The sequence below is a fragment of the Erinaceus europaeus genome, chromosome 7, assembly GCF_950295315.1.
Source record: "Erinaceus europaeus chromosome 7, mEriEur2.1, whole genome shotgun sequence".
NCBI lineage: Eukaryota > Metazoa > Chordata > Mammalia > Eulipotyphla > Erinaceidae > Erinaceus > Erinaceus europaeus.
In genome coordinates, this window is record NC_080168.1 from 31,099,071 (window position 1) to 31,171,159 (window position 72,089).

General features: G+C 39.9%; 1 protein-coding gene across 2 annotated transcripts; it reads right to left on the reverse strand.

The window, feature by feature from the left end:
• Nucleotides 1–10,480: 10,480 nt before the first annotated feature.
• CD28 (CD28 molecule) lies at nt 10,481–44,532 on the reverse strand. Of its 2 annotated transcripts, none has more exons than XM_060194072.1 (4): nt 44,388–44,532; nt 20,814–21,170; nt 20,179–20,303; nt 10,481–13,200 (listed from the first exon to the last, which is right to left on the reverse strand). In XM_060194072.1, the coding sequence occupies exons 1-4, from the start codon at nt 44,440–44,442 to the stop codon at nt 13,072–13,074; spliced, it is 666 nt and encodes a 221-aa protein (XP_060050055.1). In that variant the 5' UTR covers nt 44,443–44,532; the 3' UTR covers nt 10,481–13,071. The 2 variants fall into 2 exon arrangements, with proteins under 2 accessions (XP_060050055.1, XP_060050054.1); XM_060194071.1 differs by having other exon boundaries at nt 44,379–44,532.
• Between the last annotated feature and the right edge of the window lie 27,557 nt (nt 44,533–72,089).

Below are 72,089 nucleotides of genomic sequence, written 5' to 3' on the forward strand. Positions count from 1 at the left end.
GCCGGGTTGACGCTTGCAGGGGTCTGTGATGAGGTGTTTGTTCTTTACCTCAGCTGACTGCCAACTCTGTTTCCAAGAGTCTGGAACAGAGAAGTTCAGTGTAGGCGTAGGGGACTAGATTGGGTGATGAGACATCAAGTGTTGGACAGGGTGGGCGAAGATATCCGCGTATATTGGCAGGTCCGGCCGAGCGCAGACGTGGGAAATGAACTTAGATGATGCCGCATCCCGACGAATATCTGGCGAGGCAATGTTGCTAAGAACTGGCAGCCATGGAACCGGGGTGGAACAGATGGCTCCAGAAATTATCCTCATGGAGGAATATAATTTGGAATCGACCAAGTGGACATGGGGGCTACGGAACCATACTGGGGCACAGTATTCTGCAGTGGAATAGCATAATGCCAGAGATGATGATCATAGTGTGGAAGCGCTCGCGCCCCATGAGGAGCTGGCCAGTCTTGAAATGATGTTATTCCTCATGCCCACCTTTGCTGCAGTTTTTATGAGATGTCCGTGAAATGACAGGGTGCGATCGAGAGTAACGCCAAGATAGACTGGCTGGGCTTCATGCCGGATTCTCATATCGTCAAGCTGCTTACATTAAGCTCACACGAGGCCGAGGCATGGTGTAGATGGAAAACAGATGATACCGTTTTTGCAGTGTTAGGGATTAGTCGCCATTTTTTACAGTAATCAGATATCAGAGACATGTCTTTCATGAGTGTTTCCTCGAGGATGTCGAACTTGGATACCTGAGTTGCACAGCAGATGTCATCGGTGTAGATGAACTTCCTTGAAGAAGTTTCTGGGAGGTCATTGATGTAAATATTAAATAGCATAGGAGCCAGAACAGAGCCCTGGGGGAGGCCACTTGAGACAAGTCTCCATCTGCTAGACTTGTCACCCAGATGCACCCAGAATCTTCTGTTTTGGAGAAGAAACGATATAGTGTTGGCCACCCATGGAGGCAGGCATCTTGAGATCTTGACTAGGTGACCACGGTGCCAGACCTTGTCATAGGCTCTGTGAGATCAACAAAGACAGCACCCATCTTTAAATTCTTCTGGAATCCATTTTCAATGTAAGTTGAGAGGGCCAGGACTTGTTCACAGGTAGATCTTCCTGGGCGGAAACCAGCTTGGGCGGGTGATAGGAATTTCTCTGTAAGAGGAGAAATACATGACAGAAGCAGCCTCTCAAGGAGTTTGTAACACACGGAGAGGAGAGAAATTGGTATATAGCTGGCGGCCAGTGTTGGGTCTTTCTTTGGTTTCAAAACTGCTATTATCTTCGCACAACGCCAAATTTTGGGCATAGATTCGGATTCCAAGATGTGGGACAGGAATGTAGTGAGCCACTTCTTTGCCGCGGGGCCCAAGTTAAGAATGAGTTCTGGAATGATGTTAGCCAGCAACCATTCCCAGTTTAACCCTCTTCAAAGCGTCTTCCAGTTCAGACAGTGTAAAGGGAGAGAGTTTTGGAGATGGACAAGATAACCGGAAGTGGGATGACCACTCATGGGAAATTTCTCTTTTCCAGACTGGGTCGATCTTAGCATGTCCAACTTGAGTTAGGTGACTGGCCACTGAGTTTGGAGATACGGGAGGATGGGAGACAGGAGAGGTTTGGCTACTGGCACCCAGACTATGAAGAAGCTTCCAGGCCTTCCTACTTGAGTGGGTGAAGTTCAGACTTTCCGTGAGTTGTTGCCAGTGGGCTTGGCGTGCTGCATCCAGGGAGGCAATGAGATGGTCAGCCACATCTGGGTCGCCCGACTCATCATACTGCTTTAGTAGTTGCTCGCATTCAGCATCAAGACAAGGCATATAGTTAGCACGTCTCCCACAAGGAATAGCTTGGGAAGCTGCTTTGAAGATGGCTTGGTGGAAGCGCCTGTAGGAATCTTCAGAGGGGATAGAGTTAATTGGAATTGCAGGAATAAATTTGTTGGTAAGATCACTGAACAGAAGCCAGTTTGCTTTCCGAAAGTTCCATCTTAGTTTCTCCAAGCACAGAATCAGTGGGAGCTGGAGACCAATATGGATGATAGCTGGGTGGTGATGACTGTGCAGGAAGATCTTGAGAACTTGTCTCGTAGCGGGAAAGGCTTGGCCATTGACTATGCTAATCCAGCACAGGTCGGGTGACAAGTCTTTATTCCATGTAGCACTGTGAAAAGAGCCTGGCTGTTTGGGATCACATAATAGGGAGAGGTCGTTCGCTGAAGCCCAGTCGGCTAAGAGAGAGCCGTCAGCACAAGTGGAGGAATATCCCCAGTCTTGGTGATGACTATTAAAGTCTCCAATGTAAACGGCTGGGTGATTCGGGCTAGGCAGGACCTCATTATCCCATGAGGCACTGGGAGGCTTATATACGTTGACGAGCTGAATAGTTCCAATAGTAATGGAGTCGTAGAAGGTCGAAGAGGCCGTATGGTAAACGTCCGCAAGATATGATTTAGCATAGATGGCTCGGACGTGTTTAGGATGGAGATTATAGCATATCAATTCGAATCCACTGATGGTGAATCGAGCAGCTTCATCAACTGCTATATGTGTTTCTTGTAGGCAAATAACATCTGCCTGATGCTGTATCGCCAATTGACCAATAAGAACGCGTTTGGCAAAGGACAGCCCCTCAACATTAAGTTGGAGGACTCGAAGAGCAGGACCAACAGCTTGAAAGCTGTCAGGAGTTGCTTGTTGCTGGCTTTGAAAGTGACTGGGACCCATGTGGATTCAGTCGGCTAGGAAGGATCCTCAGTTTCCCCAATGAATGGGTACTCACAGGATGAGTAGTAGTGAAGGGATTCAGTAGCAGTGAAGCAGTGCTACAGGTCTCTCTCTCTCTCTCTCTGTCTCCACCCCTTCCTCCCCCTTCCCTCTCAATTTCACTCTTTACCAAATAATTTATTCATTAAAAAGTAATTTTAATTTGCAAGTTTAAATGTAAGTTTGTTAATTTTCAAATTCAGTATATTTTAAATTATTTATAATTTTACACTTACTAATTTCTTTTTCTCCTGTTGACCCCTGGAGTCTAGAGTAGGATTAAGAGATACAGGAATAAACAGAGACCCCATCAGCTACAAGAATCTTGAAAATATTTATTGCTGTATTATGTTCTATACTGCAAGAAAAGAAACCAATGTTTCTGCTTTTACATATATTTCAGTCAAAGTCTGGAAATTAGGGGGCTGGGTGGTGGTGCACCTGGTTGAGCACACATATTACAGTGCACAAGGACCTGGGTTTGAGCCCCCAGACCCACCTGCAGGGGGAAAGCTTTGCGTGAAGCAGTGCTGCAGGTGTCTCTCTGTCTCTCTCCCTATATCCCCTCCTCCTCTCAATTTCTGGCTGTCTCTATGCAATAAATGAATAAAGATAATTTTTAAAATTGTGGCAATAAATTCCCCAGGATTCATTCAGGAGCTGGTCCTACTAATCAAGTCATGTACCAGAAAGAAGGAAGAAATCTTAATGATCTATTATGGAGAGTGTGAATCTTCTGCTATTCTGTGATCTAGAACTCTCATAATCTAAGTGTTCAAAGAAATATTTCATACGCATTTCACGTGTCGTCATTTATGAGTATTTCCCTGTGCGTAGCAATAATATCTCATCAAAGACCATTAGCCAAGCATGTCAAGACAGATATAAACATGAAGAATTTACCAAGCAGTATGCTTTCAGTTTAATGCAGTAAAAAATCCAAGTCAGAATGTTTTAAATAGTAAAACTATTCATTGTCTCACATAAGAAGTTGTAAACCAATTTCTGCAATTCAATTTGCATCATCAAAACCCAGATTCCATCTCTCGTTCTGTTCTACCAACCTCTGCACAGTTTTCTCTGGTTAAATCCATTCACAGTCCACAAAGGACTGTTTTCCAGATGCCTCCTGCAGACACAACACTCACATAAAAGATATATTTTATTTCCACACATCTCTTTTAAAGATCCTGGAGGAACTTCCCCAGAGGATCTACATTGCCGTAGCTAATGCCCAGAAGTTCCTCAGGTTTTCACATCTAAAACAATCACTTATAAGGAGACCAAAACAATTATATCTGGTTTAAATCAATAATTCTCCATTCTCCATTCAGTGAGGGGATTCTGACTATATACCAGTATCCCTGTCTCCTTGACTAGGGTTCATTGTGTAGACCACACCAAATATAAATGTGTACAGTGGCCTCACATGCTTAAAAAGAAAAATGTGGGGGAGGGGCTGTCAGTGACACACGCGGCTAAGAGTACACAGTACCATGCCTATGAACCCGGATTCAAGCCGCAGCTCCCCACTTGCAGGGGGGACTCTTCACTCGTGGTGAAGCAGGTCTACATGTGTCTATCTTCTCCCTCTCTGCCTCTCTCTACTCTCTCAGTTCCTCTCTATCCTATCAAAAAGGAGTAGGAAGGGGAAAAAAATTTTTGAAGTTTCTAAGACTCTTCACCCAAACCCCAAGATTTAAATGACATGCACAAAGCTAGGATACTTTTTTTTTTAAACCAGAGCACTGCTCAGCTCTGGCTATGGTGGTGTGGGGGACTGAACCTGGGTCTTTGGAGCCTCAGCCACCATTATGTTATCTATCCTCACCTGGATAAATACATCCTACTAGGATTTTTTCATAACTAACATCATAGTCCATTGGCACAATAATCTTGTTAATCACCTGACCTTTTAGAGGCAATTTCCTGATCTTGGCTGGAAAGATCAAGCTAAATGCTACATTTGTCTCTATTTTTAAATTACCCAGATGGTGTAACCACATATACTGGGCTGCTTCCAGGAACTATTTGTACCTTGGGTGTAGCCAGCAGCTGTGGACAGGAGCATGAAATGGAGGTGAAGGAATGGTAAATGTTGGATCAGTGTTTAGCCAATCCAAGTAAAACCAATGTTACGAATTACCAATAATGCTGAGGCCTAATTTAAATTCTCAGGTCCACATCACTCTTTCTCACCCATAGAAAGGCAGTCCTGTGTACAGTGAAAGAGTGTGAAGGATCAGAAGAAAAAGGTTAATTCTGAGACATCTGGTCTGATCTCTACTCCACCCACCACAAACTGGATTTAAGTGTTTTATATGAGCAGGAGTTAGCAGGGAAATTGCCATTAGTCATTTCATGAGACACAGGCCCTTTTTTCCCTACCTGATATGACTTGAGATTTATTTTGTCTCCTTTGCTATTGAAAGGATTTGATGTCAAGAAAAAAGTATAAGTGACAGAGTGTACAATGAAAATGGCTAAAATTCCCAAGATTTTTAGACTGTTATCAATACAATGGACTCCATTGCCTTGGAATAGCTTCTCATCCTCTTATATTCTCAATTTCTTCTTCCTAAAATGACCTGCCTTCAGATGAAGCTGCTTCTTCCTCCATTAATCCATGACCTTCTTTCAAGACACAGACCAAGTCCACCACTTCTAATAGCTGTGCTCACACAGTCAAACCGACTCCTTCCAGCCTTAAAAAATGCAAATATGGCTGGGACTCAAAGGCAAGTTCTAGCTGAAATTGTGGTTTGGGACTAAAGTCAGAAGTCAGTAAGCTGCAACCTGTAGTCCAACTCCAGCTTTCTGCCTGCCTTAGAACATATGCTAGGAGAGGATTTACATATGTCAAGCTTGAGAAGATGTCAAAAGAACATTAACATGGCATATGTGAAAACTGTTTAAAAGTCAAATATCAGAGTCCACAAATACAGTCTTTTTTTTTTTTTGACATGCAGATACATTCATTTGCTTATATCTTATCAGTTACTGGTTTTGCACATCCAGAGTTGACAGAGTTGAGTCACTACAACAGAGTGAGTGCATGGTCTAAAAATTTACTACTTGACACTTTCCAGAACAAAAAAAGGAGAAGATAATTTGTCAGTCCCTGATTTAAGACTTTGTTGTGTTAGGGATGTTCAATCAAAACTCAGAGAAATAAAATTCAGGTAAACCAAGAAAACAAAAGCTATCAAATAGCCACAATGCAGTCAGAGCCCATGATGAAGTGAGTAGGGTAAAGAAGGAGAGAGACAAGGAAACACAAAATCTACACTCAACACTCCATAAGTGTAGAAGGTTACATTGTCTGTGTTGCTTACTGTCCCATCTCCTGTGGCTGGCTGCTCATTTAATAATTATTGAATGAATTAAGAGAATGAGAAGGAAAAGAAACAGAAAGCAATTAGAACAAGAATTGTGGGAGTCAGGCGGTGGTGCAGCGGGTTAAGCGCAAAGACCATAAGGAGCCCGGTTCGAGCCCCGGCTCCCCACCTGCAGGAGAGTCGATTCACAAGCGGTGAAGCAGGTCTGCAGGTGTCTGTCTTTCTCTCCCCGTCTTTGTCTTCCCCTCCTCTCTCCATTTCTCTCTGTCCTATCCAACAACAACGACATCAATAACCACAACAATGTTAAAAAAAAAAAGGGCAACAAAAAGGGAAAATAAATAAATATTTTTTAAAAATTTTAAAAAGAACTTTAAAAATAAAATAATTTTTTTAAAAAAAGAATTGCATTGGACTGAAGTTGAAAGAGGTACTCACCACCTTTAGTGTGTCTGCGCTTAAGCAATGTTAGGGATAACCAAAGTCCACACTTTGGAATGGCACATTAAATGCTTACTGTGTAACCGGAAGACCAAAGAAACAGGTAGCCAGCTATGATAACTGTCACCTTGTCCATTCAAGCCCACTTTTCCCTCCTCATCCTCAGTCCCCAGACTTTTATTTAGTCCAGAGGCTAATTTCAAACTTGGAGAATGGCACCCAGTAAGGAAATAAAACACAAAGTTCTTTAAATAAACAGCATCATTTGCCACTGTTGATCTTTGATGAACTGGCTCTTCTTTCTGAAATGGGGCCTCTCTCTCTCTCTCACTCGCTCGCTAGCTCTGCTTACAGGTGACACCCACACATATCCTTCAGTATTGGTAGAGATGCTCACTCAGATAACGACTGGAGTTCATGCTGCACATTTTCATCTTCGTGTGTCATCATCACTAAAAACCGCAACTATAGGAAAACAAAGCTATTTGCTGCTTTTCTGTCTCAACTGACATTTCCACCTAGGTCTCACAAATTGTTCTCTGGAGTCAGAGGGGTGCTTAAATCTGTCATTTAGAGACAGTCTGCACCAGATGAAGTGTAAGTAAAATCTACCCCTACTCTAAGAAAAATTTGCCTCCTGTAACTGTTGCCTCAGATTCCCAGGACTCCGAATCATTTCGCAAGGTACTAACAAGCAAAAAGGATAAGGAAATGGATTCAGAAACACATTTTGACTTTTAGAGTGATCTCCAAAAATGAAGTCAGCTCAGATGTGATGAAATATTCTTAGATCACTCATATTTCATCCCAAACACTTTTCAAATACAGAAGCCAGGATCCACACCCTGAGAATAAATGCTGCATTCAGCTCTAGACAGTAGCTACAGTATCTAAGTGTAGAGAGTTCATATATTTTCTTTCTTTCTGTTTAATTACTAAAAGAGAGAAAGAAAGAGAAAGAGAGAGAGAGCCAAAGCATTACCCTGGCAAGTGTAATGCCAAGGATCAAGAACCTCACACCCGCCAGTCCAGTGTTCTAGCCACTGTGCAACCTCCCAGGCCATGAACCTATAAACTTTCAAAGGGAAATCACTTTCCTTGGGATATAAAATCAAAGAAAGTTGAGCATGCCGCTTATCCACACAGTTTCATTTTAAAGAACCAGGTTTCTTCTCAGCACCACTGCTGAAAAGTCAATTAAAGTAAAGTAAACAAAAAAAGCTTCTGGTGTGATTCCCAGAACATCCCATTCCCTACAGACCAGTGTGGTAGTCAGGCACCTGTTTTTGTGGATTAAGAACTTTCTTTGATTTTTTGTTTGTTTGTTTGTTTTTAAGTATCCGTGATCTCTGTTCCAGACAAGATGAGAGAGGAAAAAAAGATACTACTTTTAAAGGAGTCAATATGACTTCTCAGGCTGGAGAAAATAATAAATGAAAGGTCATGGGCAACTACACTATTGGCATAATTACATAGCTAGAACGTGATCAGAGGTCTGCTTGGTAAAGTCGAGGACTTTGCTCTTTATTTCATTTTGACTTTGAAGTGACAGAATCTTTTTTTCACAGAACTAGCTTACACTATTTTTATTAGCCAGATAAGAGTACTTACTAAACAGACTAATGCATGTAGTGACTGATTTTTTTCCAGAGCTTGTCCCTTTTCAGTTGATGTGTCCCACTGACCTTAAGAACAAGTCTTTGTTGACATCAGAGGAGACCTGTGGATTCATCCTTTTCAAGGTTTCGTCACCTTTGTTTACTTCAATTCAACAACAAAAAAGTGTTTGGAGACTAATTTTGCACATGTTTAACTTCAGGCCACCCTCCAAGAACATGTTTGTTTGTTTGTTTGTTTTTCTCCTCCAGGTTTATTGTGGGGCTGGGTGCATGCACTATAAATCCACTAATCCTGGAGGCCGTCTTTTATCCATTGTTGTTGTTGTTGGATAGGACAGAGAGAAATTGAGAGAGTAGGGGAAGACAGAGAGGGGAAAGAAAGATAGACACCTGCAGACCTGCTTCACCGCTTCTGAAGCAACCCCCCTGCAGGTGGGGACCCCAGAGGCTGCTAACCCGAATCCTTGCGTTGGTCCTTTTGCTTTGAGCCAAGTGGCTTAACCCACTGCTCTACCGCCCAACCCTCACCGCCCCCCAACAGTTTTTAATGAAGTAAATAAGATCTGTTATGCAAATTATCAGATCAGTATGTCTTTTATGTTTTGTTAAAGGATCGCCCCTCCCTACAGAATGATGATTGCAGTAGGTGGAGTTGGTAGTGATGATGATAATGATGATGATGATGATGATGATGATGGATGTGTGTGTAATAATAAGTCTAATTTGAATTTTCAACTTGTTCTGAAGAGACATAATATTGTATGGGGGCAGGGGTTATTATTGTTGTTCTTTCATTTTAAACTTCTGTAGACCATTAGAGTGTTCAGTTCTGACAGGTGTGTGACAAGCAAAGAAGCTGAAATGTCTTCTCTCTGGCAGCCCCTTCACTGAGTTATTTTTGAATCAAAGTCAGGAAAGATATAGAATCTACTAGGGGCAAAAATCATTCCATAAAAAAGAGCATCAGCTCAGTTTTAAGATGGGGTTTTAACTACAAATTCAACTTTCTTCTCGGACGTCTTTGTCTAGAGGCATATCTGAAATACAGTCAATACTTCATGAAGAAGGGGCCAGGCAGTGGCACACCTGGTTAAGCGCACACATTACAGTACTCAAGAACCCAGGTTCAAGCCCCTGGTCCCCACCAGAAGAGGGAAAGCTTCATGAGTGGTGAAGCAGGGCTGCAGGTGTCTCTCTCTGTCTCTAACTCTCCCCCTCCCCAAGTTTCTTTCTGTCTCTATCCAGTAATAAATAAATAAAATATTTTTTAAAAATACTTCATGCAGAGTGAATTTGGAGACTTCAGTCAGAAATCACTCTTTACTGTAACTTACAAAGTTGATTCTTCCACACAACTATTTCTAAAATGCAAATAAGTTTATATTACATTTAGCAGGTTCTCTTTCACCAGTTTTGCTCTCTACTTATGTTTTACTACTTATTTCACTAGTTAAATGATTTTTTTTTTACTTTTTTAAATAGGAAAGTAGACAGCAGAACTGGCTTTCTCCTTCTCAGATGTGATTACTGCAGTTAAGATGGGTCATTCTAGGGCCCATGTGGTGGTGCACCTGGTTAACTGTATGTCTTACCATAGTATGTCTTACCTGGGATGCATTGGATCGACCTTCTTGTGGTGCATCCCATGAGTACCCATTCATTGGGGAAACTGATGATCCTTCCTAGCTGACTGAATCCACATGGATCCCAGTCACTTTCAAAGCCAGCAACAAGCAGCTCCTGACAGCTTTCAACCTGACACTGTTGACTGGCTATGGAAGAAGGGCAAACGCTAGAAGAAGAACCATAGCAAGGACCTGGATTCAAGGCCCCAGTGCCCACCTGCAAGGGGAAAGTTTCACAAATGGTCAAGCAGGACTACCGGTATCTCTCTGTATCTCTCTCTCTCCCTCTCTGTCTCTACCTTTCATTTCAGTTCCTCTCTATTCCTATCAAATAAAATAAATAAAGTTTTTAAAAGTCGTGGTTTTAAAAGAAAATTAAAAGAGATGGACCATTATTTTATAATGTAAGCCTATCCTCATACCTCAGAATTGTAAACCATTTATTTAATGAGAAATTGTAACTTAAGCCAAGGAAACAAATCAGAAATGTACCTTGTTTGGACCATAAGGATAGGTCATCCTGGTAGAGCAGAATTCACATGCCTGTACAAGGCTTGAAGTGTAACTAATATTTGGAAAGTCTGGAATTTCTAAAGAGCTAAACTGGAAGATCTAGAGCTCTTTAAAAAAAAGCATTTTCTCCAGGTTCATTGCCTAAAATGAAACATACATACTCCAAAAGACAATATTAAAGCAGTTTTTAACAGACACATGGCAGTTCAGTTAATTCTATAACTTCTTCTACAGAACATAATGTACACTTAGGCTCTACAACTTGAAATGCTCAACCCAAAAGAAGTGAGCTCACAATGAAACAAAATGATAGAAATACTATTGATTATAAGACTATTACAATATAGCAGCAAATTGCATTGTTTTCTTCAAGACTGCCACTTCTGAAACTGTAAAAGAGCTGCTCCAACCACTGTTTTTAAACGACTTCTTGGTTCACACTAATAGTGAAAATGGACTTCCCTGTTAACATTTCTACTTTGGCTCTGTTCAGGGTGAGTAAGAAAAATCTAGAGTGTGATTCATCTGTTGTAAATCTAATTTTCCCGTCAGAAAACAAGACCACCTATTACCAAAGATCAAGTCATTTTTATTTACTTGCTTACTTTTTGTAATTGCCCTTTCCAAAAATTCTCCAACTCTATCTAATCTTCATATTCAATCTGATAACCTAGATTTAAGAACTCTAATGTGCCAAGAGATTGGCAGGGTAGTACAAGGGCCCGCATACATTCAATAGCTCTCCATCACCCAAATGCTGCTGAGTTTTATCTGTTTTAAGTTAATTAAATCCATCAGATGGAAGCTCACTTAAAAATCAATCAAAGTCAGTACATTTTGTATGGAATCATAGGATACCTATCCAGTTGTACACTACAAAAAAGTCTTAGAAATCCTCTTTGTATAAGTAAAAGGAGGGACGTAGAATACATTTCATTATAAACTCAAATATTCTAGGAAACAGGAAAATGGCTGATGTTAAGAGATCCTCATATTGAATAGCACCTCATTCCTGGGCAGCAGGTTTTAATTTGCCTTACAATATTCTTTTTTCCCCCTCATGTCTTCCCCACTTTGATTTTGTATATAATTTGTATAAGGAGAGGACAGTAATAACGATGGGTAACATATGTCAGGCCAAGTAGGAAGTGTCAAGGTACAAGCAGAAAACAGAATTAGGGCATGTCCTCGTTGACATTATTATATAGAGCTAAAATAGTTGTGATCATTATCCCCATTGTATCATGGAAGAACCACAGTCTTAGCAAGACTTGCATAAAGCTATTTAGTAATGGGACACGAACATGAACCAAGTCTACCTGCTTCTAAAACCCAGGCTCATCTAATACAGAAGTATATTGAAATGCTGAACAAATTGTAAAAGCAACAGCAGAGTTTTTCTCCAAGGTGCCTGAGCATAATCCTGTTGACCCCAATTGGAAGCAGAAAGATATCCATGGTCATTTCACAGTCAGAGCTTGGCAGGTATCTTGAGAATGTTGTCTTCTAAAATAATAATAATAATAACAATAAAATCCAGAGCACTCTGCTGTGTTGATAGACCTCCAGGATAAATAGGCAGTCCAACCCAGAGTTCTAGAGTTCTGAACCCGGAAGTACACCAAGTTCCTATAAAGTCTCCACAGGACTCCTTCTGCCTGTAGTTTTCTAGAAAACTTCTACCTGATGATGGCCACCACCTCAGCACAGAGCACAAACCACATTATCCCCTTCTGTTCTCCCTTCTGGTAAAGTTTCTTGGATTCATCACAACTCTGTAGCATAAAGAAGGCTAAGAGTGCTTTTTAACAGTATCATCACTTCTCCTGTGGCTGCACTTTCAGCAGGCTTCCTCAGGTCTCCACAAAGACAAGATAGAGAGCTGAAGTATAAGGAACAGAAAGGCTTCTGTATAATTTGACTGGAACATACTGTATCATATGCAAATGGGGTTGACGGCAAGTGGCCTTATTTCCTGACACGTTCTTCCATGGTGTGTCAGGAGAACCATTTTCTTTTTTTTGAAAGCATGCTGTGATGACTACACTGGCTGCTCATCACAGGGATTGAGAAAAGCAAGTTTGGTTTGCCTTGCATTGCTTTGAAGGGGATCCACTGGTCAAAATGACTAAATACAACCAAAGTTCATCAAATACAACATCTACTTTTTCTAAGCTTAAAGGAAAACAGCATTAAATAGGAACTGAATGGCTCATTTCATGAGTGAGAGACAGTGTTTTCATGGTTTGTTAAGTTTGTCTTCCTATCCTGCCCACTCTAATCTATCCCCACCCCTATCCCCCACTTACCATAAGTAATAATTTCCTAACCACCTTTCTTCTCCATCTAAAAGTCCTTTGTTTTCATGGTTCACTTGACACACACACACACACACACATACAATAAAAAAATGTGCAGGTAAATTTGAGAGAGCAGTGAAACTGAAGCAGATCACAAGGCTAACAGAATCCACTCAGTTTGTTTTCCACCTAACTTCCCAGTTAAGTCAATAAATACATGACAAATTTGAATTTGGGTCATGGCACTCTAAGATATATCTTGCCACAGTGATACTCTTCAATTTTGTTTAAGAGTCTCAACATGACGTTACGTAGTCTAGTTGTTCAAGAGAACTGCGTATTGGTTGCCTGACAGGCTCGACATGGCTGGCTGAAGTCAAGGCAATCCTTTCCTATCCAGAGCAGTGGTGTTGAGTAGGTGAAGAGGTGCCAGCCGGCTGGCATCTGGATAGGCGTCCATGTCAGGAGCGGTAGGCCGCAAAGTCACGTGCAGGAGCATAAGGTTGGTAGTGCTTTCGAGTGGGCCCTAGTCTCCTAGGGGTCATATTCATGTAATCACTCTGAAGCATCCTGTTGTTCTTCAGTTTCACCTGCAGAATAAAGTAAATTTCAGTGGAAAGGGAACAAAGAACGTGGAAGAAGATAAACAAAAGACAAGGAAGAGTTCAAAGACTTTGGATCCCCCAGTTATTCATATATATTCATTGACTGATGAAGATGCAAACACTAAACTCAATAAGCACCTTGGATTAGCATCTTTGAGCTAATCACACTTAAGTATCAGAGATTTCTGAATTAATTTGGAACATCTGAATCAAAGAAAGTTCTTTGGAGAAATGCACCCAAGTTCTTCTCAGTGCAGTCATTTTATCTAGACCCCAAAGCCTATCTAATTCACATATCCACTGCTAGTAAGTACACAAATATGTTTGAAGGCCCTTTTTCCTTAGAAAAGAAACACCCCCATTGAAATCTTCTTATATGAGTGATTACTAAACAAGCAATTTCTTAGACCTCTATAGTTTGGAATAAATTTCACAAATTCCTAGCTGTGAAGTCCAAGCTAAAGAGGATTTATAATTCTAGAAAACAAGTTACAGTCCTATCCCCTGGTATGTCCATAAAACAGTGAAGCATTTCTTCCTGCAGGGCTGGCTTCCTGCTGGGGGGGGGGGGGTGGCTTTAAGGCCCGACATCTTCCCTTTTTTTATATTTATTTATTCCCTTTTTGTTGCCCTTGTTGTTTTACAGTTGTAGTTATTATTGTTGTCTGTCTTTGTTGTTGGATAGGACAGAGAGAAATGGAGAGAGGAGGGGAAGACAGAGAGCAGGAGAGAAAGATAAGACACCTGCAGACCTGTTTCACCGCTTGTGAAGCAATTCCATTCTTACACTGGCCTTTGTGCTTTGCGCATGCGCTTAACCTGCTGAGCAATCGCCCAACTCCCAGCAGTGAAGCATTTCTATTCCTCAGGCTCAACTTCTTCCAGCTGAGTTTTTACCAGAGTGATGGAATTCCGGGGAATACTAAATCTGGAGTGATTTATCTTCATCATGAACCTTAGCAAAGCTTTGTGGTTTTGTTTTTGTCTTTCTGTTCATAAATGTTTATAGCATCAGGTCCTAGACCATGATGGCAGTGGAGGACCTAGCGGGGGTTGAATTGTTATGTGGAAAACTGAGAAATGTTACATATATACAAACTACTGTATTCTTCTGTTGACTGTAGACCGTTAATTCCTCCAATAAAGGAAAAAAAAAATGTTTGTAGAAGTTCTATTCATAATCTTCAAAAACTAGAAGTGACTTGAATGCCCTTTGATGGGAAATGGAATAAACAAAATATCACATATCTACGCAATGTTTAGCAGAGCTTTAACTGACAATTAGAAGTATCCTATTTGGGCCCATGTGATGATAAAGTTGACCTGTTTAATAGAAGACCATTAAAAAAAAAAATCTATGAATGGGGGATGGGCAGTAATAGTACAGCTGGTTAGGTGTACATGGTGGGCGAAGCACAAGGACCAGCGTAAGGATCCCGGTTCAAGCCCCCCCCCCACCTGCAGGGGGGTAGCTTCACAAGCAGTGAAGCAGATCTGCAGGTGTCCTTCTCTCCCCTTCTCTGTCTTCCCCTCCTCTCTCCATTTCTCTCTGTCTTATTCCAACAACAACAGTAATAGCAACAATAACAATAATAACAACAACGAAGGCAATAAAAATTAGGAAAAAATGGCCTCCAGGAGCGGTGGATTTGTAGTGCAGGCACTGAGCCCCAGCAACAATACTGCAAAAAACAAAAACAAAAAAAAAACCTATGGATAGAAAGCCACCCTGATTTCTTAATTCTGAATTACCTACTTTGAAAAAAATTTTCTAGCACACTTATCTGACATATAAGTATATATTGCAAACATCTTTACAAATTAGTAAAATAAACAAATAAAAATTTAAAAAGAAATTCACTCCTGGCTTTATTTTCATGCATTGCTAAGTGAGCCATTCATAGCTTCCTTATGAATGGGGTCTCTTCAAGAAAGGTTGGAAAAATACTCCTCTCCACTTTATTAATTATGACATATTTTTAGTTCTCATCTTCCAGAACTCTTAGTGATGCTCTTCTACATTACTATTTATTCTCTCTGTTTATATTTCTTCCACTCTACCTTCTATGGTAAAGAACTGTCCTGATTTTTATCCTACCTGTTTTTCCACTCATTTCCTGCCTCCTTTGCAAGCTCATCGTTCTCTAACCAGCCATTCACTATTAGAGATCTAAGGTCATAACCTTTCTTTTCTAGTCATTCCATTCTCTCTCCCTAGGCAATAGCATCCACATTCACAACTTTAATTATCATCTCTTCACCAAGATTTACATCTGTCAAGTAGATCCCCAAAGTCCTCTTAAATGCAAAATGTCCAAAACAAAATCCAAGATCATTCTCTAAAATGTCATCCTTTCCCAAAGTTCCTCAACTCAGGAACTAATACTAGCATTTATATAGTTGCCCAAGCCAGATATTGTAAGCCTCATCCTTGACACCTCTAGATCATTCATCTCCTATCCCAGAAGACATCTGACAATGTCTGAAGACATTTTAGGCAGTCACAGCTGGGAGAAATGCTACTAGCACCTACTGGGTAGAGGTCAGAAATGTTTCACATCCTATAATGCACAAGGCAGCTCCCAATAGCAAAGAACCATCTAAACCCAAGTGTTAGCAGTCCCAAGACTGAGAAATCCTTATTTAAAGAGGCAAAGCATGAAAAAAAAATGGAATGAAAAGCCAAGTGATGAATACACAATATATTTCTAAATTAGAATGAATATGGTTAGACTTCTTGACTCCCCTTCTTGCTCATACCCAAAGATAACTGATGATTTAAGTTGGGGGTGACTAGAAGAATTGTGTTCCATCCATAGACAGAATGTAAGACAATAAGAATGGATTTTAAAAGGTTATGAATTCAAGTTTGGTCATTTAGGATTTGAGATAATGGACAGGCGATCTAGCTGAAACTAAGAAGAGGAGAATTCATTCAGCAGTGGGCAGTTATTGGAAACCAAGGAAATGAGGGGAGTTGCTCTTCTAACATCTTGGTTCTTAATGCTTCTTACATAAATGAGACTACAGTTCTTTGGCTCAGGGAGGAGCAAGGTCAGGGCAGGAGCAAGGGCAGGGAAATGTCTATCTTCAAAAAAACCTAGAAGGCATTTTAAGTACCTATTCTATCCCTGAGGACTATCCTTGACAGACTTCCAAGTGATTGTTCTTGCTCATGGGCACCTAAATAAAGAGGCCCAATAGTGAAAACATCTTGCCTCTGAAGTTCTTTAGGTTGCACACAAAATTTATGGATGATCTGCTACAAACAGCCCCATGCTTAATCCTACACTTACCAGATGGTAGACTTAGACATTATTGCCCTAACTATAAATACAACAGTTAAGATGGAGATGGCACATGTATGCCTAGGAACACCATACAGAAGCAACCTTCTTCATGTGTTGTCTATGTGTATATGAAAGCAGAGTACTCACCTGATGTGTCTATATGACAGAGTAATCTGGCTTCATTTTTGCCATTCAGTATCTTCTGTAGATGAATGATTTCATGATTATTCACCCCTTTGCTCCTCACTCTCACCCTTAACAACTTATTCTTGGGACCAGTAGGCATACACAAGGCAGTTCACTTAAAGATGGGCCCTTCAACATCTCAGTGAACTAAAGACAGATACTACCTAGTCATACACTATCCACATTCCCCATTGCAATTTATAGTGGGTGACCATGGTGTGTGTGTATGCATGTATTTAATTTTTTTCCTATTTATTTTTTTATCAGAGCACTGCTCAGCTCTAGCTTATGGTAGTGCTGGAGGTTGAACCTGACACCTTGGAGCCTCAGACATAAAAGCCATTTGCATAACCATTATGCTGTCTCCCCAAGGATCTTGGTTTCTAAAACACTACTTTAGACTTAGAAAGGGAATCCATTTACCAGCTCAGCTGAGTACATGAGGCAATGAATGAGAGTAACAGGTGCTGGTCTGTGGCAACCTGGAAGGAGTTCTTTATTCCCTCAAATGTCAGTAACAGGTCAGAACTAAGAATAATCTGCAGCTGCTCCCAGAAACCTACTCAGTCTACCACTGTGACATATCACAAAGTTCCAGAAAACTGTAACTTCCACCAAAGCACAGTGCACATCAACTTAAGTTAGGGTCCCAGAAAAGTACTCAGGAAATGGCTTAATTCTAGGGATCCCTAATAACTGTGTTGCCTAGCTCAGCAATGTACTGATTGTTTAAACAGTAAATAGAGCAGGAAAAAGTGAGCCCAGGCTAGAAAATCTGTGTGAGTCTATGAAACACACACACACACACACACTTCTCACCTTCTGGGTGAAGGAAAAGAAGACTTAAGTTTGAGATGCAAGCAAAAAGGAGTTCTTATCTGGCAACCTAATTATCTGGAAGAGGGTATGCCAAGTTCTGGGACTTCACAATTGACAGGGAGCCTCTGGGACAAAATAAGTTTTCTCAACACAATACAAGCTGAACCTCACTGGGAATTAGTAGTACTGCCAAAGAAAAACCCATAGTGTCTATGATGTTCCTGAATTGAAAGTAAATTATTTAAACTCATTGAAAAAAATGAGAAGTGGCTTTTATCCCTTTGGGTAATTCAAATCGCTTACCAAATCAGTGACTGATTGTAATAACTGATGTCCTACTAGAAATTTACTATAAGTTTAGAATAATGAATTGTGCCCTTTTGGCCTCTACCAGGCAAAGCAGTTCACAAAACTGCTTCCTATAAGGCTAGTAAATTACATTGACAGAGGTCATCATACTACAGAGGAGTGTCTGTCATGGAGGGAGGCAAAGAACCACTGCACCTGGCTTTTGAATTGAGATTCCCAATGGGGTTCACTTAAAAATAATAAGTAAGTAAATAAATAACACTTTTTAAAAATAAAAAGTAAGATTCTAAATTTAAAAATCATTGACAAACATCACAGAGGTTAAAGCTGAACAATGTCTGAGATTGAACATAGCAACACCCAGAAAGATAAAAGGTAGAATCTGGGCAATACTTGGTTACTTAAGTGTCCCCCATCAGGGCTAGGGATGTGCTATCAAAGGCAAAAATAGGAATAGTCTCAAGAGGATACCTAATATAAAGGATTTCCAGAAACAGTTGCTCATTGTGTCCCTTACTCTTCAAAAATTAGGCAACAGGCAACATTAAAAAAGTCTGTTTTTCCTAGATCGTCCTGAAATGGGAGACACATGTGGGAACTAAGACAGAGAATAGACATTGGCAACAGATCAACAAGGATAGAGTAGGACCCTACTATGTGAATCTAAAGCTGCCCACCCACTTCACCTAGTAAAAAGAATGGCCCGGCATGGCATGGATTCACAGCTTGAAAATCGTAAGTCCATGTATAAAATAAATGTGTGGAATATATATATATATGCCTTTAGGGTTCAATGTCTGCACTAGGAATCCACTGCTCCTGTAGGCCATTTTTTCCCATTTTTATTGGATAGGACAGAAAGAAATTGTGAGAGGAAGGGAATATAGAGAAGGGGAGAGGAAGATAGGCACCTACAGATCTGCTTCACTGCTTCACTGTTTCTGAGGTGTCCCCTCACCCCGCTGCAGGTTGGGGAGCAGGGTGGTTCGAACTGGAATCCTTGTGTGGAACCTTGCACTTTGTACTATGTGCACTTATCTGGTACGCCACCACCCAGCTCCCTGTGGATTATATCTTAAAGATGAGTATTATCCTTCAGATATGTTCATTTAAGTCTTTAGTTTGGTCATTATGGAAGCAAATCATTTCAGTAAGCACTCCATAAGTTCTAAATGGGCCAGATGGATGGTATTTCCTTTATCCTGGAGGAAATACATTTCTTGTTGAAGAAATGATACATACGTGCATATGATTTCTTTAAAAAAATAAAGGAAACTGTGCACAAACAGGAAGTCTCTGAGTTATGGAAAGACACTTGACCATCAAGATGTGCTCAAGTTTAGAACAAATTTCACATTGAGAAGGTAAAGATGCCCTAAATGTGTTGCATGAACATTTGCAAAATTGATAAACTGCAGTTCAGCTCAAAAAAGTCTCTCATTACAGTTTCATAATGACACCACCATAGCTGGCTTCACAAAATTCACTGGCTTTGGAGAAGATAAAAGTATGACTCAGATAAATAGACCTAGTTTCTTTGCTAGGTTTGAATGTATAATTTCAGTAGTAAAATTTCTCATGATTTTTTACTTTGGACCAAAAAAAATGTTTTTTTCTCTTTGGTTTTAGCTACCTAGATCCCCCCAAATTGTCTATATTATTAAAACTTGTTACATGTCATAATGATAAAAAAACAGTGGGGGGGGGCGGAAGGAAACTGCTCTTACCCATTTAGGTGTTTTGTTTTGTTTTGTTTTGTTTTGTTTTGTTTAGTTTTGTTTTGTTTTGCCTCCAGGGTTATCGCTGGGGCTTGGTGCCTGCACTACAAATCTACTGCTCCTGGTAGCCACCTTTTCATTTTATTGGATAAGACAAAGAGAAATTGAGAAAGGAGGGGAAGACAGATAGACACCTGCAGACCTGCTTCACAGCTTCAGAAGTGACCCTCCCCCCTCGGGTGGGGAGTCCAGGATTCGAACTGGGATCCTTAGACGGGTCCTTGAGCTTTGTGCTATGTGCACTTAACCCAGTGGGCTGCCACACCTCCCCCCCACCATTTAGATTCTTTATTCTGTCTGACCACCCTGTCAAAGCCACCTGAAAAATGGAACTTACAATATATTTTATCTCAATAAAATTGGCAGACTAAAAGAAAGTTTAGTCAATCCTAGCATGGAATATAATAAGAAGGGAAAAGAGAGGAAGGGGAAAAAGAGAAAAGGAGGGGGAGGAGACTGGTGAAGAGTAAGGGGAGAAGTGACACTAAATAGAAAATAAGACACATAGGTAAAACTCTTGAATAAGATAAAATTACACATGTCCTGGAAAAGTTATCTAAAAGTGGTGTGGTTTCTCTTACCCAGTAAGTAAAAAGAATCATTGTTATCAGCAAACTATAGAAGGTCAGGACTCCACCGACTACCACCAGTGTCCAAAATAACTTAGAAGGTTCAGGAGACAGGCAAGGTGGACAATGAAGTTTATCTGAAGAATAGAATAGAGTGGATTAAATCATATTAAAATATCATGGAAGTACATTTCCTTCCTTCTGAACAATATAGAAGATGTAAGGGGGATCAAGATATGCAAAGTCTCACTACTTAGAATATGTAGACTTCCTCTTTGATCTACCCTCTTTGGAATTTACTCAACCCCACTACTGTCCATGAACTCATTCTCAAGACTACAGTGGAGAGGGCCAGGCAGTGGCTCACTCAGTTGAAGGCACACATTACCATGCATAAGGACCTGGGATCAAGTCCTGAGTCCCCACTTGCAGGGGGAAAGCTTCATGAGCTGTAAAGCAAGAGTATAGGTGTCTCTCTTTCTCTCTCCCTATCACTCCCTCTTCTCTCGATTTCTCCTTGTCCTATCAAAACAGAAGAGAAATAAAATAAAGCATCAAAAAGGTATTAGATAAATAAAATATATATGTGAAAGACTATAGTTGAAGCCGTTCCTTGAGGACTGTGCACTAGTAGAATGTCATGTTACCTATCACGTGAATAATGGTTCCATTGCTCTTCTGATTGTCTATGTAAGGAGGAGGATACATGACTTCAATTTTGCAGAAGTAGATGTCTGTTTGGCTAACAGATAAATTCTTGAGGTAGAATGTCACCGTTTCATTGCCCAGTTTCCCATCACAGTTAAATCCTGTACTGGAATGAAACCGAGGATGGTGAGAGAAATTTCCATTCACAACACAAACTTCCATGGCACTATCCACTCCTTTATAAACAGAGGCCCGGAATTCCTTTGAGAAGATATTGTGGGTGTGGTTGCAGGTAAGGTTGACTGCATTGCCATGTACCACAAGCAGAGGCGACTGCTTCACCAAAATCTGGCTTGCTGAAAGGGAAAAATCATTTGCTTAGAATAAGAGTATAAGGAGTTTTTTAAATCTAAAATCAAGATACATTCATTAATTTTGTTAATAAACAAACAGATCTCTGATAAAGACTTTCACTTGGAAAATGAAAATGCAGAAGTCCTTCTAGAGATGATTATACTTAGAGTCTACAAGTTTAAATTTTGATTTTTTTTTCCCCTATCAGAACTCAGAATTGACTTGTGTTGGTACAGGGGATTGAACCTGGGACTTTGGAGCCTGAGGCATGAGAGTTTCTTTTGCATAACCATTATGCTATGTCCCCCAACCTTGATATTATTTTTATCTTCCTTTGAATGAGATAACTGAGCATGTTTTCTCATGAAAGGCAGAATGTGGTCTTCTGTTAGAGTTGAGCATCATAGATAAACATTTGAAATTTTCCAGTCTGTACTGTACTGAGAGTCCTAGAATGTTAATTATGCCTAGTCGTGCTAATTTCTTGGTTCAATGGTACATTTGGAAGTGATTTTAATACCTGACATAGATTTACAGAAGCGTTTCTTAAGTCGTAATAAAGGTTATTGTGACGGAATTAAAATGTCTTCAAACATTTCAACTTCATGCGCTATTCCAAGAGTAAGATAAAGGGGTAAGTGAGTTTATTTTCCACAAGAAGTTCTGATAACAACTTTCTCAATAAATATGTGTATCTCTGTTCCCTTAAACCACAGAAGATAGAAGAGACCAATAAGAATGCTCTCTCTACTCTGTCTTCTATCTCACTAATGACCCAACAGTACGGAGACCATCTAGAACATGAAGCTATGTTACAAACTACATGCGAGAAAAGGAGTACTTGCATGCTTTTTCTGTTTTCTATGAAGGTCCTAATATCTTCACACCCTTGCCAGTACTTGTTATTGGCCAGCTCTTTTATTATAGCTATTTTAGTGAGACTGGAGTAGTATCTCATTCTAGTTTGATTTGCACTTCTCTAATGGCTGATATCAGACACTTCTTCCTGTGCTTTTTGCCATTTGCATATCCTTCTTCAACAGCTAGGTCTGATTACCAGGTCATTAATTCCTTCAAAACTTAAGTTTCAACAGTGACTTTAGTTTATTATTCATTTGACAAATACCTCCCTAAAACACTGAAAAGCCAACATGGAAAGAACCAAAAAGCTCTACTTGTCTTGATAGGAAGACCCAACTCATTTTTTTATCTGGTCTTTTGTATTTGCTATTGTTGTTGTTTGCTTAGTTATAAGGAGTCATTGGGTTGATTCTGATGGGAAGAATCAGCTCCAGTAGTAAACGCCAGAATTTTCTCTCCTTTTCACATGGTGCAGATAAGGCCTTTGCATGTCTGCTCAGTGAACCTTCAGGAATTTTGTTTCTGTTACTACTTGTATTCTTTTTATAGGATTACTTGGATTCTTCCTGATAACCATCTGAGATCTGACATAAGAAAAAATATGAGAATCACACTTCTTTGTAGGCCTGTAAGGGAAGCATGGCCAAGGAAACTGAATAAGCCTAGAGAAGACCCCCAGGTGGTTACACAGTTTGAACTTTGTTCTCCCAGTACCCACAGAGGAAGAGGAGAGAGGGAAGAAAGAAAATAGGTGATAGATATATATTCCAGTAATTTGCTTAATATGTCTCCTCAAATCCCCAAAGATGCATCTAGGGAAAAGAATTGATTTCCCAGAGATGAAGAGGGTTTAGTTCCTCTCCTTCTATAGCTCACTGTCTGATGGGGGGAGGGTGTATTAACAGACAGCTACTTATAAAAAATAGCACAATGTCTGTGGAGTGTTTATGGGAACAACTGGAGAACTAGCTAAATATTTCTGGAGTAGGTGACTACTGACCTGAGTTTTGAAGGGTTGTGTATACACTGATTCAAAATTTTACTAAGTAGAAGTTAGCCTCATTAAGATGAGTCTTTGTGTGAAAGACTAGGTAAGGTGAGAGAGTAGGAATGAGGTAGGGGGACTATGAGAATGATGTGGCCAAGAGAGAAAAAGAATTGCCTAGGCAACACAGATAAAGAGTATGGCAGACAGTAGAATCACAGATCCCTCCATTCTGCGGGACCATGTGTTATGCAATACAAGATTGGCAAAGCAAGCAGAGTTCTAACTTTACAGCTACTTTAGCAAATATGTTGAAGATGGACTTGAAGGGTCTGAGAATACAACATGGAGATCCATCTGGACAGAGTTGTGGTCTAGGCAAGTGGTAATAGGGCCTGGCCTATGGTTAGTCAGATGTAGATAAACACAAGAAATATTTACAAGCTGAAATTGACACAACTCAGCTTAGATGTGGTAAGGCAGAAGGAGGAGTTAAAAATGACTGTCCTTGGGCCACACAGAACAACCAGTAATGCTACTATCCTTTTTGCCTTTGTCTCTTCTTCATTTATCACATGACTAGAATAGACAGTTCAGAAACTGAGGTGAAGTTTGGACATCTGGGGTAGGGAGAAAACTTTCTTCCAGCCCAAGAAGTCATTGCAAAGAAAATACAATTTACCTTCAAGGTGTCTAAAAACACCTTTGACTCCCTGGAGTTTAATTCAGTGCTTGCTATATTTTTTTCAAAAGAAACAAACAGTAGCCTTTCTTTCCTGAACCTATTTCCTCCTTCTCAAACCAAAATATATTGGAAAATAGATTTTCCTTCTGTTCATCTTGGCAATTCCAAATTGTTAAGACTAATCAGATTACTCTTGAACCCATTCTCCCTAACACTACAAATCAAAAGTTTTTTTTTCAGGCAATAACAAATCAAGATCTAGTAACTGGGTTAGCCATTATATATTCAATATTCTTCAGGATGATCATCAGTCTTGCCTTTCATAATACATGTAGTAACAAAATTAAAGTACCTGTATTCCTTGTGTATGCCATACTCTTCCTCACCTCTCTAGCTCCTCCTTTTCTGTCTTAAATTCTTCACAGTGGCTTGCTCAATGGCACTCTCCTATATCAGGGACTCAGTTTAGCTAGGCTAACGTTTATTTAATGTTAACTTTTGAATGAATATATGCAGGATCCTTCAAGTGACATATCAGCATTCACCTTCTCCTGAAGTAGTCAAACTAGCTTCAGCTTGATTCCTTTTTTCTCTCCAGTTCATACTAAATTTAAAAAGGAACTTTCATAGGCTAATTTGGTCTTAGCAGACATAACTGTTCCTCCTACAGATATTTAATTTTCCCTCTTGAAAAAGAACTAAGTAAGGTCTACCTAGGTTACTTCTACTAGAATGAGAAAAGAGAAACAGTGTCAACCCAGCAATTATATTCCTTTTTGGTATCAGAAGATGACTTGATTGACATTTTCTAACTTAATTGTCAAGTTGTTTTGATGATGAATTTAGTGCTTTTTTTCAACGCCTTTCCTAGCAGTCAAACCAGCTAAAGGTGTGGAGACAGGAAGCAGTAAGTAACCTCAAACTCTTTCTCTCACAACTCCTCCTTGACAACAGGCAACATAAAGAGTAAGATTGGAGATGAGAATGTACTTATCTGTTGCTTTTGAGCAAGGCAATGAAAGCTAGATTTCCCACAGATAATCTGTGATACAGTTGACTTCTGGAAAATTGAACTTTGCTTGTGCTTCCATGAGCAGGTGGTGGAAGAGAGTTTGCTTACAAAAAAAAGTACCTTTTCCTTTGTAACTATTGTAAATGGGTCAATTACTATAGTTAATAATTGAGTCAGTTCTCCACAAATGGAGTGATTAAGGTGTGGCTCCAAGCAGTGGAGAAGGAAAGCTAACCTCAAAAAAACCTTCCCAACACTCATCTTGCATTTCAAAGAAAGGTTAAACCTAATGTCCAATGTGGGAACCATGCTGACTGAAATTAGTAACTATGACTTGCATTCACAGGACTCCAAGACCCTTATTCCTACTTTTTCTTAGTTAAGCTCCAGTTAACCAGAGAAATAAGAAAACAAAACAATTGTCATTATATTCATTTATATTCATTTTGTAGATTGGAAACTAGGATCAAAAATATCAAATAACCTGAGTTCATGCCTCCTGACTTCTAATCTAGTGTTTTTTCCCTCTGCGAGGCTATATCCAAATGTCAGTATAATTTCAGTGATTGATTTTAGATCCTTTCAAAGTTGAGCCTTAGGTCTGAGTGGTACGAACGTGAAAGTTAAGGGGGGGAAATACCATTAAACAAGTAGTGAAGTGAGAAGAGGACTGAACCAAGATAAATTTCTTTTTTACACTACTTTTCTGGAGTCCCATTCTAAAAAAAATAATAAAAGTCCACTGAGTAAAAATCTGAATAAGAGACAAACTCATACCTTACTCATTATAAGAATTGACTGAAAACAACAGAAGTAAATGTTTTTAAGTAGATTGCACAAATAGTGGAAAAGTCAAGATGTATTTGTTTTTTCATGATTCCAGTAGTAATGTTTGAAATCATGAATGAATAGCAAACCAGTTTTGAGGATTCAACAAGACTGACTTAATATCACAGCCATTTTTAGAAAGAAAAAAAAGTATTTTTAACTCTCTTTGCCTTTAATACACAAACTTAAAAGATTGTGTTTACCAAGCTGCAGATGCTACCATGATGCCAAGGTGACTTCCCTGGGCAGATGACCTCACCAATCAGTACTGGAACCCACCTCCCCAGAGTTCTACCCCACTAGGGAAAGACAGAAACAGGCTGAGGATATGGATTGACTTTTCAACACCCATATCCAGCAGAGAAGCAATTACAGAAGCCAGACCTCCCACCTTCTGCACCCCATAAAAATTTCTGGTCCATACTCCTAGAGGGATAAAAAGTAAGGAACTTTCCAATGAAGGGGATGGGATACGGAACTCTGGTTGTGGGAATTACATGCAATTGTACCTCCCTTATCCCACAATCTTGTCAAACATTATTAAATCACTTATAAAAAATTACTAAAAGGGGGTCGGGCGGTAGCGCAGCAGGTTAAGCACACATGTGGTGCAAAGCACAAGGACCCGCATAAGGATACCGGTTGGAGCCGTGGCTCCCCACCTGCAGGAGAGTCACTTCACAGGCGGTGGGGCAGGTCTGCAGGTGTCTATCTTTCTCTCCCCCTCTCTGTCTTCCTTTCCTCTCTCCATTTCTTTCTGTCGTATCCAACAACGAACTACATCAACAACAACAATAATAACCATAACAAGGCTACAACAACAAGGGCAACAAAGGAGGGGCGGGGGGAATGGCCTCCAGAAGCAGTGGATTCATGGTGCATGCACCAAGCCCCAGCAATAACCCTGGAGGCAAAAAAAAAAAATTACTAAAAAAAAATTGTGTTTACAATCTCAGAAATGCCCTGAAGATCATAGGTGTATCCCAGATAAGACATACAGACAATATGACAACATAAATGCCTGTTACAAATTATTTTAGATTCACAAGCAATAGTTATACTATTTCATTCAGCTTTTCCAAGTGTACAAAAATAAACATTAGTAGATACATAATTCACTTTTCAGTTTCAACTTAATTGGGAAAATCCTAAAATTTAAGGACCTTTGGGAATTACATTTGTTTGTCATATTTATCATATTCCATCTTTCTTTTTCATTCCCATAGAATCATAAAGAAATAAAATGGCATAGAGGTTGGTGAACCAGAGCATGGAGTAAGCAACATTCAGTTCTGATATATGCATTGAGAAGCTAGGGGAGCAACAAGAAAAACACCATACATGTTTAATTAACCATGTGGTTTTCTGTCAGAATGTCTTTAAATTTTTATTGGGTTGCATATCTGCATATCGGAGTCAGAATTTCTTTTGCAGTTTAAAAATCAGGTTGTAAGATCCTAATCACATTGTTTCCTTTTTAAAATTCTGACTGAACAGAATTTGGTAGACAGGAACCAAGAAACTAAAAGCTTTCTATTTTCAGCCATCATGGCCTATGATGTTTGTGAACACAGGGTGAAGGTGACAGCTGGTTTCCCTGGCACACAACACCTCCCTCTCACCACAGAACTGGTTCAGTTACGGTAACTTTCCTCTGAGTACATTTCCTGTTCAGACCCAGGATACCCCTCAACACGTGGCCACCTCACCCCTTCTCTTCTCCAGGCTTCCCACAGGCAGCTATCCTACAGGCCAATTCAGTTCCTGCTGAGGAAATGTTAAGACAAACTGTTTTCTGGGAGAAAAGGTAATCTCAATCTTTTGTGGTTCTGGACTCTGCTTGAGGGCTTGACTTCTTGCAAATGAAAAAAAGGAGCACAGAATCCTATCAGACTGTAGCATTTTCCACTATGCTCTTTGAGCTACTAGGAAGATAAAAATAAAGCAACTAAAGTCCTGTTTCACTTTTAAGTGACTTCAGAACCTGAAATTCATGTTAAAATGAAAATAAAATAGGTATCACAGATTACATTTCTGTTGACTGTCATCTTGAAACTCCCCCTGTATGCACACAGAATGGAAATATAAGGAAAGTTGAAAGGGAGATATAAGCATGATATGCATATAGAGACACAGATAGAGATACGGACACGTCTCATCCCAGCAGAAAATAGACAATATACTCACAACTGGGCAATAGCCGAAGAATTTATTTATAAAAAATGACTGTTGGTAAAAGTATAGGTCCTACAAGGGCTCTAGTATAACATCTGTAGCTCTGAGAAGCAGAGTTTTGACTACCCTGAAGACTAGAGGAGAGCAACAGAATGAGAACTAGAGGGACAAGAGTTGGGTAAAGTTTACAATGACAGGAGAAGGACGTCTTCTGGAATAAACTAAGCAATCAATAACACTGTCAACCAGACCTATCCAAGATGCTGTGTGTACAACTGTCAGTTCATTTCAAGTACCTATTTTTTTTTAATAAATCACTTTGTTGAGGGGAATGTTTATTCATAAGACTGTTGTCACAGGTGTACAATTTCTTACCTCCCCATGATAAATCACACCCTCCACCAACTTGTCCTCTCTCTCCACCATATGACACTAGGTCTCCACTCCTTTTCCCTCCACCCTACTACCCCTTTCCTTTAAAGCCTTTAGTTCTATGCCAATAGGCCTTCCTTTTCTTTGTTTCTCAAGTCTCACTTGTAAGTGAGATCATCTGGTATACAACCTTCTTCTCTGGCTTACTTTACTTAGCATGATTCCTTCAAGTTCTATCCAAGTTGCAGTAAAAGAGAAAATTTTATATTTCTTATATGTGAGGAGTATTCTGTTGTCTACAACTTCCTTAGTCACTCATCTGTTGTCGGACATTTAGGTTGCTTCCAAGTTTGGATTACAAAGAGAGCTTCCATAGGTATATATTAATCTCTTTGGGTAGGTATTTTTATGTTCTTTGGATAGATACCTAGGAAAGGATTTGCCAACTCATAGGGTAATTCCATCTTTAATATTTTGAGTAGTCTATCTCCAATCTGTTTCCCAAGGGGGTTAGGTCAATTTACATTCCCAGCAACAATGTAGCAGAGTTAATTTTTCACCAGCACTTATTGTTTCTGTTCTTTTGAATGTATGGAATTTTCACAGGTATGATGCAAGCAACTGACTCTTGCTGACAAAAAAATGGATGATTTCTAAACAACTCTATAGATGGTTTTATTCAAACAAGTACAAGTGACAATAGAAAAAGAAAGAGAAGCTATATTATCACATTTGCTAATCAGGCTACTATTGTTCTACCTGTAATCCTGATCTGATTTCTTGTGTGGGAAAACAATGTAGTGTAACACTGTGTCCTTTAAAATAATTGTGTTAATACAACTGTCAGAATGTAACTAAGAGTTCAAATTTTGCAGAAGCAAAACGTCCCATCTTAAGCACAGTAAGATTTATAACACTAGTTCTTGAGAGAAAAATTACCAAAAAAAAAAAAAATCAATGAGTACTTTCTAAAAATTTTTGGTGTATCAGATAATTATTATTTGGGATTCTGACATTTGAAATGACAAGGTCATGCATTAATTTATCAAATAAATAATGGGATCTAATGTAATAGGTTACTGGGAGATGAGATGTAAAAGATGCTTCCTCTTCCTTCTAGAAGAAGACCTAAAGCTGGTACCCAATTAACTATACTCCAAACTCATGTGCATTGCATGAGCCCTGTTGAAAGACAATGAGAGTCACATGAAAAAAGACCTTGTTCCAGAGAAGATGATTTGGGAAGCTGTTGTGTATACTGGTTTGTAACTAGGTCATAAAATATGGGCCAAATCTAGATAGGCTAAGATGGAGGGAAATGCCTGGAGAGTAGCAGAGAATCCATTTATTGAGGTTTGGAAGTAAGTGAAAATGGCTGATACCAATCATGAAGAGCTCACGAAAAGCACATGGACGGTCACAGGAAGACACTTTAAAAGTCTGAACTGAGAAGTGTATCTTCAGGAAGATTAATGCAGCAGTATGAAATGTGTTGGCTTGGAGCAAGTTGGGCTGAGAAAGAGACCAATTAGGAAAACTATTTCAATGGCGTTGATGCAAGCTCACAGGACTTCAATTACAAAGGTGACAGCTAGGTAGAAAGAGTGGATGAGACACTGATGCTTGATTATAGTTATACTGAATAGGGATCAAACACTGTCATTTTTTGGGGGTGGGTGAGAGAGTCAAAGTGTAAATACTGTTGACAAAATTAGGTGGATGAAAAGAAGAAAAATGACTTGAAAAAACAAAAAGTTGGATTCACTTGTAGATATGTTGAATTTGAAGAATGGGTAAGGCACCCTGAAGGACAGGCTAGGCATCGTATATGTCAGACTAGAACTTAAGAAAAATCAGAAAAAGCTATAAACACTACAAAGTCATATATATTAGGATGACAGTCAATATTAAAACAACTAAAATCAGCTGTTTATTCTATAGCTCATTCCCTATCACTCAGAGGCACTACCTAACAATGCAGGGTTTGAATACTCTAGGACTGGAATTTCCCAAAAATAAAGTAACACAAACTTAGGTACTATGTGAGCCAAGCCCTGTGAAAGGATCACAATTACCTTCTCAGCTCCTAATGCTAAAGGACAATCTATGAAGACAACACAACTGAGTATCTTTATTTTCATTTTGCCTTCAGGGTTATTGCTGGGGCTTGGTGCCAACAATACAAATCCTCCACTCCCAGTGGCCTTTTTAAAATAATTATTATTGGATAAGATAGAGAAATTGGGGGGGGGGAGATAGTGAGGGAGAGAGCAGATGTGCTCCACCACTTATGAAGCTTCCTCCCTGCAGGTGGGGAGCTCAAACCCAGATCCTTGCACAGGTCCTTGTCATTACTTTGTGCACTTAACTAGGTGCACCACTGCCCAGCCCTGGCTCCCCAGAGTATCTTTATACTAAAACCCACCAAACCACCCCCCAAAAGTCTAATTCCAATGCCCTAGGATGTTGTTTTTAGTCCAAATAGTAGATAACCAGGGATTTTTAGATCTCTGTATCAATATCATAAAAATAATAGTAATTCAGCTAAAAGAAATTACACAGGTATAAGGAGACCACATAATGTATTTCTTTTCTCAATATGTATATTTTAATCTAGCAGCCAACTTGGGGTTCTACATATTCCTCCTGAGACGCCAGCTTTCTTTCTCATTCAAAATAATTTCATATAAATATATTTTCCTGTATATTTTATTCTCCCTAAATGTTACATATTCAAAGAATCTGCTTGGGAGGCTGCTTGGTATGTACAGACTCTTCCAGTTAGATATCAGGACCTGAAAGTCTGAAATGATTATTGTGAGGAACCTTAATATTACATGATGAGATTGAGGCAAAGCTAAGGCGATAGTGTTCTCAAAGTCTCACAGTCATTAATACTAAGCATAGCAGTATCTAAGTTCCTGGCTCACAGTCTCTCCAAGACCTTACAGAGATGGATGGTTTGTAAGACTTAGTGTTAGATGATAAGACCATCCACAAAAATTGGGGTGGTTGAGTTGCTTCACTATAGATGACCAAAAAAAAAAAAAATTAAAAGTTTGAAGCATTTTTATTCCACAAAGTAGACCTGAGATACCTTCTAGGACTAACCCTCATATATCAGATGAGGAAATGAAGGGTGAGAAAAGTTAGGTCATGGTGTAACTTCCTAGTCATATCTTCCTACCTTGAGATATTAATGGTGTTAGCTTTTGAGTTTAAATAAAGATAGAGGAAAAAAAAAGAGTGACAGACACAGCCTTTCCAAAGCCAAGGGTGAGCAGCCACATCTTTGTTCTGAAAAAGAGAGAGAAGGATGCTCAGATTAATTTCCCTGACTGGAAACTAGAGTCCTGCCTGTGATGTTGGATAGGATTGGTCCATCTCAGTCATAAAGCCAACCTTAATTATACAGTACATTTTTGAAATCTTAAGAAAATTTAAGTGGTCTGGAGATGGCGCAATGGTCCCAAGTTCAATCCCCAGCAGCACATGTACCAAAGTGATGTCTGGTTCTTAAAAATAAAAAAGAAAGAAAATTTAGAGCACATTCAGGCTAAGTCTTCAAAGAAAAATGGGTTATTCCCGGTGGACATAGATTTGATACTGTCCTATCATAACTAAATATATATAGTTTTTTTTTTCTGTAAGATTTGTCACATGGGTCACTCAACTATCCCAGTTTCACCTTAACATACATATCTCTTCCCTTATGAATCTCTTTTCTTCTTCCCCATTCTTAGAAAGTTTTCTCCTCTCTAGTATCCTATCCTATATGTACCAAATCTCCATCCTTCATTCTTCTTTTATTCCTCTCCTTTCTGGTTCTCCATCTCTCTCTCTTTCTCTCTCTCCTCTCTCTCTCTCTCTCTCTCCCTCCCTCTCCCTCTCTCTCTCCCTCTTCCTTCTCCCTCTCCCTCTTCCCTCTCCCTCTCCCTCTCTCTCTCCCTCTCTCTCTCCCTCTTCCCTCTTCCTCTTCCCTCCCCCTCTTCCCTCTCCCTCTTCCCTCTTCCTCTCCCTCTTTCCTCTCCCTCTCTCTCCCCCCTCTCCCTCTCCTTCTCCCTCTTCCCTCTCCCTCTCCCTCTCCCTCTTCCCTCTCCCTCTTCCCTCTCCCTCTTCCCTCTCCCTCTCTCTCCCCCCTCTCTCCCCCCCCTCACACACACACAACCAGCAATTGAACACTTACCTCCTTCCACCTGTCAAACTTTCATAGTAACTGAGTTTGCAAATATTTACTATATACTTACCACAAACAAAATACTATTAGACATTATAAGTAAATAAATACTCTCTGTCTGGTTTTTCCCCATCCCATCTGAATACTTATTTTCCTTCCCCACAATTAGGCTTAATTAAACTCAACAGTTCTAATTGATCTGCTTATAGTCAAAACAATATAATTCCCAAGCCAGTATTCATTTCTTCCTTTATCTAATTAATACTATTAACCATAGTCTCTTTTTAATACTCTTTGCTTAATGGCTTTAGTGGCATTCACTTCTTACCTCTCCAAGTACATTGTGTCCTTAACTAAGTCATCACCCTCTCTGGCTAACTCCTAATGAGAACTGTTTTCTAGATTTAATTCAATTCTCTGTAGTTATCCTTCTCCTTTCTCTTAGCTATATATTCAATTATACATTCATTAATTGTCATAACGTCAGCCTCATTCCAAAACAATGAACACTTCCAAATGTTATCTCCTTACCAAGTTTCCATATCTTAAACTATGTACTAGAAATTTTTATGACACCTCAAACTTTTCCTTCAAACTTAATAACTCAATGTGTCTAAAATAAAATACTATTTTTCTACAAGAAAAAAAATCAATATCTTGACTCTAGATAGTAAAACCACCATTCTTCTATAAGGGAAAAAAAAAAAACCACATTGCCCACTTTTTATATCTGTACATATTACAAAATGGTCACCACAATGTCTCAATAGTATGTCACCAAACATTGTTACATACTACTTTGCGATGAGAACCTTTAAGACTATCCTTAGCTACTCAAATATGTTACACAGTATTATTAACTATAGTAGTAGCTATGTTGTACTTTGGCGTCACTCTTGATCCTTTCCTCACAATCTTTCCCCTTCACTCCAAACTAAATCTTGGAATTCTTTGAAAATATCTCTCATATCAGAAAGATATTTCCACTCTCTACTACCCAAATCCAAATCTACAACCTTCTCCTGACAAAGTAGATGAATGTTGTAATATGATCTCCTTACCACTATTCAGAAATTCTAGACAATCTGTTTCCAAGAATACTTTCAACTACTTTAGAATGTCTTGAAAATGAAGCTTGATAAGGGAAGGTTGGCGACGTATGTTCCTGTGAGAGAAAAAGATGATGTGTAAATGTAAATAGGTATCTTGGGAAAATATGGAAATGTGCCCTTGTGACACCAAAAATCCTGTAAATCAACATTTCCCCAATAAAGTTTTACTAGAGTTGAAAAAAATGTAAAGTTTGAACTTCTACTAGCAGTGTTCAGACTTAATACTACCCTTCTTCTACTGGCTCCCACATATTCAGACTGGCCATCTTTCCTAAGAGCATAAAACTGTACTCATGCCTTTATTTATTTGTGTTGCTTCTTCCTCTTTTTGTGACAACATAGCATTGGTAAGAGCATGAGTCCTAGAACAAGAGGGTTTTACCTACTCACTAGTTATGTGAGCACAGGCAAGTTACTCTCCCTGTCTAGTGCTTTTGTTTCTCTATTACTACAATAGGAATAATCATAATAATTACTTCACAGGGTTTAAGTAACAATTAAATAACCTAACACAGGAAAGTCCAGGGAGAGCAATACTTCACACATTAAGTGTACATATCAATCTTATCTATTCATTATTTTAATGACATCATTTAAGTTTTATCTAGTTTTAAAGACAGCTCAATTTCCAACTCTTCATATCTATTTTATATTCCTTTTTACTTTTACTGGGGTATTTATTTAATTGTCTTCATTTTAGAGCTAGATATTTCATTTCTTCTTTCATGAAATATTTGTTGAAGTGCTCCCAGTCATGTGCACTGAGATTTTAAAAATGAGCGAGACCATGGTTCTGACCAGCTAGGAGTTCCCAGTCTACTAGGAAAACATAAATATTTGTCAAAAATATTATAACAATGAAAAGAAGAAGGAAGGAGGAAAGTCAGAACAAGGAGGAGGAGGGATAAACCCCTCACTTTGTCATTTAGGGTCTCAGGTGAAATGTATAGGGAATATTTTGGATTAAGAGAATAATATGTAAAGTAAGGACATCAAATAGCATGGGGAGGTAGGGTAGCATGGTGAGGTAGGGGACTATCATGTGTTATTTGTCTGTTTCCTGATCTTAGGTGCATTCATAAATAGTTTTCTCTATTATATCATAAATGCCACGGAATTTCGGCACTTGATTAAGTAGTTCATATGTGCTACGTCTTTGTAGTGCTTTCTGTTTCATATTCCTTTGCATGTCAATAGGTATTAAGTATAAGGATTTTAATAAACATATGTCATAGTGAGTTGTACTCCCAATTAAAAATCCTCTTACCTGTTCATAATAATGACTGAATATCCAGGGAAAACTTCAAGGAGGAAGATCTAGAAATAACTACATATAGTGAAAAGTGAGTAAGATTTGAGTGAGTGGAAAGGAAGAGTGAGGAAATTCCAGGAAGGAAATAGCACCCGATGGGTGATGAAGGCAGAGGTTAGGTGTGTGGGTGAGTGAAAACAAGCTGCAATATTGTAGGTAAAGGTTTGATTCTAAGGTATGAAAAGAAATCGATCAGCTAAGTAAGATGAGTACAGCTTGAAAGCATCCAAAAATTCCAGGAAACAATACTATCTTCCTATTTAAATGTTACCTTTATACTATCGTCTTCCAAGAACCATCAATACAAAAACTTCCTTTTCTTTTTTTTTTTAATTTTTATTTATAAAATGGAAACACTGACAAGACCATAAGACAAAAGGGAGAACAATTCCACACAGTTCCCACCACCGGAACTCCGTATCCCATCCCCTCCCATGATAGCTTTCCTATTCTTTAACCCTCTGGGAGTATGGACCCAGGGTCATTGTGAGGTGCAGAAGGAGGAAGGTCTGGCTTCTGTAATTGCTTCCCTGCTACAACTTCCTTTTCTATAAATTGAGAGATGTCTCTGTTCCATCCCCATCTCTAAATGTCTATGATTGAAATTTAAAAATAATAATAATAATTGCCCCAGATAATACCTTTGGCCACCTGCATGTTAGCAGTTGGGCTAAGGCAAAAATTAGTAAGAAGTCATGGGCCCCTTGGAATATACCTAAAATAGACCTATCAGCTTTTTCCAAAATGGAGACTCCAAATCTCTTCTGCTATACTCGTGCTTTTAGGTTCCAGATTGTTAAACAATTTGTTCTACTTTATATCTTAATGCTTTTTCAGACACCAAGTTGCAGATGCCACTATGAAGCCAACTGGACTTCCCTGGGCAGACCACCCCACCAATGTGTCCTGGAAACCCACTCCCCCCCAAGAGCCCTACCCCCCTAGGCAAAGAGAGAGACAGGCTGGGATTGACCTGCGGAAAATCAACTACAGAAGCCAGCTGAAAAACAAGATCAGAAGAGAAAACACAAGTAGAACCTGAACTGGAGTTGGTGTATTGCTCCAAAGTGAAAATCTCTGGGGTGGGGGAGGGGGGGGGGAGGGTGGGGGGGAGTACAGATCCTGGGAAAGGATGGCAGAGGACCTAGTGGGGGTTGTATTGTTATGTGGAAAACTGAGAAATGTTATGCATGTATAAACTATTGTATTCACTGTCAAATGTAAAACACTAATCCCCCAATAAAGGAAAAAAGAACTTAAAAAAAAAAAAGCCAGACCTTCCACTTTTTGCACCCCATAATGATCCTAGGTCCATATTCCCAGAGATAAAGAATAGGAAAGTTTCCAGTGGAGGGGATAGGATATGGAACTCTGGAAGTAGGGAAAGTATGGAATTTTACCCCCTCTTATCCTATGGTTTTGTTGATATTTTTTATTTATAAAAAAATGAATTGAATTTTGGTGCTTCTGCTTATATTTATTTTCCATAAAATAAGCATGACCAGAGTAATAGTCTCAATGACCCTGAAAGAAAGATCTTTCTAGGAAGATATCACAATTCTCATTTTACTTCCTTGAAACACAAGGTGGGTTTTTTGTAATCTGTCACGCAATCTAGACTAGCACATAGATGATGCTTATAAATACCAGCTGAATGAACGCTGTCTTGCCAAAGCATGAGGAGCAGGCACTTTAGAGAGGAATCTACCACATCAGTGAACAGTCAACTCCAGCAGTCTGTTTCCATCCTTCTTATGGTGCAAGGAAACATTCTTATTTGTCAGGGTGTGGGAGATAGCATAATGGTTATGCAAAAAGACTTTAATACCTGAGGCTTCAAAGTCCCAGGTTCAATCCCCACCATTATAAGCCAGGGCAGTGATCTGATTTAAAAAAAAACACAGACATGGAACTCCGATGGTGGGAACTATGTGGAATTGTACCTCTGTTATCTTACCATCTTGTTAATCATTATTAAATCACTAACAAAAAAATGAGACAAACATAAAAAATAAATAAATAAATAGTGTGTGGTAAAAAAAAAAAAAACTTGATAATTATCTGATGATTTCACTTCTAAATGGAATATAGTGAATTGAAACACATGAAGATGAAAAAAGAAATAGAAATATATAGTCAGCTCTGACCTTGGGAGAAAGACAGTGATCATTGTTGTAGAGCAGCTGCTGGAACAGAACTCTGGTGGTGGGAGTGATGTGGAATTGTACCCCTGTTTCTTATAATTTTGCAAATCACTAATAAAAATATATTTTAAAAAATAAAATAAAAATGAGAAAGGAAAATAGTACCTTCTAACACAACCATGTCTTATTCTCTTCTTTTCTTTCCTATGTGTGCCCATTCTCATTTACTTTCTATGGAAAAGGTGAGGAATATTCAAGTTCATGGCCACAAAATCATATGGTCTGGCAGGCCAAAGCAACCACAAGTGGTAGTAAAAATCCAATAAATTTAGGAGCTTTTTTTTTTTTTTAAGATTAGCAATATTAAGTGCTGATCTTAAACTGATAATTTTATATGGCCCTTAGTAGAAAAGAGGTTTCCCACCCCTGGTCTATAGATCAGAAATGAAACCCTCCTGGATTCATCTCTCCTAAAACTGCTCTTAAATTATGAATGCTTAGTCGCAGGAGTCGTGTTCAATATCAAAGGAAGTCATTATGTCACATGTAAGCTACAGCAACAGACACAGAGAGATTCTGACCTTTTATCATGTGTCAAGTATCCCCAAGCAATAAAAATCACAACTCCCTTCTTTCTCACGGAGTAAGAAAGGGAAATTTGGTGTCTGGAGAAGTGGCTTGAAGGCTAGAACACGGGATTTGCATGTGTGAAATCTAGGGTCCCATCCCTCTCACGCCAGAACTGAGCAGTGTTCTGGTCTCTGGCTCATAAAAATAAATAAATAAATCTTTCAAAAGTCAAATACCCACCTAAAGTCTCAATAAGGAAATCTATGTCCTTGTTAAAATTATGTCGATAATTCAGATTTTTGCATGAGTTAGTAGGCAATGAACAGGAGTTACTGTTAAAATCAATACAGTACCTGGTAATCTCCAGCGAGGAAATTCAGATACCACAGAAAGAGGCTCATATCAGATAGTGACAGGTCAAGGTGACCTGTGAGTGTGTGACTCTTCTGACACTATCAGGAACCATTTACTGGATTGCCTTAGCACCCAGAGTCCCCAAGATAATGAAAATGATGACAAATAAAGAAAAAAAAAAGATTATGGCAGTGGTGATGCAGAGATAAAGAAGCAGCTCAAAGTTAAGTAAGACATTCTGTACCACAGTTCAGGTTCTCTTGTAGAAATAAAAACATCAACACAAGTAATCTGGTGGCAATATACAGATTAAGATTAAGATACCTATGACAATGACACTGAAATACCAAGACTAAAGAAGGTAAAGTCTCTTCTTCAGATCCTGCACCCAACAGCAGACTAGCTTTTTGATCCTATCATCTTCCATCCAGCATTCAGAGTCATTAAAATGAGAGTAACAAGCAAAAGTTGGACACTTAACTTTATAACCACTTCTCTGTGAACCAGGGTTACCTTCCTCCAGCTTCAGAAACCAAAAAAACTCATGCAAAAATTCTCAGACTGAAATGGTGTGTGTGTGTGTGTGTGTGTGTGTATTCCATGTTACTGACCGAAAACATCAAAGGGATTATCAATTCGGGGCCAGGTGGTGGTGCACTTAGTTGAGCGCACATGTTACAATGTGCAAGGACACCAGTTCAAGCCCCTAGTCCCCTCCTTCAAGGGGAAAGCTTTGTGAGTGGTGAAGTAGTATTGAGGTGTCTCTGTCTCTCCCCCCTCTATCATCCCCTTCCCTCTCAATTTCTGGTTGTCTCTATGTAATAAGTAAAGTTAATTTTTTAGAAAAAAATATATATCAATTCACTATAAAAGGAACATAGGTTCTAACGTTACATAGTAAAAATCAGACTCCTTAACCTAAATGTCACTTTTTCCTGATTTTTCAACCAAACTATAGACTGAGAAGAAAAGTTCCAGCTTCTGTGAGGATGCACAAGTAATAAGTTTCTTAAAGAAAAAGGTAAGCGCAATTTAACCAATTTGGAAAAAAATTATGAAGACAAAAAAAAAAGAAAAAAAAGAAAAGGAAGATGAATTATCCTTTTAAATGACCTCTTGTGAAACAGCTATGTTTTTTGAAGGAGAATGCCCCTCCTCTGACTTTTTTTAGACAAGAAACTTTGTAATTAATTGTGATCATTAAGTACCTATACTAGTTTCTAAAAATATTTTATTTATGTATTCATTTATTTACTGGATAGAGATAGAGAGAAAGCATGAGGGGAGGGAGAGATAAATGTCTATAGCACTGCTTCACTGCTTATGAAGCTTCTCCCTTCTGGTTTGGGCTAGGGGCTTCAAGCTAGGTACTTGCACACTGAAACACGTGCACTGAATCAGGTATACCACTTCCCAGCACCCCATACTAATGTTTTAAGGAGCTATTGTTTTAGAGATAATAAACCACACACAGAATTTTCTTTGGGAGTGTTGGTGGTATAAAGAATTTCATTCGTAGATGTCAATATGAAGGCACTACTTGTAGACAGATACCCATATATGATAAAAGCTAAATGGTAGTCAGATGGTATCTCACCACTCATAAAAATAGAATAAAGACTTAATGAAGGAAGACAAGGCTTGTCAAAAAGAGAGGCCATGATATCTCCCCCCTACACACTAGTAAAGGTTCCATTGTGAAAGCCTCAGAGTTATGGTGACAAATTCCTTTCTGTATTTAACCTATCTGTAAAAATGACTCATTTGATTTCCTGGCATCATGTATTGTTATTGATTTTACAGTCTTGCTGCAAAAATCCTTTATAGATAGTTACTTTAAAAAAAATAGCATGTACAGCAAACCATAACAAAAGGACTTTTCAAAGTTAACCCAATTACCAAATAATGTGATGATAACATTAACTATCCATTGTCTTTTTGAACCCTAAGACAGCAGGAACCTCACATCTCCACTATAGAGCCCCTATTTCCCCCAGTCCTGGAACCCTTGGATAGGGCCCACTTTCCCGTATGCCTCTCCCAATCCATACCAAATAATATTGCATCCGCCGATCACAACCTAACCAACACAACGATTGCCACCTCAACATGCTTCACCTCAGACTGTGTCCAGAGACTTCACGTGTGGAATGACAACCCTTCAGCTTCATTACTCGGGTGAGACCTTTCCTTTCATAGTATATTCTAATTTCATCTCAGGTGGTTCACTTTCTAACAAAGTCCCAAAACCTAGATATACACCAGTTTCTGTGAAAGAGAGCTTATGTTCACACGTATCCATAAACTACTGCAAAATATATACCTGAAAGCAGAAGTACACTAGAGTTTGCAGTGAGTACCTCCCTAACACTTCCTCTCCACTATTCCAAGCTTTGGGTCCATGATTGCTCAACAATTTGTTTGGCTTCGTATGTTAACTCTCTTTCAATCACCAGGTTCCAGATGCCATCAGGATGCTGGCCAGGCTTCCCTGGATTGAAGACCCCACCAATGTGTCCTGGAGCTCAGCTTCCCCAGAGACACACCCTACTAGGGAAAGAAAGAGGCAGACTGGGAGTATGGACCCACCAGTCAACGCCCATGTTCAGCGGGGAAGCAATTACAGAAGCCAGACCTTCTACCTTCTGCAACTCTCAATGACCCTGGGTCCATGCTCCCCGAGGGATAGAGAATGGGAAAGCTATCAGGGGAGGAGGTGGGATATGGAGATTGGGTGGTGGGAATTGTGTGGAGTTGTACCCCTCCTACCCTATGGTTTTGTTAATTAATCCTTTCTTAAATAAAAAAAAATTAAAAAAAAATAGCAAACTGGAAAGCTATCAGGGGAGGGGATGGGATATGGAGATCTGGTGGTGGGAATTGTGTGGAGTTGTACCCCTCCTATCCTACGGTTTTGTTAATGTCTCCTTTTTTAAATAAATAAATATATATATAAATTTAAAAAAATAGCAAACTATACCCTGCAACCGTTGCATTGCAAAATAACATTTCTCCAGTAAAAATTGAAAACCTGTTTAAAAGAGTATCATATTGTAGTATCTTCTAGTAGTAAATCATTTTTTTTCTTATCATTGCCAGGTCATCACTGGTCCCAGCCAACATTTTTTTTTAAGAGAAAGTGAGGGAGGGGAGAAAAAGACACCATAGTACCAAAGTTTCCAGGGGGGACTGGGCTTAAACCTGTGCATGACAAAGCAGGTGCACTATCCAAGTGAGCTGTTGTTCAGGCCTTGGAGTATGATAAATTCTAAAAGATACCTGCACATCGAAAATGTCTGTAAATCTACTTGAAATGAAAATACAACCAGTCAGTCTTTGAACAGTTGGAAATTTTTGCTACAGTGCAATGGATGGCATATAGATAGAGCAATCTGTTGATTATGTTAGGATTTTCAATGTCCTTTTTATTTCATTTTTTTCCTTACCTTTCATTAGAGACACTTTAACTGTGAGAAGCAAATGACTTCTTTTTGTTTACAACCACACAGAGGGGTCACTTGCTGAACTAAAAATAGTTTGTCATTAGTTTGCTTTGTTTCTAGTTTTTTTATTAAATATTAGTTATTTTCCTGTCTTTTGTGCCTCTCTCAGGAAAAAAAAATGCTAAAGGAAATGGTGTAGCACTGGAGAAGTTGTATCAAACTAGCCACGTTGGCAGTTCAATGTGCTGAAATTGGAGGGGGAAAAAAAGCACGCCTTGAAAAAAATAAATGGTAATGTCCTGACTTTTGTAGTCTTACTGAATGATTAGATTGTTGAGTAACCTTCACTGACTAAAGACACTGCACAGACACTGCTGTGTGCTGTATGCATACGCCTGTTAGCTCTCACGAATCAAAGTCCAGCCACACTCTCAAACGACACAACAATTCAAAGCTGTAGAAAACATAGACTAAAGTATAGGATGCCTTCATTCTTCCTAAGTCATACTTCTTGAATTTAGTCATACCTTCTGCCTATAGCCATTAAAATCACATAGAATCCAGTTAATGAAACCTTCAGGAAATAAGTACTTTAAGCTCTAGTGTTAACCAATGAGTTAAACTTACTAAGTATATGGGGGAAAGAAGTGTTTTTCATGTGTATTGACTTCATACAAGGGTAACTGTAGTCTCTCACAGTCCTGGGCAAAGTGATTACTATGAATTTTCTTATCTATGAATTCTCATTATAATTTATTTATCTATAATTTCTTCATGGAAGGTAAATACTGAGAAACAAAATGTGCCATTGATTAGAATGAATCAGACATCTATGAATGCTGTAATCAATTTCTTTTTCATAAGTTTTCTTACTGGAAGAAAGATATCACAGGCAACCCCACCCCCTACCCCTTTGACCCCCTGGTCCCAATCCCTTTCCTACTTATCTACATGAGATGGCCACTCAGCTTCAACTTTAAAAAGGTACTTTAAAGGAGACACCAAACTCTGGTGATGGGAATTGTACCCCTATTATTTTGTATCTTTGTAAATCACTAATAAAATATGTTTAGTTACTACAACTCACCAGCTGACACTTAAAAAGTAAGTAGACCTCAGAATAGCAAGCAAAGGTTGCTATAGGAGCTGCTAATTTACCTACTTCCCTCTTAATAATTCCTCTAGGGGGTCAGGTGGTAGTGCAACGGGTTAAGCGCACATGGCTCAAAGCTCACGGATGGTCTCAAGGATACTGGTTGGAGCCCCCAGCTCCCCATCTGCAGGAGGGTCGCTTCACAAGTGGTGACGCAAGTCTGCAGGTATCTTTTCTTTCTCTCCCCCTCTGTCTTTCTCTCCTCTCTCCATTTCTCTCTGTCCTATCCAACAATAATGACATCAATAACAACAACAATAATAACCACAATAACAATCCAAAAAAGGGCAAAAAAAACAACAACAAGGCAACAAAAGGGGGGGAAGCCTCCAGGAGTAGTGGATTCATGGTGCAGCCAAGCCCCAGCAATAACCCTGGAGGCAAAACAAAATAAAATAATTCCTCTAATGGGAATCTGTAAAGCTTTAAGTCTTATAAAACATTATTTTCAAACAAGAGTGAATAAACTGATGGCAGATGGTTGACCACAAATCACATCAAAAAAGCCTTCTGGTTACAATTGCCAATTTTAAAAGTTTTTTTATCAAAGTGAGGCTTCTCTTTCCTTTCTGCCCATCTTCCACTAGCTAATAAAAATAGATAAATAGAAATTAAAAACCTTACTTTGAACTATGGTTTAAAAATCACTTAAAATAAAGTTCAAAGACCTTTTTAAGTAATTTAAAAACTCTTTTAAAATATATTTGGTAATTCTCAATGGTTGGCATTAGGTAACCACAGTTTAACCTATGTCATCACTAATTCATGTCTTTAAGACACATCCTTAACAAATATAAGTAATTTATCAGTGTGCTTACTGGTACATCACAGTGAAATCAACAGTATACATGTAACTATTAAAGTTGTGTAGGTTGAGAAATTATACCCCTTAGAGCAGATACACATGGTTAACAGTGCATTCAAACTCCATACCATCAAAATAAGTGAAGAAGAAAGTTGAAGATTGTGGTTTTTCAATTGATTATTATGAGAGCAATAACTATCCTGACTTAAACATACCTGATGGTCCCTTTTAGTGTAACTTTTGAGCCAAGTCAAACTTATCTAATTCTAAGAGCAAGTTGAATGGAGACCTTACTTCTGCCCACTGAAGTAACAAGCTCTTTCTATTTTGGAATTGTGAATTTCTAAAGATGATTTAACTCAGAATTCACTTGGAGCTGTGAAATCACAAAACATACTATGTTGTGTATAATAGCATAAAAGTCAAAAACATTGGGTTCAGACTCTGGCTCCGACAAACAGTATGTATATAACCTTGGTCAAATTAACATTCTTAACTGGTAGGCACTTCACTTTAATGTAGTTAACTGTAATAGCATAAGGTGTACCTTCCTGTCTTCATCATTAGAAATTTAAAGTAGCTTAATCTAAGGAAACATACTTCAGTTGTAGCACAAAATTATTTTCTTGATATTTGTATCATACCAACTTCTGTGATGAGTTCATTCATTGCTCATTCAATACTGTAGACCTAGTAATCACAACCAACATTTATCTTGTTGATCATATGAATTAATTCATTTTATCCTCAAAAGGACCTTGAGATGAGTTTGTGATCACCCCAATTCTACATATAGGAAACTGAGGTTTAAAGAATGTTAATACTTACCTAAGTTCAATTAGTTAGAAATAAATTTATGCTGTGAACCCAAGTAGTCTTAAGTTCAGAGCTTTCAGAACCCACCTGCCAGTTCAGAGCTTTCAGAACCCACCTGCCAGTATCAGTTTTTTTAAATTAAAAGAAGAAATACTATCTAATATAATCTAAAATTTCTTGGGACACCATCTACTAGTGACTACATAAATCTTATTTAACTCCAATGCACGTTTGTTACAGTCTTATACTATGAACTGAGAACTAAAGAGTTTCTAAATAACAGGTCACAGATGACAGCAAACTATACTTTGAATGTCCAAATTTCACAAAATTCTTGAAATTGAAAAGTAAGTCAACCAAAGACTTCAAAAGAAAAACTTGAAGGAGTTAAATCAAAATAGTTTACCTGTTATACCTGTTACTTGAATGGAAGGGAAAAAGCCGAGAGCCAGGAGCAGCCTGAAGAACATCTTGCTTGTGGTGGACCAGGGCTCCAGCCCCTCCTCCCTGAGGAGCCCAAACTGTGGGGTGAGCTAAAGACACACCTTGCAGAGAGGCCTGAGAAGCTCTGTCATCCACAGCCACCACCGGCTTACTTCACTCAGGGCACATGATCAAGGGACCCAAACCACAAAGCATCGTGACTGCAACATTTCACAGAGGATATTACTTTGTTTTGATGACTTTAGGCTTTGTCTTTTTTTAAAAGGCGAGGCTTTTCTTGTCACTGAAAAAGAATGTTGGTCACTCTACAGTAGGCTCAGAAGAATTTCTCACTAAGGATGGACATCAGAACTGTGACATGTGGATATGGATATCTAAAATCCAGAAGAAATGTAAGAGTGGACAAATGAGGTGTTTTAAAGGGAAAATAAAGTCTCTTGCAGAGGGGCTGATTTTTGTAGGATCGAACTGTGTCGAAAAGGGTTGTACGGAGGATGTGGAAACATTCATCTGTGCTGAAAGAGATAGTCAATGCTACAATTTGAAAGTTTGTGTTGGACATAGGTAGCTATACAATGCACTCAGAACTGCTTTGTTCATGTTAAACTTCTAGGCAGAAACAGATTTCTAGGAACTTTGAAAAATGTACCCCACTTGCAAGTACCCAAGCAGTACCTGAGGGGTGGGGGTCTCTAAGTGAAGGGAAAGTAAAAGAAGGAGGAGGAAGAGGAGGACAAGGGAAGGTGGAGGAGGAAGAGTAAAAGGAAAAGGAGGAGGAGAAAAACATGGTTGTACGGGGACTAAGGGATCCAAATGTCGCTTAGCATTCACAGGCTCACTATACCCCCAGGGTTACTCAAGACCAAGAGCAGACATGGGAGGGACTCCAGATCAGGATTCCCAAGCTAGTACTTATCCTTGGCAGTCCTCTCCTAATCAAAATTTCCTCTCCAGTTAGGGTCATTGATTCCACTGACATAGACAGACAACTCTGCTTTCCTGCTGGACGAGTGTTGGCAGGTGGATCCAGACCAGACTCCAGTCTGTTTCTATATTTCCCTAGTGGAGCAGGACTCTGAAGAGGTGAGGTTCCAGGACATTTTGGTGAGATCGTCTGCCCAGGGAGTTCAGGACAAAATCATAGTGGTACCCACAACTTGGTGGCTGTGGCTTACTGAGTTTCTGAAGAAATCCTGGTTGAGTCTTCAGTGCGTGTGCATGTGTGTGTGTGTGTGTGTGTGTGTGTGTGTGTGTGTTTTGTTTTTCTAGTTTATCAGATCAGTGGTCTGAAATGGTTCCTACTCCATAACCACGCCTCCGAAAGTCCATCTCTCCTTTTATTAGTTGAGGTAATACAGCTTACAAGACCATTTCACCTCTCTTCAAATTCTGTGTTGCCACACCACATCCACCACCAATGGTTCAGTCTTCCCTACAGTTCATTAAGCCCCCTTCCTCCTACTCCCCCTTTCCACCATCCCCTGCTTTGGTAACCTCAGTTCTGCTTCAGAGACTTGGCATTTGTTTGACCTGATTTTTATTGTTCCTTTGATTTTTTTAATATCCCATATATGAATGGGATCATTTGTTTTTCACCTTCTCCTTCAGTCTTACTTCACTTAGCCTCATTCCCTCCAGTTCCAGTCATGTAGTGAGAAGAAAGACTTCATGCTTTCTGATAGCTTAGTACTATACCATATCTTCTTTATCAACTCAACTTCTGTTGGCACTTGCGTTGTTTCCATATCTTGGCTATTGTACATAGTGTTCTGGTGAACACATGAGACAGTGAGTGTGTGTGTGTGTGTGTGTGTGTGTGTGTGTGTGTGTGTGTGTGTGTGTGTGTGTATGTGTTCTTCTTTGGATAGACACCTATAAGTAGAAATGCTAGATTATGACAAGTCACTTTGTGTAGTTCATGAAATCTTCAGCAGACCACACATTTGACATGGGAGAGGACCCAGGTTCAAACACTATCACCAAAGAAAAGGGAAGTTTCATAAGATATGGGGTGGTACTGTGGTATCTCTTTTTTGACATAAAACTTAATTTCTTATTTTTATGTTTTTTTAATTTTGTATTGAGGGGTTAATACTTTACAGTATAATCTTTTTTTCCTCACTACTCATGTCACCAAAGGTCCGTGTCCCCATCCCCATAGATAACTACTATAGTTTCTCTCACAGTCTGAGAAATAGGTTGACATCTTTTTTTCCACATTCTCATACTTAATTGTCTATGTCCCACATATGAGTGGAATCATTCTGTAATTGTCCTTCATCTCCTTCCTTGCTTCACATGACATAACTTCTCTAATTCCATCTGTTTTATCCCAAAGGACACAATATCATCTTTTCTAATTGCTGAATAATACTCCATTGAGTATATATGTCCCTTAACTTTTTTATCCAAAGGGCATTTTGGTTGTTTACAAGTTTTTTGCTATTGTGAATAAAGCTGCTGTAAACTCGGGGGTGCAAATATACCCTTGAGTCAATGTTATTTATATCTTTTGGGTATATGTCTAGTAGTAGAATTGCTGGATCGTAAGGTGCTTCATTAGTTTTGGTTTGAGGATTCTCCATACTGTTCTCCATAATGACGGCACCTGTTTGTACTCTCACCAGCAGTGCAGTAGAGCACCTGTCTCTCCACATCCTCTCCAACACTTATCTTCTCTTGTTTGATTGATGAAGCCCATTCTCACAGGTGTGAGGTGGTATCTCAATGTGGTTTTTAATTTGCATTTCTCTAATGACGAGTGAATTGGAGCATTTCCAAATATGTCTGTGGGTCATGTGTATCTCTTCTTTGAGAACATCTATTCATATCTTCTTCCCACCTTTTTATTGGGCCGTTCTTTTTCTTTTGGTTGAGCTGTATAAGTTATTTAGAGATGTTTGATATCAATCACTTCTCTGAAGTGTACTGTGCAAATATCTTTCTTCATTTTCTGGGTTTCCTGTTTAACCTTGTGGAATTTTCTTTTGATGTGTAGAAAGGTTTTAATTTGATACAGTCCTCTTAGTTCATTCTTGTTTTTGTTTCCCTTGCCCAGAGAGTTGGAGTCTCCAAACATGTTTTTAGTATTAAGGTCCTGAAATGTCTCACCAATGTATTCTTCAATATATTTTATAATTTCAGATCTAATATCCAGATCTTTGATCCATTTTGAGTTAATTTTGGTGCATGGTGTCAGGTGGTGGTCTAGTTTCAATTTTCTATATGTGGTTGTCCAATTCAACCAACAGCATTTGTTAAAGAGACTTTCTTTTCCCCATTGGGCAGTTTTGGTCCCTTAATTGTATATAATGTGCCTATATATGTTTGGGCTTAGTTCTGGGCTCTCTATCCTGTTCCTTTGGTCCATATGTCCATTTTTATTCCAGTACCACACTGTTTAAACTACTATTGCTTTGTGATATAAAATGAAGTTAGGAATTGTGATGCCTTCATCTCTCTCTTTTTTTTTTCCTTAAGTATGCTCCTAATATTTTTGTATTATATTATTTGTGCCACCAAATTTTTGGATGTGTTCAGTTAACTTGAAATATGTCTATGAAATATTATTAGGGATTGTATTGAATCTACAGATTACTTTTGGAAAAATTTCCGTTTTAATGATATTTATCCTTCCAATCCATGAACTGGGGGTGTTCTTCCATTTCTTTCTGTCATTTCCTATTTCTTTTAACAATGCCTTGTAGTTACCTTGAAAAGGACCTTGACTTTCTTTTTATTTTTTTTTTAATTTATTTTTTATTTAAGAAAGGATAAATTAACAAAACCATAGGATAGGAGGGGTACAACTCCACACAATTCCCACCACCCAATCTCCATATCCCATCCCCTCCCCTGATAGCTTTCCCATTCTCTATCCCTCGGGGAGCATGGACCCAGGGTTGTTGTGGGTTGCAGAAGGAGGAAGGTCTGGCTTCTGTCATTGCTTCCCCGCTGAACATGGACATTGACTGGTCAATCCATACTCCCAGTCTGCCTCTCTCTTTCCCTAGTAGGGTGTGTCTCTGGGGAAGCTGAGCTCCAGGGCACATTGGTGGGGTCTTCACTCCAGGGAAGCCTGGCAGCATCCTGATGGCATCTGGAACCTGGTGGCTGAAAAGAAAGTTAACATACAAAGCCAAACAAATTGTTGAAGAATCATGGACCCAAAGCTTGGAATAGTGGAGAGGAAGTGTTAGGAGGGTACTCACTGCAAACTCTAGTGTACTTCTGCTTTCAGGTATATATTTTGCAGTAGTTTATGGATACATGTGAACATATGCTCTCTCTCACAGAACCTGGTCTATATCTAGGTTTTGGGACTTTGTTAGAAAGTGAACCATCTGGGATGGAATTAGAGAATACTATAAAAGGAAAGGTCTCACCCGAGTAATGAAGCTGAAGGGTTGTCATTCCACACTTGAAATCTCTGGACACAGTCTGAGCTGAAGCACGTTGAGGTGGCAATCATTGCGTTGATTAGGTTGCGATCGACAGATGCAATATTATTTGATATGGATTGGGAGAGGAATGCGGGAAAGTGGGCCCTATCCTAAGGTTCCAGGACTGGGGGAAATATAGGCTCTATAGTGAAGATGTGAGGTTCCTGCTGTCTTAGGGTTCAAAAAGACAATCAATAGTTAATGTTATCATCACATTATTTGGTAATTGGGTTAACTTTGAAAAGTCCTTTTGTTAGGGTTTGCTGTATAGTACCCAGTATCTTGTATATAGCTGTGCCATTGGTTGCTTCTGATCTACTTGGTGTAGGCTTTTGAGAGAGTCTGCATATCAATTACACAGCCTATATGTTAAAAAGACTCAGTCTGTGTTTTAAAAACTTTGAGACATACAATTAATTTTCCCCCTCTCATATTAATTAACTAGTGATTTATATGACTACACTTTACTAGGAGTGTACATAAACACCATTCCCACCACCAAAAGACTATGTCCCACCCTACCCACCCACCTCCACCCCCCACCGGCCCAGGAAGCTGCATGTCTACCCCTCACCACAGGGTTTTTACTTTGGTGCCCTACTTTCAATTTAGTCAGATCCTGCTTTTAGTTTCCCTTTCAGATCTTCTTTCTCAACTTCTGTTGATGAGTGGGATCATCCCATACTCATCTTTATCTTTCTGACTTAGTTCACTTAACATAATTCCTTCTAGCTCTGTCCAAGATGGGTCAGAGAAGGTGGGTTCATTGTTCTTGATAGCTGCATAGTATTCCATTGTGTATATATACCACAGCTTTCTCAGCCACTTATCTGTTGTTGGGCACCTGAGTTTCTTCTAGGTTTTAGCTATTATGAATTCTGCTGCTATGAACATAGGAGTACACACCTCTTTTTGGTAGGGTGTTATGGAGTCCTTGGGGTATAACCCCAGGAGAGGAATTACTGGATCATATGGAAGGTCCATGTCTAGCCTTCTGAGAGTTTCTGGCCCACCTTTTGTATAAAGAAATGCCACAGATTTATGAGCACTGATTTTGTAACCTGCTACTTTACTGAATTTATTGACGATTTCCAGAAGTTTTTTGGCCGAGTTTTGTTGGTTCTCTAGGTATAACATCATGTCACCTGCAAATAATGATAATTTAAATTTCTCCTTTCCAATTTAAATTCCTTTGATCTCTCTTGCCTGATTGCAGTGGTGAGGACTTCTAGGACTGTGTGGAATAGAAGTGATGAGAAGTGTCACCCTTATCTAGTTCCTGATTTTAAGGAGATGGTATCTCTTCTCTATCTTTCACCCTCTATTTGGGGGGGGGGGGGAAAGAGAGTTAACACAGAGCTGTATAATCACACAGTTTATAAAGGACTGGTATAGCTTTGGTGGCAAAATTGATTAATTAGTTGATTAAAATAAATCTTTATGAAACCAGAAAGATAGCTCACCATGTAAAGCACATACCCTGTTGTACATGATTCCAGGTTCAAAATCCAAAAGCACACAGATAGTGCCTTGGCACCAAGGGAGTTTCCACTACTGTGGTAACCCCCACCTCTGAATAAAACCCTCAACTCTGAATAAAAATGTGATGGAGTAGACACAAAATTGACCTACTAACTTTTTCCAAAAGGAAGACCTCAAATCTCATCTGTTATATTCTTACCTTTAGTTCCCTGATTGTAAAAGAGAAATTGCTCTGCTTTATATCTTAATGCTTTTCAGCCACCAAGTTGCAGAAGCTACTAGGATTCCATCCTGACTTCCCAGGGCAGATGACATCACCAATGTGTCCTAAAACCCCACCTCCCCAGAGCCCTACCCCACTAGGGAAAAAGAGAGACAAGCTGGGGGTGTGGATCAACCTGGCAATGTCCATGTCCAACAGAGAAGCAATTACAGAAGCCAGACCTCCCACCTTCTGCACCCCATAATGATCCTGGGTCCATACTCATAGAGGGATAAAGAATAGGAAAGTTTCCAATGGAGTGTATGGAATGAGGAACTCTGGTGGTGGAAATTATGCGGAATTGTACCCCTCTTGTCCTACAGTCCTGTCAATTATTATTAAATCAATAACAAAAAAATGTGATGGAAACATGGTGAAATAATTCAGATGTGGGGTGCCAGTTCCAGAAAGAGAGAACAGAAGAAAAGGATGGGGGGGAGAGGAAAAGGAAATCTTTATCCCAGTTTTCATAGTGACTGAGCCTCTTTACACCCAGCCAACAGTGAATGTAAAAAGGCTACTTTTTACCTACATCCTCAGCAGCACCTGTCTTATCCCTGATGATCTCTGGTGTGAGGTGGTATCTCATTACTGTCTTGATCTACTTTTCCCTGGTAAGAAGTGATAATGAGTTTGTTTGTTTCATGAACTTTTTTTTAGGCCATCTGTGAGTCTTCTTTGGTGAAGAAGTCTCCCTCTATCTTTTAGTAAGGTCATTTCAGTTGCTGTTGTCCTTGTGATTGCTGTTGCTGTTAAGTCCTGTGGGTTCTGTTTGTACTTGGATATCGCTCCTTTGTGTGACGTATGAGGTGGGACTATTATCTCCAAATGCCTTTTTGTTTTAATAACAGTTTATTTTGTGGTGCAATAGATCTTCAGTTTAATGTAATCTCATTTATTCATTGTTTTGATTTTGCTTTCCTCCCATTACAATGAAGTTGCCAGAGACATCACTGAAGCTATGATCATGGAGTGCTTTGCTCATGTTTTTTTCAAGGTACTTTGTGGTTTTCAGTCTTACACCCAAGTCTTTAATCCATTTTGAGTAATTACTTTTTAAAAAGATAATTTTATAGTTTTTTTAATTCTATGAAAGTAGAACATATTTCTTATTTTAAAAATTAAGGTAAAATACATGTTTGTCAGGGGCCAGGCAGTGGTGCACTGGTTTAAGTGCATACGGCAAGAAGCACAAGGACACACTCAAGGACCTTGGTTTGAGTCCCCGGCTGCCCACCTACAGGGAGTTCACTTCACAAGTAGTGAAGCAAGTCTGTCTTCAGGTGTCTCTCTTTCTCTCCCAATCTCTATCTTCCCCTCCCCTCTCAATTTCTCTCTGCCATATATATTTGCCCCAGGACTACAAAGCTGCCCCCCTCCCTTCATTCCCAAGTCCTGTGCTTTGATGCAATATACCAAACCTCCTGTATGTTTTACTTTGTGTTTTCTCTGAAAAAGACCCAAGTTGAAGGTGAGAATATTTTACAGATCTATCATGGGGAGATGAGATATTTACCCATGTGTCAACAGTTGTATTGTAAGCCATCTGCCCCTCCCCAATAAAGGAGAAAGAGAAGAGATACATATCTGTCTTTTTAAGTGTGATGATCATTAAAACAAAAAATGTGAACATTCTGGTTCATAGTCCTTAAATTTGGTGTAATCTCATTTGTTCATTTTCGCTGATGTCTGAAGTTCATCTCCAAAGCTAATATCTGAAATGTACATTAAGAATTTTTATAAACACGTATAAGTGATGCATAATATTCCTCCTACAATTGTATTATAAATTGTTTGACAATCCCATGGAGTTGTTATCAAGTGTGTTTTACTTTGGGGGGGGGGTTTCTTTCTTTTTGCTATTTTAAAGTAGCTATCAGAAGAACCAGACATAGAACAAGAGGTTCTGAAATTCATCACAGAGGTTAATAAGAGGTACAGTAGAGACAAAGACTCCCCAAACTCTCCTTTGATTGGTAGCAAATGAATAAGGAACAAGTCAACAACTGACTTTGGTTCTGAAGCTATGATCATGGAGTGCTTTGCTTATGTTTTCTTCAAGGTACTTTATGGTTTTCAGTCTTACACCCAAGTCTTTAATCCATTTTGAGTAATTACTTTTTAAAAAGATAATTTTATAGTTTAAGGATAATTCTATGGGGTCAAAGAGATAGTTTATCAGTAAGGGTGCCTGTACTGCCATGCGCCTGGTCGAGGTTCGAGCATTAGCATCACGTGGAAGGTGATATGGCCATGGAGGAAACTCCACTGCTCTTCCTCTATCTAGTTCTTTATCTCTGAGTGGAAAGTGAACCAGAGCAGTGAAATCATGCATGTGGGAAGCCCCCCAGCCCAAAAAAATCAAAAGAAGCTAATCAATACTGTTTATATCATAGTGTTTAACCAAATCAAATTTTCATTGTAAAGAAGCAGTGCATTACAGTGCATTGTCCATTCTAATGTCTCTATTTTGCTAAAGGAAATCCCCAGTGCAGAAAGGCTAGCTGACATACACAAATTCACAAAATAATAATCAAGCTCATTTTCTTTTTATGAGATGGCTGATCCCACTGTTTCAACTAAAAACAAGCACAAGCTTTAACATCTGTCTTCCTTGTTAACAAAAGCCTGTGTCACACTAAGAGAGCAAAGTACTTCATTAGAGTCCTTTCACATTTGCTCTTGAAATTCAGACAATCAATATCCTAAGAAGCAGAAATGATAGAAAGGGCCTTAAAGCCATCAGTGCACAGAGCACTGAGACCCTGTGACATTTCCCACTAGTGATAGCAAACATTTAGGTATCAAGTTCTATATGCTGGGTCTCATTTAATATTCACATTTGTAAGGAATGCTACTATTACCCCACTTTGCAAAGGAGTTAAAAAGTCTCAGGAAGCAATGAAGAGAGGATTGGAATCTAGATTTTTCTCATTTCAACTGCTGATACCTGAGTCACAGCACTATATTACCTTATTACTGTCAATCTTCTGCAGTGTTATGAATTCTCCCAAGACAAGAGAATATGGTATGAGCCTTTCTTTGTAAGGCTTCAAGTATGATGATATATTTATAAGAGAGAGACGAAGACAGAGACTCAGGCGTTTCACGTGGTGCCAGAATCAAACTCAGGGCCTAAATCATGTGCTCTACTGTTCAGACATCCCACTGTCCCTCATAACAATATCTTATTAGAGTTTGTGTGATGAGAATGTAAAGGAGACATAAGAGAATGTAAAGATGACACGAAGGAGACATAACACAACCAACCATGTTTTAGCAAAATGCACCTGTATTATTTTTCTGGAGGAAGTTCAGACTCTAAAATAGCTGTGCTCTAGAAATGCAAGGACTTAAAATATCTGATAAAAACAAACAACCTTAACCTATTAACAAGTATTACTAAGTCCAGATTAGGTGGACTGTTAAAGAAAATTAGGATATAAGTGACCACATTTTGCAGATAATAGGAACTAAGTCTGGAACAACTGGGGAGGGAAAAAAAAAACTAAGGGTATATAATATTGTACTATAATATGAAATAAGTATTTTCAGTTTTGGTTCCTGGTATGAACTCCTGAAACCTTTGTCACTTCCAAAGTGATAAAGCTGCCAGAAGCCTATTTTGCTCTCATACTTGTTCTCTGATCTGATTCCTCACAAAGAATTCCTAAATTGTGTGCAATTTCCTGGGTGATAGAAGCATCTTTTGTTTTATACAGATGGGTATTAGGGCCCTGGATATCTTCAGGATGGGGCTGACCACCAGAAAGATCAGCTCATTATTCAACACCTGAAACTGTCAGCCCTGCCTCCTATTTTTTTTTTTTGCCTCCAGGGTTATCACTGGGGTTCAGTGCCTGCACTATGAATCCACTGCTACTGGCTATTTTCCCCATTTTGTTGTCCTTGTTGTTGCTATTGTTGCCATTGCTAATGTTGCTGTTCGACAGGACAGAAAGAAATCAAGAGAGGAGGGGAAGACAGAGGGGAAGAGAAAGATAGGCACCTGCAGGCCTGCTTCGCTGCCTGTGAAGTAGCCCCCCCCAAAAAAGCTGGGGAGCTGGGGGTTCAAACCAGGATCCTTATGCCAGTCAGTGTGCTTCATACCATGTGCACTTAACCCGCTGCGCTACCATCCAGCCCTCCACCTCCTAGTCTTTTATGAGAAGATGAAGGAGTAGAAATTTGAGTTAATAAGCAATCAGGACTATATGCTAGTCTACATAAAAATCTATAAATTACAGAGCTTCTGGGTTGATGAATACTTCACAAGCTAGGTGATGCTTGAGAGCTTTCAGGACTTCATCCTATGTATCTCTTCAACTAGCCATCTATTTGCATGCTTCCTTACATAGCAAGGCACTACACATAAGTAGGTGTTTTCCCGAGTACTTTGAGCCGTTCCAGAAAATTGTTGAACTTGAAGATGGGGTCATGAGGACCCCACTTACAATCAATCAGCTGGAACCTGGAGCTTGGCAATTGCTATCTGACTTAGCCCTGAACTTGTGAGAGTTGATACTTAACACCAAGTAAAACAGTCTCAGAACTGAACTGAATGATAAGCCTACCAGCCGGTGCCAAATAATTAGTTGGTGTGGATGGAAACACCAAGCACTTGGAATACTAAAGGACTGTGTGAGTAGGGAGAAACAGCTTTTCTTCACGGAGGCTTCTCCATTTATTGTATTGTGGCCAGAATGTATCTCTCCCACCTATCTGCGTAAGTCACACTCAGTCTTCTAGAATCAGAGTAAACAGGACTTCCTCAGAGATGCTTTTCTTCCAGCAACTAGTACCCCTGTACATTCACTCCCCACCTCCAACTCATTGCAACCAGATCCCCCTGGAATAACTTCCATCCTACTCTTTATTCAGTGTGGTGGAATGGCATGAAGAAAAACCACACATTTGTTTGTGCTGTTATTTGTGTAATGTCTGTGTCCTCCATAGTCTATAAATATGTCAAGTGTAGAACACATGTTTTGGAAGTTGGGTAGTAGCACAGTGGGTTAAGCGCACGTGGCACAAAGCACAGGGATCAGAGTTAAGGATCCCGGTCTGAGCCCCCAGCTCCCCACCTGCAGGGGGGGGTCGCGTCACAACTGGTGAAGCAGGTCTGCAGGTGTCTATCTTTCTATTGCTCTCTGTCGTATCCAACAACAATGACATCAATAACAGTAGTAACTACAACAATAAAACAACAAGGGCAACAAAAGGGAATAAATAAATAAATATTTAAAAAAGAACACAGGTTTTTTCTTATTCATAACTGTATTTCATGTCTAGCATTGAATGAATGCTTAGTGGGATATTGACTGAAGAAACTGAAACCCTACTATTGTTCTCCTGAGCCATAATCAATATGGCTGCCATGACAGGTACACTGTCTAGTGTACCTACACTACACTACTCTAGTACACTGACCAGCATATTCTCCCCCAACTTGTTTGCTAGTGACAGGACACTAAAACTATTCCAACTCAAAATACACTGTCGCAGTTAAAACTTCAGCCATGATTTCCTGCCTGCTCTTCCCTATCCTGTGCTGAGCTGGATAATGTAGGGAACTCAGTAACCAACTTCCTTTTCATTTCTCCCACAACCTGGACCTGGTTTGTGTCTAGTTAGTCAGCATACCCCCACTCTCTCCTCCAGTCCCTCTGTGGTCCCCACGTGGCCCTTAGAAGGTCAGAATGCTGCCTACACTGAATACATAGCCAAACTCAGCTTACCATTTTGAATGCAGAGGAGAAAATATAACTGAGTAGGACATTTTAGTGGCTAAAATTGCAGACTTTGAAGTCAAATCCCATTTGGGACACTTTGAAGCCATATGAGCAAAGAAAACTTCATAATCCCAATTCCTTCTGTGTAAAAAGGGGGTGAAAATAGCTCACTTAACAAATCATTTGTATCCTGTACAATGTGTGGATCTCCTCTGTCCTTAAGATAGAAACAAAACATAATGACCTTCCATCTCATACTTACTAGAGGCTCTGAGTAAATGTTTGCTGAATGAGCCAACATGGATTTATGTATGTTGATTTTATTTCATGAGCACCACCAATACCCTGATTTAGAAAGCAACATAAGAAGAATAATATCCTTCCTTAATGAATGGTTCCTTAATAACAGCATAAATATAACTTATAGCATTATCAGCTACAAGGTATCATTGAAGAATCTTCAAAAATTGCAGTTGTTGATGCTGGGTGGTGGTGCACCCAGTTGAGCACACATGTTACCATACAAAAGGACCAAGGTCCCTAACGGGGGAAAATTCACCAGCGGTGAAGCAGATCAGCAGATCTCTCTCTCTCTCTCTCTCTCTCTCTCCCCCTCCCTCCTGATTTCTCTCTCTCACATATGTATCTTGCCTCCTCTCAATTTCTCTCTGTTCTATCAAGTATTAAAAAAAAAAAAAAGGGTAAAGTAGCTGCCGAGAACATTGGATTTATTGTGCCCCAGTGATAATCCTGGTGCAGTAAGAGAGAGAGAGAAAGAAAGAAAGGAAGAAAGAATTATAGTTGGGGGATCAGGCTGTGGCTCAGGGGGTTAAGCACATGTGACAAGAAGCTCAAGAACTGGCGTAGGGATCCCAGTTCGAGCCCTTGGCTCCCCACCTGCAGGGGGGGTCACTTCACAAGCAGTGAAGCAGGTCTGCAGGTGTCTATCTTTCTCTCCCCCTCTCTATCTTCCCCTCCTTTCTCCATTTCTCTCTATCCTATCCAATAACAACAACAATAGTAATGACAACAAGGGCAACAAAATGGGGAAAAATGGCTTCCAGGAGCAATGGATTCATAGTCCAGGCACTGAGCCCCAGCAATAACCCTGGAGGCAAAATAAAAAGAAAACAAATGTGTAGTTGTGAAGGTAATCAATAAAGAAAATCCCCTGTGGTTGTCTCTAAATCTTACAGATCAGGTCTACCAGAATAAGATTTTGTTTGAGCTAAATTCCAGCTAGAAATTAGCCTTTCATTTTAGTTTCTATTTTTTTCCCTGAATCTCTGCCTTATGGAGGTTCAAATACTCACACGGTGATGGTGGGAAAATAATGAAGCCTGGAGACTCTCACTTTGAGCTGGGTAATACTAAACCAGCTATTGGTATTAAAAATCGGGGTTTACAGTCATCAATATTTATACACCTTTCCTACTCTCTTCCCTGATCCAGCTTTCTGGTCCTTTTTCCAGCCATGATATCATCTCCCCAGACAATAACTTGGATCCACCTGCATATCAGATTTCAGGTTCAGGGGAAAGAAAGAAAAAAAAAACTAGTATAGCCACAGGCCCTTTGGAATATAATTAAATATGCCTACTAGTTATCTACAAAATTGAGACCCTCCCCCCCAACTCTTTATCTGCACTACTCCAACCTTTAGGTTTATGATAAGTCAAAAATTTGTTTGGCTTTGTATGTTAACTCTCTTTTCAGCTACCAGGTTCCAGATGCCGGCATGATACCAACCAGACTTCCCTGGACAGACAACCCCACCAATGTGTCCTGGAGCCCCACTTCCCCAGAACCTTGCCCCACTAGGGAAAAAGAGAGGCAAGCTGGGAGTATGGATTGACCTGTCAATGCCCATGTTCAGTGGGGAAGCCAGAGTTGGCAGTCAGCTGAGGTAAAGAACAAACACCTCATCACAGACCCCTGCAAGCGTCAACCCGGCTTTGACCTAGCACGTTATGACTGGGCCCTCCTCAATCGCTATCGAACAGGCCATGGCCGGTGCGCCGCTATGTTCCATCGCTGGGGAGCCAGAGACGACCCGAACTGCCCCTGCAGCTCCAGACAGACTATGACCCACATAGTCAACGACTGCCACCTCTCCAGATTCAAAGGAGGTCTCGAAACTTGACATCAGGCTCAACCTGACGCTGTTGACTGGCTACGGAAGAAGGGCAAACGCTAGAAGAAGAAAAGTGGGGAAGCCATTACAGAAGCCAGCCCTCTCACCTCCTGCATTTCACAGTGATCTTGGGTCCATACTCCTAGCGGGTTAAAGAATAGGAAAGCTATCAGGGGAGGGGAATCCAGAGAATTCTGGTGGTGGGAACTGTGTGGAGTTGTACCCCTCTTATTCTATGGTTTTTGTCAGTGTTTCCTTTTTATAAATAAAATTTTAAAAACTGTATCAAAAAATAGACTAAGATGAAGTTAAGAAAAATATTGTTTCTTCAAATTTCCTAACAATATATTCCTTTTTTTTTTTTTTGGTGGCATTTCTTCTGGATCTGCATCATTAAGTGTCTGTAATATATGCTGATTTCCAAGACCAGTATTTTCCTAGTTTCTGTTGTTCATCAGCAAATAGCACTGGGTTCTGCTTTGTTTGTGAGTTGTGGGGTCAAAAGAGGAGATTTGAAGAAATGGCATAGTATTATGGTACCTGATGGTCCTTAAATAATAGGTCTCTGGTGAGGGGTTTGGGGGAGAGGAGAGATCCCATACCACCCTCTGCTCTTCCCTGACTGATTCCTAAAAGTTGGAACTGTGCTGTGATGGAAAAGTCACTTTCCTTGCTTGCAGGATAGTCTGACCCACTCACCCAGGGTCTCTATGACAGCCAGGATACCTTGGAATTTCATTGATTTCCCTACTCTACAAGAGTCCCATGTTCAGTTCCCCAGCTCCCCCAAGAGGGCCTCCTTGAGACTTGAACTTGTGGCTTCTACTGCTTAAATAGCAGTTCCAAGCTCCTTTTCTTAAGCCACTCAGTTCCTGAGAGGTTCTGTCAGGATAGTGAGGTGAGAGAGAGATGGCCCAGGAACTGAGCTCATGGCAGTGAGGCCGTTCAAATCTTTATTCATCTGAACACCCCAGAGTCAGGGGGTAGCACAGTGGGTTAAGCCACGTGGTGCAAAACCACAATGGCTGGCATCTGCCTCCCACTCTGCCCGCGTGTCCCTCGAGCCCAGAAACTGGATGAGGCAAATCGGAAATGGAAGTGCTTGGCATGGTTAGGAAAGGGGCAGAGAAAGGTAAAAGGGGACTGGGAAAGGTAGGGACTTCCTTAGCAACTGTTGCTAGGGGTCTAACTGGTAGGATTAATAATACCCTACAGTCTTGAGGGTAGGAAAGAATATATTAAATGAGCAGAATGGGTGGGGGAATAGGGAGGAGGCCTTAAGTCATTTGTTAGACAAAGCAGAAGATTGATAAGTAGATAATAAAAGGGTGGGCCATAGTATCAAGGAATGCAGGGTGGAGCAGGGGGAGCTGGCTTAATGTTTTAAGGAATGCCGGGTTCCTGGAGGCAGAAAAATGCAGGGTTTCTGGAGACAGGGAGGGACTGACAGGGAGGCAAAAAACTGAGTCCATGCCTCTTTCAAGCTCTACCTCATAAGAGGAAGTCTTATAGGAAGATTCATTTCCTCAGTTTCCAATTTTTCAATGGGAAAAGCCTCACCACATTCAACCTATTTCTTTTTTTTTTTAATTTTTTATTTAAGAAAGGATTAATGAACAAAAACATAAGGTAGGAGGGGTACAACTCCACACAATTCCCACCACCCACTCTCCATAACCCACCCCCTCCCATGATAGCTTTCCCATTCTCTAGCCCTCTGGGAGCATGGACCCAGGGTTGCTGAGGGTTGCAGAAGGTAGAAGGTCTGGCTTCTGTAATTGCTTCCCCGCTGAACATGGGCGTTGACTGGTCGGTCCATACTCCCAGTCTGCCTCTCTCTTTCCCTAGTAAGGTGTGTCTCTGGGGAAGCTGAGCTCCAGGACACATTGGTGGGGTCTTCAATCCAGGGAAGCCTGGCCAGCATCCTGGTGGCATCTGGAACCTGGTGATTGAAAAGAGAGTTAACATACGAAGCCAAACAATTTGTTGAGCAATCATGGATCCCAAGTTTCTTAAGGTATACCCAGCAAGGTCCCACTAAAAGCCTTTAAAACCACTACATGGGTTTGAAGCAACTGCAAATGTGACATGCCCAGTAATGAAGTGCCATGTCTCTCTGAGTCTTTTCCCCCTCCTTTCCTATCCCTGCTATCCACAATCACCAACTCTCAGATAGCTATGTTTTTTCCTGTACCAGAAATCACAACTGTGCTGAAATCTGTTGAAACATTTTGTTTTAATATTTGTTTTCTGGGGCAGAGGAAACTCCCCCTAGAGGAATCAGTCTTGTTTGTTTTGTTATTGTCTGGTCAATTGGTTGATTTGGGTTTTGTTTTTGTTGTTGTTTTGGTTATTTTTTCTTTATTGCCATCAAGATTATTGCTGGGGTTTGGTTCCTGCATAACAGATATAACACACTCCTGGTGATCTTTTTTTTTTTTTTTTCCTGCATTGGATTGCATTGCATTGCATAGGATTGGATTGAACAGAGATAAATTGAGAAAGGAAGAAGAGATAGAGGGGTAGAGAGAGAAGAGAGAGAAGATAGGTTTGCCTGCAAACCTGCTTCACCACTCATAAAACTTCCCCCCTGCAGGTGGGGAGTGGAGTCTCAAACCCAAGACCTTACAGATGGTTATGTATACACTCAACTAGATGCACCACCACCCAGCCTGGGAATTCAGTCTTTATAATATAAAGATAGACATTTATGCACTGTAAGTATAAATCCTACACCCAAGCAGTATTGACCTAGGATAACAAATTCATTCATATAATAATCTGAAGAAACATCCATCACTGTCTTTAAAGTCAAGGAAGACTATGTACAATCAGATACTGACTAAACCAATCCAACAATGTCAGCCTACAAGATTTAGGACTCAAAGATATTGTTATCAGTAAGGCTTACTGTGCCATTCTCAAATCCTGTGACTGAAAGTCTGACATCCTCACTGAGCTATGTTCTTCTGATCAGTTTGCCTACTTTATTGTTAATATAAGGGACCAACAGCCCTGTATCCAGCTGAATTTTTCATTTTTTGAAGCCCCTGGGATAGTTGAGTATTTTTTTGGAAACAGGAATGATAATTAAATATGACTGGGATTAGGAGTGTAAGGTAAGGAATGTATTTCATGAATTTCACTCCACATCTTATTTTGAACCTGATCTGACCCTCTGCTATTCCCTACTGTGTAATCAGTGGAATGGTAAGGAGGTAACCTTTGACCTCTTCAGGAAATACAATCTTGTCCTGACCTTGGGAAAACTGTCATGCCTGGTTTTCCTCCTTTTGGAGCAATTCCAAGAACCTTTATTCCCTAACATGTTTTTGAGCACAAAATCTCCAGGAAATAAAACTGTTAACTTCAACATTGCTGTCATTGGACTCTCATGTTACTGCAACCCATGGGGGCCTCCTCAGCTCCACCCTCAGCCCCACTGCCCCACACTGCTAGATCTCCCTTCTCATCCTTCCATGCTGCCCCCCCTCCCCAACTATTTTTTACTGGTTCCCACACACTGAATGAGGAAGGTCAGTCTGAATGCATCTGTCTTCATCTCCGGAATGCCACAGAGAAGTAGCAGCTGTTGACCTCTGTTCCAAACACATGATCCTGTTTGTCCCAAAAGCAGCTTGGTTAAACTCCAGCTAATATATACAATCATCCACTCCCTATGGAGCGGGTGGGGTCAGGAAAGTGTATCCCCCACACTTACTTTACTACTGGCCACAAACAATCTGCTTTCAAGTACTGGGCTCTGTCACTGCTAAGATTTATAATAAGCACTGTAACTAAAATGTATTGTGTATCTGCTCTGTGCCAAGTAAGATACATAGCTAAAACAGGCCAAGTTTTAAAGACTTAATTTTTTCCTTCAAGTTTTACAAACCATTTTTGTTTCTCTTGAAGTCTGTATTTTTAAATACATATTTTTTAATATGGAAAGAGAAAGGAGAAGAGAGTCAGACACAGAGAGAGGAGAAGCACAACTCCATTACCCTGGTGTTCCCCTGGTGCCATCTGTGGCACTCCCATGTGGCATCATGACTCTAACCTAGGGCTTCAAGTACAATGAACTGTGTGCAGCTCCTTCACTTGCACAGCACACACACAGTGAGAGAGTAAATAAAAGATAATTTTTTAGCAGCCTCTGATGCTTACATGTGATAAAATTCAAGATTTTGTGTTTTCTCTGAAATATTAGAAAGGAGGAATAAAAAAACCTAATGAGGGAGGAAAAAACAATCTGTAATTGTGATGTTGGAAGAAATGCAAGAGCAATTGGAGTAAGAATTAAGTGGCAATGGCCTAAGTTAAGATCTTAACAAATCTAGTATTGATCTAGGAATCTATCCAGAAACATCCACTAGCGACAGCACAGTACACAGAATATCTTTTATACACGTCTTGAAGAAAATGCCATTTTATGTTCAGTGGGGAAGCAATTACAGAAGTCAGACCTTCCACCTTCTGCAACCCACAACGACCCTGGGTCCATGCTCCCAGAGGGATAGAGAATGGGAAAGCTATCAGGAGAGGGGATGGGATATGGAGATTGGGTGGTGGGAATTGTGTGGAGTTGTACCCCTCCTACCCTATGGTTTTGTTAATTTATCCTTTCTTAAATAAAAAAAAAATAAAAAAAAAAAAAAAGAAAATGCCATTTTACCTTTGTTCTCGCAGCCTGTAACCTTTGTTGTATTGTAGGCTGCTCCGATTTGAAGTGACTAAAGCCAAGCTTATTTTAATTCTCTTCACTGAGGATTCAGAAATGAGACTGGAAACTAATCTAATCTATGTTGATTACTCATACTATTGTTTATTGTGAAAAACTTCTCCAGTTTTGCTAGGCCAGATTGTTATAGAAATCTCCCAGGGAAATGGATTGGTGAGCAGGTTTCATAGCATAATGGTGACCTCAAAAATTGTTCAGCATTTGAGTCCTAGTCTTGCAAGTCTAAGACACCAGGTTTACTCCTAGCACTATAAGCCAGAACTAAGTAATACTCTGGTATCTTTCTCACTCCCCTTCTCTCTCTCTCCCTCTCTCTCTCTCTCTCTTTCTCTCTCTCTCTCTCACTCTGTCATAAAAAGGTGTTTTAAAATATACACCCAACTACTCTGCATTTAATGCACATTTGCCCTGCACCCTAAGACTAAAGCAGTACCTTTGTTGCCTGGAAACTCAAGTCTGAAACCCCTAACTTGACAGCAGAGGTTTCTGAAGGCAGGAATGGTATAATTTGAAAGATAAACAAACTTCACCAGTCTAGCTATGGGGAAGAAAGATACTTTCCTTCCAGGCAGAGTATATGTCATTTACATAACCCTAAAAGTGCATGACTTGTTTAGGGAACAACAAGATTGACTGGGACAGAAGACACAAGAACTAAGAGATGGTTGGGAGTGGCCATGTCTTGGAAAGTCTTGTTTTGTTTTGTTTGTTTGTTTGTTTGTTTGTTTTGTGTGTGTGTGTGTGTGTGTGTGTGTTTTTTTATAAAAAGGAAACACTGACAAAACCATAGACTAAGAGGGGTACAACGCCACACAATTCCCACCACCAGAACTCCATATCCCATCCCCTCTCCTGATAGCTTTCCTATTCTTTATCCCTCTGGGAGTATGGACCCAAGGTCATTGTGAGATGCAGAAGGTGGAAGGTCTGGCTTCTGTAATGGCTTCCCCACTGAACATGGGCGTTGACAGGTCAATCCATACTCCCAGTCTTGCCTCTCTCTTTCCCTAGTGGGGTGGGGTTCTGGGGAATCGGAGCTCAGGACATATTGGTGGGGTTGTCTGTCTAGGGAAGTCTGGTTGGTATCATGCTAGCATCTGGAACCTGGTAGCTGAAAAGAGAGTTAACATATAAAACCAAACAAGCTGTTGACTAATCATGAACCAAAAGGCTGGAGTAGTGCAGATGAAGAATTGGGGGGGGTGTCTCTGTTTTGTAGATAGCTAGTAGGCATATTTTAGTTATATTTCAAAGGGCCTATGACTATACTAGAAGGTCTTGTTTTATACTGTGACTTATGAAGAGCCCTCCCAACAATGGGTCAGCACAGACATCTGGAAATGACCATCTGTTAAATTCAGGTTTTCTGAAAAGTTTTATCTCCTGTTAGGTCCAATAGATTTCCACCAGCTGCTGAGTCATGGTGCTGAATTCCTTCTGAGATCATGTACAGGTTCAGTGGGAGCATGGGAAGTGTATGTGAGCAGGGGCTGAAAGGCTCTTCCAAGGCTCCTGGATCAAGATTATTCCCAAGTCGTGAGTGTGGATCAGGTTTCAGGCTGTTCTTTCCCCCACCTGTCCCAAACATCATAACACTTTATCATTGTTAGAGAAAGCTAACTAGGTATCTTCTTTTCCTTGTAATAAGAGAGATGAAGAAAGACAAAGGAGTCAGGTCAATAGAAATGAAGATATCACTTATGGAGTAGAAGACTGCTGGGCCACCTCAACATGCTTCACCTCAGACTGTATCCAGAGACTTCACGTGTGGAATGACAACCCTTCAACTTCATTACTCGGGTGAGACCTTTCCTTTTATAGTACACTCTAATTTCATATCAGGTAGTTCACTTTCTAACAAAGTCCCATAATCCAGATATACACCAGTTTCTGTGAGAGAGAGCTTATGTGCACACGTATCCATAAACTACGGCAAAATATATACCTGAAAGCAGAAGTACACTAGAGTTTGCAGTGAGTACCTCCCTAACACTTCCTCTCCACTATTCCAAGCTTGGGATCCATGATTGCTCAACAAATTGTTTGGCTTCATATGTTAACTCTCTTTTCAATCACCAGGTTCCAGATGCCACCAGGATGCTGGCTAGGCTTCCCTGGATTGAAGACCCCACCAATGTGTCCTGGAGCTCAGCTTCCCCAGCTCAGCTTCCCTTACTAGGGAAAGAGAGAGGCAGACTGGGAGTATGGACCGACCAGTCAATGCCCATGTTCAGCAGGGAAGCAATTACAGAAGCCAGACCTTCTACCTTCTGCAACCCTCAACGACCCTCGGTCCATGCTCCCAGAGGGCTAGAGAATGGGAAAGCTACCATGGGAGGGGGTGGGTTATGGGGATTGGGTGGTGGGAATTGTGTGGAGTTGTACCCCTCCTACCTTATGTTTTTGTTCATTAATCCTTTCTTAAATAAAAAATTTAAAAAAATTAAAAATTAAAAAAATAAAAAAGACTACTGGGGAATGTGGTGGCCAAAACAAGCACCTCAGAATTAGAGAAGCTGACCCAGCAGTCACAGGTATTGCTAGGAAATTGCAGACCCTGCCTACAGGGGCAGAATCTTTAGCCACTAAGCTTCTCCCACTTAGCCTGGAGCAGAACACTGACAGATTATAGAAAGGCAGACAGCTAAAGTAGGGTCAAGGGGCAGCCAGAGGTGAACAAGTCACCTCACAGGAGATGTAAACTCAGGGGAAAGTTATTTCAGATGAAAGGGATCGAGAGGGAAGTGTGCTTTCCTGCTCAGGCTGGTAAGACATCACTGAGAAGGAAAACTAAAGACTAAGAGGATGAGGCCAGAAAGATAGCTTATATGGATGGTGATGGTTTTGCATTGCATGCAACCCAAGTTCCAGTCCAGTTCCCAGTGTACTGAAGGAAGCTTTGGTGGGATGATATCTTTATGTTTCTCTCTATCTCTACTTCTTTATCTCCCTCTCTATCTGAAAAATTCAGTCTGGTGTGACAAAACCCTAAAAATGACAAAAGAAAAAAAGAAAGGAAAAGAGAAAGGAAGAAGATGGATCATCTTATAGGATAAATAAATATGAGAGATGATAAAATAAACTTAGGCCTAAGTTAGTACCATAGCATTAATCAAAAATGAAGAAGCTTCTTTGAGTCTATCACACTTATGTAGGAAGAGAGAAGTAGTAAAAGTTGGAGATAAACATCAACTAGGCCATGTTCAGTTCAGACATATTATCTCATAGAAACTCTGCACAACAGCCGTTGCCATAGGCTGTTAAGAAGGCATTTATAGGGGTCAAGTGGTGGTGAACCTGGTTGAGTGCACATGTTACAATGTGCAAGGACCTGGGTTCAAGCCCCCAGTCCCCACCTGCAGGGGGAACGCTTTGCAAGTGTTAAAGCAGTGTTGCAGGTGTGTCTCTGTCTCTCTCTCTCTCTCAATCACCCACTTCCCTCTTGATTTCTGGCTGTCTCTATCCATTAAATAAAATAAAGATAATGAAAAAATTTTTTAAAAGAAGGCATTTATAGACAAGAAAGTTTAGCAAATAGCAGAACGGGATTAAAACACACTTCTTCCAACTCTAAGACTGTGCAGCCAGTAGAGGTAGTACACTCTTAATCCCACTCCATTGTTCTTTGCCTTTACAGAACTGCTTCCACTAAAACATCCATTCAGAAGAGGACCCCAGTAGACTATGTGAGTCAAGAGGGGAAGTATTTGCAAAAGCTATCACTCAAGTTTGTGTAGTGGAAAAATGGGAAGGTAGGGCTTAGATTCCATTGATTCTTAAGTTTTACATTCACTTTATTAAAATACCTGGAAAAGTGAGTAGCCCAGCTCCTCTCACTTTGACATGCAGAAATAGAAGCATTTTTTCTTTATTTTTATTTCTTTATTGGAGGATTAATGGCTTACAGTCAGCAGTAAAATATAATAGTTTGTACATGTGTAACATTTGTCAGCTTTCCACATAGCAATTCAACCCCCACTAGGTCCTCCTCTGCCATCATGTTCCAGGACCTAACCTCCCCCACCCCTGTTTCTTTTTTTTTATTGACTTAATATTAATTGATAAGACTGTAGGATAAGAAGGATACAATTCCATACAGTTCCCACTACCAGAATTTCATATCTCATCTCCTCCGTTGGGAGTTTTCCTATTCTTTATCCCTCTGGGAGTATGGACCCAGGATCATTGTGGGATGCAGAAGGTGGGAGTTCTGGCTTCTGTAATTGCTTCTCTACTGGACATGGGCATTGACAGGTGAATCCATACCCCAGCCTGTCTCTCTCTCTTTCTGTAGTGGAGCAGGGCTCTGGAGAAGTGAGGTTCCAGGACACATTGGTGAGGTCATCTGCCCAGCAGGGAAGTCAGATTGGCATTATGGCAGCAACTGCAACTTGATGGCTGAAAGCATTAAGATATAAATCAGAGGGATGCCACCTTGAACTTTTGGGAAGGCAGTCTAACTTCTCAGAGCTTTGCTGTTGGTACTGAGAAATGAGGCTTTCCAAAAACAGCATAAGTGAGTGAGCACTGGGAGGTGGTAGACTGCCTCAGATTACTCTCTGAGGGCCTGAGGGTGGACTCCCCAGGAAACAAGGAGCTTCACACTGGCTAAGGGAACCTTCTCCAGGACCTGGAGGTCAGTGTTTCCAGAATGAAAATTATGTCCATTCTGTTTCCAGGTCTCTGCTTAAGAACAATTTGTGGAAATGCACTCTCTGTGTCCAGTATTGTGAGATGTTCTCTCAGATCTGCTGCTCGTCTCTCTAGAGCTATCGTTTTCATTTCTTAGAAATTCACACTCTAGGTTGGTCTAGCTGCTGAATGGAAATACATGTGTTTCTGGACAATCAACAGTGATCAGTAGTAACTGCTTCTTCGCTTTACCTACTCAGAAAGCAAAATCACTTCATGTAAAAGTGGACACTTACGGGAGTCGGGCGGTAGCGCATCGGGTTAAGCGCATATGGCGTGAAGTGCAAGGATCGGCATATGGATCCTGGCTAGAGCCCCCCGCTCCCCACCTGCAGAGGAGTCACTTCACAAGTGGTGAAGCAGGTCCACAGGTGTCTGTCTTTCTCTCCCCCTCTGTGTCTTCCCCTCCTCTCTCCATTTCTCTCTGTCCTATCTAGCAACGACGACATGAATAACAACAATAACAACTACAATAATAAAACAACAAGGGCAACAAAAGGGAAATAAATAAATAAATAAAATTATAAATAAAAAAAAGAAAGTGGACACTTGGATATTTTGTCCCCAGTATTCCCGTTAGTCATCTAGTCAACAAGACTGTATCCACTCAATCCGGCCATTCTTTTTTCTTCTTTGCCATTGACAGGACTTCACTGTCCCTGGCCAATATTGTCATATAAGAAGAGAGAAGAGCAGAGAGAGAGATGGAGGAGAGGAAAGACAAAACTTCCTCCAGTGTGGTGGGGGTTGGGCTCAAGCCTGGGTAGTATATGGGGCAGAGCAAGTGCACTCTGAGCCCAAATCTAGCAACTCTTAACACTTTTTATATCAGGGAGCCCTGATACTCCTAGCAATCATGCTTTGCAATAAAAATTTTAAAAAATAATAAAACAAGTATGACTGTAAATAAAACCCAGAAGGACTGAAAAGCACGTTTCCAGTAATTTTAAAGCAATGTAGTAATAAGTGTATCGTATTAACTAACACACTGGATGGCAAGTTTTAACTCTGGTGTGACAAGTATTATAATTTTGAAATAGTGATAACAAAGGTGATAAGATAACCTGCAGCAACTGTAATGTGATATGAAAATATGTGAGATTCCTACTGATGACAAAGTCTAGGCTGCCTAGGTAAATTATTGAAATGCTAATTTTTAGTTAGAGGGCTAGAGAAAAGAAAGTTGTAATTTTTTTTTCCTGTCCAAGTTAGATCAAACCCATGGTTAGAAATCTCTGAGTGAGTCAACACATCTGAATGCCATCAACATTTCACCTAGATACATGTGGATAGGGGTGGGGGATGGGAGAAGGAGAGAGAAAAAGAAAACTACATCCTCTGGGGGGCAGATGGTTGCACACCTGGTTAAGTGCTTACATCACAGAGTATAAGGTCCCAGGTTCAAGCTCCTAGTCCCCACCTGCAGTGGAAAAGCTTCACGAGTGGTAAAGCAGGTCTGCAGTTGTCTATCCCCCTCTCCCTTCTCAATTTCTCTTTGTATCTATCCAATAATAAATAAATAAATATTTTTTAAAAACTACATTCTTGGGAGTCGGGCTGTAGCACAGCGGCTTATGCGCATGTGACACAAAGTGCAAGGACCAGCATAAGGATCCAGGTTCAAGCCCCGGCTCCCCTCCTGAAGGGGAATCGCTTCACAGGCAGTGAAGCAGGTCTACAGGTGTTTTTCTCTCCCTCTCTCTGTCTTCCTCTCCTCTCTCCATTTGTCTCTGTCCTATCCAATAATGACAACAAGAATAATAACTACAACAATTTAAGAAAAACAACAAGGGCAACAAGAGGGAATAAATAAATATAAAAAAAGAAAATATTAAAAAAAAACTACATCCCCTGTGGCCTTATTAGAATCTAACAGTATCTTAATGATATTCATAAAAGAATATGGTGTCTTATGTCCTGAAAGATCAAAGAGAAGATCATTTATTGCAAACCTTAGTATCAATAATCTCTTTATTCCCTGGTACAAATGCCGACTGAATTTGGATGATCTCTCTTAACTGAGTTTTTCATTTGGACTTGATACTTGAGTCAGATCAGAAACCCCATAACTCCACTTGTTTTTCTTCAGCATTTTAGTTGAATCCCAACTTCCCATTCTATTCACTGTTACTCTACCCGGTGAGACATACAGTAGCTGAGATGAGAAATTCAATATATAGTGAAAGGATCACACTCAAACTCAGACCTCTTTCTGGCCATTCTGCAAACACTGGGTATTCTCTAGTTGATATTCTAGACAGCAAATCCAAAAACCCTTTCCATCTTCTGCCATTTAGGAATTTCCTCCCCCTCACTCACTCACTCAGCTGCAAAATCATGAACACTGTACTTTATCCTTTAAAATGTCAGTTTTGGGACCGGGCACTCTGAGTTAAGCACACATGGCACAAAACGCAAGGACCAGTGCACACATGGCGCAAAACGCAAGGACCAGTGTACAGATCCTGCTGGATTCCCTGGCTCCCTACCTGCAGAGAGGTCACTTCACAAGCGGTGAAGCAGGTCTGCAGGTGTCTATCTTTCTCTCCCTCTCCCTGCCTTCTCCTCCTCTCTTGACTTCTTTCTGTCCTATCCAACAATAACAACAATAATAAAATGGAAGAAACAGCTGCCAGGAGCAGTGGATTCGTAGTGCAGGCACTAAGCCCTAGAGATAACTCTGGAGGCAAAAAAAAAAAAAAAAAAGGTCAGTTTCTTCTAGGCATCAAGTCCTTAGTATGAGCTCTTTCTCTCTATGTTCTTCATTCATCCCAAGGCTCCTCTACCTGCCAGTGTTTTCTGAGTACCTGAGGTAAATAGGTACTTCTTTTATTTCCCACTTCAATATTTAATTGACTCTTCTTAAGTGTCTTTAATGTATAATTATTCTAAATATTCATTCATCTTTTCTGTCTCTTTAATCAGAGGCTAATTTTTTTTATTTGTAAAAAGGAAACACTGACAAAACTACAGGATAAGAGGAGTACAACTCCACATAATTTCTACCATCAGAACTCCGCATCCCATCCCCTCACTTGATAGCTTTCCTATTCTTTAACGCCCATGTTCAGCTAAAATTCTTTTTTATTGATTTAATAATGGTTGACAAAACCATAGGATAAGAGGGGTACAATTCCACACAATTCCCACCACCAGAGTTCTGCATCCCATCCCCTCCATTGGAAGCTTTTCTATTCTTTATCCTTCTGGGAATATGGGCCCAGGATCATTGTGGGGTGCAGAAGGTAAGAGGTCTGCCTTCTGTAATTGCTTCTCCACTGGATATGGGCATTGACAGATTGATCCATACCCCCAACCTGTCTCTCTCTTTCCCTAGTGGGGCAGGACTCTGGAGAGGCGGGCTTCCAGTACACACTGGTGGGGCTCTCTGCCCGGGGAAGTTAGGCTGGCATCATGGTAGCATCTGCAACTTAGTGCTTGAAAAAGCATTAAGATATAAAGCAGAACAAATTGTGTAATAATTAGGAAACTACAGGCAAAAGTATAACAGGTAAGATTGAGGGTCTCCATTTTAGTAAAAGCTAATAGATCTATTTTACACATATTCCAAGGGGCCCATTACTTTTCTAGTTTTTGCCTGAGCCCAACAGCTAATATACAGACCTGAGCCCAACAGCTAACATACAGGTGAGTAAAAGGTATTGTCTGGTAAGATAGTATCAGAGTTGGACACAGGACTAGAAAGCTGGATCAGGGGAAAAGGCTAAACTTCTTAAATGCAGGGTTCATGTCTGCCTTTTCACTTCTATAATGCAACACCAATGCAATGGATAGCACAGAGTAGGTTCTCAAAGAAAATTTGGCAAATGAAAGTAATGAACATGCATTAATCAATAATAAGGATTCTTTCATATAATGTGCAACTTTATAATCTATAAAGTATGTGTCCAAGTCCTATATTAAAGCAGTAATGGTAAGTTAAATAGGATGCACTACAGACACTGTACATGCAAAAGCATCCATCTGCTTTACGGCCCAGAAGTCATTTCCCAGTTAACCTAGCTTGATGATCTGTCACCTCTGGATCCTGTTGCCACATCTAGTAAATTGTGTAGATAGTTCTATGTCTACTTCTCTGACTCCAGGGAAGATAGTAGTAGGAAATAGAGTTGTTTAATCTCCAGAACCATGAAGTGTGGCACTTCAGGGATGCTCCAGTCTTGACTG

Excerpts from the sequence above, each read along its gene's own strand:
- CD28 (XM_060194071.1), bottom strand. The coding sequence starts at position 44,442 with ATGTTCTTCAGGCTGCTCCTGGCTCTCGGCTTTTTCCCTTCCATTCAA. Across the intron at positions 21,171-44,378 it reads TCAAGTAACAGGTATAACAG|CAAGCCAGATTTTGGTGAAG; the intron begins GTAAACTATTTT and ends TTTCCCTTTCAG. Across the intron at positions 13,201-20,178 it reads TGATTCTTTTTACTTACTGG|GTGAAACTGAAGAACAACAG; the intron begins GTAAGAGAAACC and ends TTTATTCTGCAG.